This window comes from Blennius ocellaris (assembly GCF_963422515.1).
Source record: "Blennius ocellaris genome assembly, chromosome: 16".
Taxonomy (NCBI): domain Eukaryota; kingdom Metazoa; phylum Chordata; class Actinopteri; order Blenniiformes; family Blenniidae; genus Blennius; species Blennius ocellaris.
In genome coordinates, this window is record NC_137665.1 from 14,779,815 (window position 1) to 14,841,675 (window position 61,861).

At 41.9% G+C, this 61,861-nt stretch overlaps 1 protein-coding gene across 3 annotated transcripts; it reads left to right on the forward strand.

Annotated features, from left to right (window-relative positions):
* Window positions 1–2,475: 2,475 nt before the first annotated feature.
* Window positions 2,476–58,960, forward strand: stat5a (signal transducer and activator of transcription 5a). 3 transcript variants are annotated; one of them, XM_080511129.1, is made up of 20 exons: window positions 2,609–2,617; window positions 2,719–2,803; window positions 43,953–44,090; window positions 44,208–44,364; window positions 45,691–45,780; window positions 46,614–46,788; window positions 47,638–47,768; window positions 47,870–48,021; window positions 48,617–48,772; window positions 51,485–51,664; window positions 52,379–52,466; window positions 52,797–52,919; window positions 53,273–53,365; window positions 53,609–53,815; window positions 54,381–54,475; window positions 54,790–54,932; window positions 55,476–55,631; window positions 55,764–55,815; window positions 56,614–56,724; window positions 56,896–58,960. In XM_080511129.1, the coding sequence occupies exons 3-20, from the start codon at window positions 43,963–43,965 to the stop codon at window positions 57,017–57,019; spliced, it is 2,361 nt and encodes a 786-aa protein (XP_080367255.1). In that variant the 5' UTR covers window positions 2,609–2,617; window positions 2,719–2,803; window positions 43,953–43,962; the 3' UTR covers window positions 57,020–58,960. The 3 variants fall into 3 exon arrangements, with proteins under 3 accessions (XP_080367254.1, XP_080367256.1, XP_080367255.1); XM_080511128.1 differs by lacking the exon at window positions 2,719–2,803 and having other exon boundaries at window positions 2,476–2,617; XM_080511130.1 differs by lacking the exon at window positions 2,719–2,803 and having other exon boundaries at window positions 2,476–2,617; window positions 52,385–52,466.
* The last annotated feature ends 2,901 nt before the right edge of the window (window positions 58,961–61,861 follow it).

The window sequence follows — 61,861 nt, forward strand, 5'->3', positions numbered from 1 at the left end:
TACGGACCTTGACAATAAAGACAACAAAACACCACCACCGTATCAAGTGACAGAAATTGACCCACTAATCCACATCCCAGATGAAGAAGCTGACCCAGAAGAAGAAGACGTGGACCCACCCGGACTCCCACATGACCCAGATGAGCCATGAGACGACGATCACTCCCCAACCTTCCCCTAATTTGATGAAGACAACTTGTGCTTGCTGATGCTAACACATAACCTTATATACAACACATAGATACTGGAGTGATAGGCAGGATAACAGAAAGCGATAGAATAATTTTTGCTTTATATTGAGTATAAGGAGGTCGTCACTAACTTTGTGGACTGGCATGGTCAGAACCATCTCCTGATCATCGCCAGTAAGACAAAGGAAACAGTGATAGACTTCCTCAGGAAAGTGTACACGTACACACAGGGTTTGGACTTAGACACAGCGAATTCCTACAAATACCTGGGTGTTCACCTCAACAATAAACTCCCTGGACCACCGACATAGTCGCCCGGTACAAAAAAGACCAACGCTGACTCTACCTGCTGGGGAGGCTGGGGTCCTTCGGAGTCTCCAGGACTCTCTTCAAGACATCTCATGACACTTTTGTAGCATCAGCTATCGTCTATGCAGTGGTCTGCTGGCGCTTCTCTGCCACGGTCAAGGACAGGATCAGACTGAACAAGCTGGTTAGGAGGGCTGGTTTTGTCTGAGAGAACCCACTGCCGACCGTCGAGGAGATGGGTGAGAGGAGGATCCTGGACAAGCTGGAATCCATGACGAACAAGGCCTGAATTGTAGTATTTATGCTCTTTTGTTATCCTTCAATGCACTTGCATTGCTTCTGGAGATGATGAAATTAATGCAGTTGACCATAGAAGCAGGTGGAGTTACTCTGTTGAAAAGCCAAGCGTTCTCAGGTGGCTCCTGCCCTTTTCTGTGTCTTTTGCCTGGTCTTGGCAACATTGTGCAGCTCTCTTTAAATCTAGATGTGCCCCGGGCACACACTGTGCCTTAATTCATTTTGGCAGGTTTATCTTTGGTCTCTGTCGCCTCGTGTCAGCCTCTGTCTCTCATCTCTCAGTCTGATAATGACAACAAAAAAGGGAGAAAAGGAATAGGTTTAACATTAATAAAACACATTTTACAAATCGGTTGTGTTCAGGAATGGATATAACAACATTAATGATGGATCAAACCACTCCTGGAGAAAGGATTAGTAATAGAAAATGATTTTTTAATGGCTGTAAATTCTGGCGAGAACTATTTTTAAGGGGATTAAAAGCGTTTATGCAGGATGTGACCAGTAGGTGTCGTTGCTCTCCAGCCTGAGGGCAGCAGATTAATGGAGACGTATTAAGATGAATTACTTTACAGTAGATTACACCACATCTAACAGGTCGGTCTGCACCTGGAGGGAATTCACTCTGACCACCTTTATATCGCTGCTGCTTTATTTGGTGATCTGTAGATCACAGTACAGGGGGATATTTATTTCTGTACTTGTGTAAAACTAGATTTTTGATACAAAAGTACATGAGAGATCTCCAACTCGTAGATCTTGTAAATCAATGGGCGGTTTTCTCTTTCTCAGCTGTCAAATAACATCTGTTTCAAAGCGGGATTCTTATCATTTGCTTACTTTAAAAACAAACAAACAATAAAACAAAAGTTAGTATTTTTGGTTGAATTTTAGTCCCTCGTATTTTTCAAGTTATAACATATACATTTTTTCCAATTTAAATAAATTTGGAGTCTTTACATATTATCTGCAGGTCTGCTCCAGTTAACTCAGTTCTAAAAATATCTGTTTTAATAATGATTACCCTCTCCACTTATCAATGCTCCGTTTGAAACATAAACGGAAAAAATAACGTAGAGAAAAGACCACAACAACAACAACAACAACAACAACAACAACAACAACAACAACAACGACAACGACAACAACAATATACTTTACTTGTTGCTACTACTACTACTACTACTACTACACACTACAATACTACACACGAACTTGGAGAACTAAGCAAGAAAAAAAAAAAAAACGCACCTGCACAAAATAATATAGAGTAGAAATACTTTATGATTCCCATATTTCTCACAGAATATAATATAACAAATAAAATACAAACTTAAAAAAAATCAAATAAGTGACGTAGTAAATTATTTGAATATGTATAAGGCTTAGTAAACGTGACTGATATAAATAAACATGAGGGAATGAAACCGACACAACTGGCACAACTGATACTGTTTATAAAGACATGTTGACTGAATTAAAAGTGTAATAATAAGAAGAGGGGTCAAACGGACACAGACATTGAGGTTAATTTGCAGAATAAAGAGGAAATGTTTATAATGTGTAGTGGGTTGAAATGAACCGGAAGTGGGCGGGGCTAGGAGAGAGAGAGAGAGAGCAAGAGAGAGAGAGAGAGAGAGAGAGAGAGAGAGAGAGAGCGAGAGAGAGAGAGAGAGGAGGTGAACTGAAGCGAACTGTTAGGAACTGTCTGTCTGACTGTTGTTGAGGTCCCTGCTGGAGGTTTGCTGCTCGCTGCGCTGCGGACTGTTTCTCTCTCGCTGTGTTTTATGAGAAAAGGGACGTCGCGCGGCTCCACGGAGGTGAGTGTCTCTGCGCGCGACGTGCGTAATTCGTGTCCGGAGCGGTGAACGTCCTCTGACAGCGCTTTGTAAACAAACTGCGCTCCTCTCTCCCACCCCAGCGTGGACTCTGCAGCTCGGACTTTGTTTTCCCACCCCTCTCTGCTCGGTGAACGCTGGAGCAACAGGCGGGTCGACGGACATTGGGTGACATATTATTTCTGTCTCCAGCCTGCGCTCCGGCTCCACTTGTTGGCCACCACTTGTTGTGTTTGCGTGATCGCCCTCACTCGCGTCCTCGTTTACGCACGGGTTTGTCGCTGCTCTCCGGGAGTCCCTCTGCCTTCCTCTCCAAGCCGCTCAGAACTCCAGCCTCCACCCCCAGTATGCCTCCACCAGAGCCGTAAAGTGTCAGCCGGGGTGGAATAGGGCCATAAAGATAACCTGGGCGGCAACACGCACAGGCAGTTTTTACAACCAGTAAAGCCTGTAAAAGTCTCCACAGCTCCCCGGGAGTCTCTGCCCTGATGGGCATCCGTCACAAGTTTGACACATGAAAGCCAGATCTCTGTCCTGTTTTCTTTATCTCCCTCAACCAGGACCCTTTAAAGCTCTTATTTGGTTGAAAAATGCGCCTTTTATTCCTCAATGCAGCAAGCAATGTGTGTACTTTGGCCTTGTGCTGCAGATACTCTGAAGATAAAGACACGAGTTCGTAAAACCACAATTTACAAGGTGCTGTCAGCCACATCAGCATAAATAATTAGATATTTATCATTTTTATAGGTTAGAAATCTTTAGCCTTATTAAAGCGACTTCAATATTTAAATCATTGGTTGCATTCCAAAGCATTTCTATATCTAATAGGTTTATTGGTTTTGTCGCACATTTGTGTAACTTTAAAGTACTTTACTGTTTGTCTGAGAAATGTGCTCTGACCATAAATAGTCCATACATATAATTGCAATAAAACAAGTGCTGTTACATACTGTGAGTATACTGCAAGTATTTTCAAGAGCATAATTTAGTCTATTTAACAGGAGATTTTCTTGTGTACACATTTATATAAAAAATTTGCCTATTTTATTTTCATTTGTTTCTTCTAATACATTTCACAGTTCAAGGTGACAGATTGGCTCAATAGTTTGTCAACTAAAATATGTGCCTTTCATTTCAGACTCAGAAACTAACAAAAAAAAATACAAATAAAATAAAAGATAAAATGGGTGAAATTGCTTTATAAAGAACTTAAAAAGTGACACATATAAGATTTGTGAAGCTTAAATAGCTAAGATAACTGCAATTGCTAAAATGTAATGTAAGAAATTGTCCACTACTTTAAATAGAAATATACAACTTTGTAAGTGAAACTTAGGGTACAGTTTTTGAATAGGCTACAAGTCTGTATATACAACTATAAGCTGCTGTTCGATTTTTGGAAAAAATGGTTATGTTTCGCAAACTTTCTCCAAAATAAAGCTTTAATTTTTAAACGAGGCCTAGCCTGCCTATTAAGAAAAAAATCAGCATGTAGTCTGTCCTCAGTCTTTTAAGAAAAATGGTATATTGAATACTAAATTAAACCTACATTAGAGCTCTTGGTAGCTTTTAACTGCGAGCCTGTTTCCATGACAATGTTTTGAGTGAAAATGAATCATCTTTGCGTATTCGTTTCAGAAAAGTCTTGCATTTATACTGCAATGGCAGCGACACTGAAAACAACGCGGTCACCATGCCAGGCAACAAGCTGGCTTTTTTTTTTTTTTGTATTGAAACAACACGCACATGCCCACAGAGAACAATTAGCTATAAACATTAACATTACACGTACATAAGTTGAATTGAGATTTTGGTGATTCTCATCTATAAAACTACCAAGTCCCAGGGTTATATAGACTGGGAGTCATGTTACTCTGGAGGCCGCCATTGTTGTTATTGTCCATACACTCACACATGTGCAGGAGAACATGCGCAGTAGCAGTGTTTCCAAAAAGTAGCCTTTTCAGTGGCTTCGAGCATCATTGCCGTTAAAACTGACTCCAAAATGCAACAGTTTTCCGTTTTCTCTTACAAAAAAAATATTGTCGTGTAAACAGCGCATTGAAACTAAGTGCAGTTCAAAGTGGACAATACTGCGACTCACTACCGCCACCTAATGCCCAAAATGCCATTACATATATTTTACATTCTGCATCTTCAAAAGCTTTAAAAACTGTCAGGCTGAATTTGAGTTTGTTCCCGCAAAACAGCAATTCTTGTCTTTGTGGATTTTCCTGTTCATATAAGTTGTAAAAAAAACAAAACAAACAAAAAGACTATAAAGGTCAAAATAGACATGACTGTCAAAACCATGTGAGACACCTGAATCAAGGCCGTGTTGTGTGCTCGCTTGCTTTCAAACAGAAATTAAATGTCAAAAATGCTTTGATGCCCCTTTCAATCCCAGAAATATGTCCGTCTGCATTTGTGTGTTTGTGTTTTTTTGTGTGTGTGTGTGGGTGTGTGTGTGTGTGTACAGCATGTACACATTTCCCTGTGTGTGTATGAGGATGCCGATGACCCGTCCTGATATCGTTTCTTGTTCGTTTAAAGCCAAATTGCTGCTGCTGCTGCTGCAGCAAAAAAAACCCCCAAAAAAACAGGTTTCATTTGGATAAACCTGTGGAAGTCCTTCTTGTCTGGATCTTTGCCCGCCGTGGCTCCGAGTAAACCACTAATAAACATCAAAGACCTGCTGCAAACATGCACGTGCATGCAAATAAATTGTGCTTTCGGATTGGAGTTGATGGACTGACAATAATACCGTGAGTGACATCGCTCGGCATCAGCAGTATTCAAATGAGGATTTTTGCGTGCATTATGTTGTGTATACATGAGACCAGTGGGCTGGAAACTCTCCCGTCTCTGTGTTCATTTGCTTGAGTTCCCCGTAATGTGACTGAATGGAGCTGAAGATGAAATGTGACACTGTTGATGAGTTGCCCGAGGCAGTTTTGATCGGTTACAAAGTCAAAGCTGTTGTGGAGGGGGGGGGGGACTCGTTTACACGAACCGTTAAAAAAAAAAGAAAAAATAAATAAATTTCAGTGGCTCCAAGCACGGTTGTCATGTCAATGAGCACCCAAAACACAACGTTGTTGTGTAAACAGGGCGTCAGAAAGCTGCAAACAGAAATGACTCTACATCAACACTCCGCTAAAATCTGAGGCAATTTGCACCTTTCTTTTTTTTTTTCTAAACAAAGACAATCATAAACAACACAAACGTATCCGTAGGTGCCCGTACGTACAGCGTGTGTGTAGTTTACCAACTTTTCGCAAAAACTACTGACCTGAGTTGGATGAAGTTTTCAGGGATGACTTGCCTTCATCCAAGAAACACTCCGTTAGACTTTGGGATTGAACAGCTCCTGGAGAGGTGAGACATTTACTCGGTTGTGGACACGCTGGAGCTCCACGCTGGAGCTCCACGCTGAGTCATCAGTCAGGGCTGATGCTGATGGTTGAGCTTCTCTAGCAAATTGCTGATGACTTGTGAGTTGTTTTTTTTAATTATTTTTTATTGTTGGTCACAATTACATGTCTGTTTCACTCAACCCTTCATCACTTAACAGACCATGTTTCTTAAATTATTCATCTCATTATGTCTTCCTCTAAACCAACGATGGTAAATTAATTCGTAGTTGAGCTTATTAATGAGATCTATTTTTGTGATACTTATTATTATAACATAAATACCAATGTTTTCTTGCTTTGGGTGTTTGTTTATACGACAACGGTGCTGGGAACCACGGCTGTAGTAAATAGAGTGTGCGTTTATGAAAACTTAGAAATGGTCAAATTTGCGTCACTTTTATATTCATTTGTAAACCATCTGCTTTAAGTGGCGAAATATCATTTAACAATAGTTTACGGTAGTATTTCTCCATTGAAACCTATTGTCATGGGGGTCTCTTGAAAGGTTGAATCAGTAATTGAATTGGTCACACTGCTTTAAGTGGCGGTCAGTAGTTTTTTTTTGCTATTTGTCCCTGTTGGCATGTGCCATGTTATGATTCATGCTGGGCAGAGTGTGCGAGAACTGGAGGGTTTTCCCAGCTTGGGGTTAGGGTTAGTTGGGGGGGGGGGGGGGGGGGGGGGGAGTGTATTTTGGGTTGGTATGGGACACGGCATGCTGGCCAGCCGTGGTTTGGCCGGCACACCGTGTCCCTGACAGGACAAGACCCACGTACAGGCAAAGAAAAGGGGGGAACCTCATGTTTTATTCCCAAAGGCCACTGTGCCTGAGCGTGGCACGCCCCGAGGCTCCTTCTCACCTCTCGTTGCCAGGCCCGTGTGGGGTCGAGCATGTGGACAGTGGGGTGGCGGATGAGAAATCCAGAGTACTGTAAGCACAGAAAGAAGAGACTTGTTCTCAGCATCGAGTCCGTGGGTGACTGGAAGTGCGCAGGTTCAGATCCGAGAGTGAAATGAGTCAAAGGTGAGGAGTCACTGGTGCTCTAATGACTGTGCTTCACGTCATCGTGTGCTCCAGGATCTAAGTCTCCCGCGTGCTTCCTGCTTAGTTTTTGTTTGTGTGCATATGATTAAAGGCATGTAAGCAGTGTGACATGGGTGCAGGAGATTCACAAAGAAAGAGAGAGGGAAAGACAATGAGAGGGAAATGATCAGGAAGCATGTGGTGACAGCCTCCTCCCCCTTTCAGTTGGGCCAACGCTAATCCACAGGTCACGTGACGCTGAGCTTTTAGCCCGGTCTGGGCCAGGAGTGCTCTGATCCATCTGTCGAATAGCGTTGCTGATTGTTGGCATCCATAGCGTGTACTTCTGTCCCATGATCACAGCCTGCCCGACGCGAGACTCACATTTGTTTTCCACCGGGCCGACTGCGTCTTCTGGATTCTCGTTCACTGTGTCGGCGTCCTCCCCATTGACTCTCCCTCTTCGCCTAACTTTCAATGATTCTGTATTCAGTGGGTAAGTGGGAGAAGGATGACTGTCAGCTCTCCCAGACTCTGAAAAGCATGATAAGGCCTTGGGGTTATTATCTCAGTGACACAACAATAATAGCATCCAGCGCCGTGAGGCATGTTTGAGCTGAGCCACATGAAGGCACCAACAAATCAGAAAAAAACAACATGTGTTTTAATTTATTGCAATGTCACTGAGAGTGCTGCTGCCCTTTTTTTTTTCCCTGTGATTTTTTTTTTTTTACATTGTTAAAGGATTAAAGGAGATCGTGGAAAGAGGTCAGCCCAAAGTAGACTTAAAAAAAATAGACATATGTGGTCTGGTTTAATGACTTTCAAGTGTTTTTTTTTTTTTTGTTTGTTTAGTTTTTTTTCTGCAAACCTAAACAACCGGAGCCAAATTCAGGAGCCTGACCTGTAAGTGCTGCAGGTGTTACACTACTTATGTGTAGATTAAAGTATCAAGGCAGCCAACTTTCTTTTGACTTCAGACTTCTGTGAGTAAGATTTACACACACACACACACACACGCACGCACGCACGCACTGAGAAAGAAAGAAGAAATTAACTGGAGAAACAGAACTGTTTCCCAGCGTTCCTTTTTCCTTTTAATTTCTAAGCACAAATCGATTTTATTTGCATTTATTTTTAATACATGTTGTGGAACTCAATGTTTTAATGAAAGTAAAATAGTGTTGATTGTACCAGTATCTGCAAAATAAATAGTGCCAAAATGTACATAGCTTTCAATGAGGTGGGAAAAAAGGCATAAGAGGCCACGAAAAATGCATGTCCATCATGTAAATCTGTGTAATGGTGGAACATTTTAAGGTTTCAAAATAAGCCATGATGTAAAATGTGTGATGATTTGACTTATTTTTGGAATAGTCACTTTTCAACTGTTTGTCTTTGAGAATGACTGTAATTGTTGACTAGATTAAAAAAAAAAAAAAAAAAATGTTTAATGCGGAAGACGTGTCATTGAGCTAATAAATGCAGCTCGGTGTGAGAAAAGCTGTGTGGGAGCTGAAGTTTAGAGTTGTGAGAATTTGCATGATTACTGACTCTGACACGGGTTTGATGATATAAGTCGTATAAGCCCATCAAAAAAGCTACTGTAAATAAGATTTAAGCGTTTTGTGTTGTAAATCTTTAACAATGTCATGTTGACCCAAGTTGTTCAGTGTTGGCGAAGTGTTAACTAACACCAGTTTATGAGTGACTGGCAAGTTGCCCTCTTTAAAGTTCCTTGCAGCGTTTGGTGATCATTAATAAGAAGAGTTGTAGTTTTACTTCTTGTTTCTTGTTGCTTCGGTACTTCACAGCAGTGATACGTAAATAAGTCTTATCGTGAAACTATTGCACAGTGAGTTCAAACCTATTAAATCAGAGTTGTTTATTCATCAGCACGTTATTTTGTGCAAACCTTTCTACGCCAATCGTCACAGAATTATTTTTTTTAGTTCATTTGAACGTGACAGACTTTTTAAAATTTACCAAATGTCCCGTTCTGGCTCCAGCTCTACTGGATCCCAGTCCTGGTGTAGAAAACTGATGCAGATGTGTCCAGATAGAAAAGATGCTTCCAGTTTTTTTTTTCTTCTCATCAGTGGGTCATAACCTCATATACCCGACCAGCTGGCCTACTTCTGAAGGCAGTTTATCCCGTATAGAGGGATCAGAGGGGAAGGGAGAGGACACACACAAATTGGAAATACAGTATATATACTGTTAAAAAAAAACAACCAAAAAAGTAAAACTGAAATCAATTCATTGCAGAACATTCCAATGTTTAGTGACAGAAAACCACATGGTTATTTCCTTAAATGCCCTCCTTGAACTAGAATGACCCCTTGAAAGGGAATAGACCTTGATGCTGTTTACTTGGCATTATGTTACTGTCAACAGTCTTATTGGGAATGTTTACAAAGCTTCTTGTGTCTGAATAATCATGCGTGTCTGTGGGTTCACATTCAAAAACCACCGCGTTGTCATTGCGGTTGTTTTTCACAACTGTCTATTTATACGAATATCCATTTACTCGCCATTGTTCATGCTTACAGCGTAATGTTGTTCACACACGTGTGTGTGTGTGTGTGTGTGTGTGGTTTCATAAACAAAACCCAACCAACAGCACCCACTAGTGGCCCATCATGAGTACTACATCATTTTCACCACTTCTGCTGTTGACATTGTATTCTCATTGTCTCTGATATGTTGTTTATGTTTTGTTGGGAATAGAATATGTTGTGGTTTTTTTTTTTAAAGCTGTAAATCATTCTGTTCTCTGTCTATTTTCATTTAACAGAAAGCCGGAACTTGTTTTTGAATTTGGGGTTGTATATACAAATGACGTCACTTGGGTCATCAGTGGTTTCATCCATCACACGTTAACCAGACAAAGCATGTCCGTCACAGAGAGTATAGATAGATAGAATAATCCTAACCACAGGCCAGCATTGCTTTAATCCCAGCTGTAAAAGATGCAGACGTCCCACTGCTCTCAGGTTATATATATATATATATATATATATACACACATATATACATACACACACACATATATATATATATATCGCTCAGATTAGCCACATGTGCAGAAATGTACTGGAAAGTTCACGTTTTGTCAATCTTCAACGTTCAGTTTCGCCCGAGGCCAAATGAGGAGCCTCATCCTGCCTCCACCACTCCTCATCTTCAGTCAGTTACTTCACATGCAAACATTCAGAGGTCTGTCCTGATATGCAGCCCGAGGCCAGGTAACGGCTTTCGTCACTGGAGGAATGAGACTCAACATGCAGGCGGGGTTAAACGTGTCTCCAGGTTAGTGCCGGGACCCCGAGGTGAATAGAGACAGGCTGGACAGATCAGGTGAAACCAACCTATATCAGACCAGAAAAACAGGTAACGTGCACCAGTCTGGGTCGGCTTGAAAAATGTATAGCATTTGGGGAGGTAATATCATCACGGTTGAAGATTGAAGAAACCAATTGAATGATATCGTGATTTAGATTTAGGGGTGTTTTATTTATTTATTTATTATTATACACTGAGGGATGCGTGTCAGTTCCTCCCTTCTGCTTGATCATATTCACCACAGTCAGGATATATTGTATCCTCCCTGCATAGTGATTAAAGCCATTTCACTGTTTGGATGTTTGTTCTTTAAAAAAAAAAAAAAAAGGTTATTGCAGTAGAATGCATGTCAAAAATAAACACTCTACATTAGTCTGTTTGACAATGTTGGTGCACAAACAGCCTTTTAAAACACCTCACAGATGAGCTGCATTATTCAGAACTCATACATAGGCCCTATCTATTGTTTTGGAATAAAAAGGACCCTTCAGCTGGCAACGGGCTCACAGTCCAGCCTGCGTGGAGACACTTGAGCTTAAATTGAGCGGAAGGGAAGGTGACGGCTGCTGGTGCCACTGGTACGTTCAAGCCTATTACAGGCTTACAGCAAATGAGGCAGACTGGAAAACCAATGGATCGCTCTCTGACAACGGAAGTGGGATCCTGTATGTGCAGGGAAATAGTGCTGTAGAAACAGTGACGTTGAGATGTTTGAAACTGCAAAATGGATCTAGGAATGTTATAGAGGCGGGACGTTGGAACGACTTGGAGCTCAGTGTGACTGTGCTGCTGTCTTTTATGACCAGGGTGTGATTTGTGGTGAAAGCAGAAGTGGAGAGGATGTTTTGTTGCTGTTTCCACCCCCCCCCCCCCCCCCCCCCCCCACTGGGTGGTTACGTGTGTGTTTGTGGGGAAGAGTTATAAAAATGAATGTAATATAAGAGCCATGCAAACAGATTAATAACAAGTCATTATTGTTTATTTACTTGTTGGTTGCATTCTTTGCTTTGTGGTTAGATATGCACACGCACACACAAGGAAAGGGGCTCAGATTTAGCAAGCTTATGTTTCTTCCTACTCTTTTTCGAGCATGTTACATTTTCATTTTCATTGGATTCATTGTTTTGTTTTTATTTATCATGTTCGAAATGAAAACAAAACTCACGAACATATTCTAACCACATGTTTCCATTTTCAAAGAAATACTTCAGTAATGTAAAACTATGATACTGTACATATTTAGGTGTGTCAAATGCAGAAACTTGCGGCAGTATTACACTTTCAAAGAGTCCGAACACAGACTGCGCCGTCTTTTTGAAAGAGCTATTTCATTCGAAAAGAACAAAATGTAGGGTGGGTTCAGAGTGTGAGTATCTCGTGCGATGGGTGTTTATTTGCTTGGAGCCACTGAAAACACAACTTTTTGAAAATGCCCAGGCTCCGTCTCTGGCTAGACGGCAGAACCTCTGCTGCTGCATAAGCATAGCATGGCTTTAACCAGTAGTTCTTCTGCGCATGCTGGAATAGATGGACAATCACAACAATGACGGCCTCCAGAGTGTCCTGACTCCCAGTCCATACTCTCTCCATTGTTAATGTTTATAGAGTATTGTTGTCTGCGCACGTGTGGTGGTTTCATGACAATAACAGCACCCACTCGTGGTCCAACTTACAAACTATATCGTTTTCAAAGCATTGTCGTGTAAATGTACAACAAAAATGGTGCAATTTCACTCAAAACGTTGTGTAAATGGACCCTTAATCTCCTGAGTTTCACATCTTACGATAAAACCTGGCAACCTTTCTTTACTGTTTTACTCTTTTATTTATTTCATTCTTTGTCCACTTGGCTGGTGAAGTAGATTTAATCACTATATAGTTGATATAAATATTAATAGTTCAGATGGAGGTGGGAAACCTGGGTCTATAGTTTTCGGACTGATATTTAAATGAGTTTTAGTAATAGTAAATCCCAAATGCACTATATCAGTGGTTGGACCTCATAAAGGCATCACACTCCGATGTGTGTCTGATTGTGCATGCATGTGACATTTCTGTTTTGTTCCAGTAGATTGAGGTCATGAATGCTCCCTTGTGTCGGGGAACATCTGTGCAAGATTACAGCAAGGGGCATTTGATTAAAAAGTGATTAGGATGACAAAAGACAAACAAAACAAAAAAAAGAGGAAGATTTCTCAATTACTGATGCTTATGTGTCATTTATGTTCAGTTGTATGTTGGATTCATGTTTGTTGAAGTCAAGAGAAAGAAACACAACTCACGGACACAAATACCTGATTTAATTCACCGAACAAGCACGTGGAACGAGGCGCTCCCTGCTTGAGAGTCACGGGAACAATACAAAGCGGACAAAGCTTGGATACGTGGAGCTGTTGTCTTCTATTGATCTTCTGCCAACCTACCTCTGCCACAGCAAAACAATTAATTTACTATCAGGAGATATATAGTTTAAAATAACCTCAGTTTTATTGAAATAACATTGTCACTGTATCTCACGCAGTATGCTGGGGCTCACAAAAAACAACATTCACTTCCCCTTTTCTTTTCTTTATACTTATTCATTTATATTTTAGGCGTTCCACAGAGCACGAGCACAGATAATGTTGCAACAGTCATGAGATCCGCCTTGCGAAACGCTTTATAGATTTAATCTTCGACTACAACTATAAGGTGCAATCTGTTGCCGTCTACACATGTCTCCTGCAACGTCTTTAAAGCATTTGGCCGTGTGAGTCGGTCACATGCACAGCTAAATAAACTGTGGCGTGAAGCTGCTACAGGAGTATATTGTACACGGTACAGAGTGGAGCATCGTCGTGGCTCAAATGTGTGACTTTGCGGTCAAACCCTCCATCCATCTCCTCCCATACTGCTTCATCCCGTTCAGGGTCGCACGGCACCGGAGCCAATCCCAGCCGCCAACTGCGACAGGTCACGTCCATCACAGGAAAAAAAAAAAACCACAGCGACATGTCGCTTACATTCACACCTACTGGCAGTGGGGGGTGGGGGTGGGGGGGGGAGACTCGTGCACAGGGAGAACATGCAAAATCCACACAGAAAACTCACTTCATTGGTGTGTTTGTGTCTTCCATGTAGAATGTTTGTTAGAATGTCCGTGAGGAATCCTCTTACAAATGCAGATAGGAAATAACACCCAACCTATCCCTGGATTAAAGAACCCCACAAATTGCCTGTTAATATGTAATCATGTAAAATTTGGCTTAATCTCTCTTCCTCCTGAGTGAGCCTGCATAAAAATCATGCACAATGCTAATATGGGACTGACATTGTTGAGAAGCCTTTTCCTCATTAGCTAACCTCCAGCCACAATGAAAGGTGGGGGTGGCCATGACACTGTTACCTCAGTGTCCATGCTCTGCTTATCCAGATTATCCCTGTGCCACTACCATAATCACTCAGGGCCACCGTGCAGACGTCACAGAAAGGTGGATGCTTTTGATTTCCTTGGTAAATGCAGAGAAGGTGGGAACAATTTCCTGTTCTGCTTTGTAGAAAAATGGCGCCTGTATCATCAGCAGATCTACCTTAACTCCAAACATGCAAAAGGAGGCACATTGCAACAGATATAGATGGGATTTTGCGCCATTTTGTGTTCGGATTTGTAAAAATATAGACATTTACAACAGAGATACTCTGCACTCACAACAATGAGATACTTGAGCCTTAACATTTGAGGTAAAAAATGCATTAAAGTAACAGCTTTGTTGTGTTGGGAGATTACAGTAAATCGTTTAAATTTTCTCCTCTTCTTTTATTTTTAACATTCTCTTGTTGATGTCGCATCTTTTACTGACAAAAATCTGCTTATCTCGGCATGACTTTCTATGACAGTCCAATGCAGTGCTGTTATTATTGTTGATTAATGGTTGCAGGTGGTGAATATAATGAAGAATGTGAAGCCCTGTTTTATTTATTTATTTATTTTTACCAAAAGTGACCTCACAGCTCATAAGTCAGACTTTAATTGCTACCTGATTTGAGCAAATAAAGAGTTGCGATGTTGTAAATTGATCTTCTGTTTGACTGATACTTCACCCACAGCAAGCAGATGTTTATAGACCTTATATTTGTATTATAGTGTCATATAATTGCTAATAACCGCACGCACGCTTTACGCTCGATTCTCATTTAGCTTTTATCAAATCACACCTTCCCCTGTCACTCTGTACAAACTTTGATATGATAAGGCTAATTATTATTTGTAGGCTGTTTTATGACACGTTATGAATGCACTCATAATGCATTATCCAAGTGTTAACACTTTTTCTAATCAGTCATTCGTAATAATGTAATAATTGGCACAAGATGAAAACGGTAGTCTTCATGTTTTTATGCGTTGCCATCAACCAAAGGACGGATGACTTCGGCCCCATTTACACAAGTTTTCAATTGAAAACGCAAAACTTTCAATGTGTTTTGGGCATCTGTTCACACGACAGCGGTGCACGGAGCCACTGAACCTGCACGTTTTTGAAAATGCTCCGGCTCCGTTGTCGAGTAAACTGGGCCTCAATGTAATATTAAGTTCAAGTCTGACGCCATGCTGCGAAAATGCACCGAAATGATTTGATTCATGGCAGCAGCTGTGAGGTTTGTGCAACTATTCCTTTTATCAACAGTTGACTGTTGTCCAGAAGTTGGCACCTTTTGTCTCGATTTTGACGCTTATTATTTGAAATCCTAAAAATGGCACTGCGTCTCTTTGTAGTCCTGGACTCCTGCATGCCTGTTGACTGGGCAAGTGCACTAAAATTGACCTCTGCATGTCAATGCCATTCAGTAATCCAGCATGCATTTCCAGAATGCTAATGTAACGTGGCCACCCCCTTCCCCCCGGAGTCCATGTTGCATTGCCTTTGCTATTCTTATTGAGCTGTGTCAGCTTTAAGTCCAATCCTCATACATAGCCATGTTAAACTGCAGGCTGTGTCTGTGTGGGCTTGCAAATGTTATTGTATATATATTGTGCTTGTGTACAGCCAATTTCTAACTCAGTAAAGCTTCTGGCTCAACTGAAATCCTGGTGTTAGTGAAGTTAAAGAGAAATACATGCTTCATTAAGTTTTCTACAATAATGTTTATATGGGTCTCTATCACCTTAGCATTAAATACAAGTACGTGAAAATTCAATAACTTCACGGTAGCTGCTTTCTCTGTGTGTGGTTGGGTCAGAGTTCAACAGGCTAAATTAGAAAAGGAACTGAGAAATAAAGTGTCGGCATTGTCTTATCCTAAAATAATATATTAGTCTATTTAGTTATGATAGCACATAGAACAAACGGGCTTGTCTGTTTCAAAACTGACATACACGCGGGGATTTCTGAGATACCCGTAAAGGAAATGAAAGAGAAACTGACCTCTGAGGCACCAGCTACACGGTCTCGATTCGGCTTGGTTAAAAAAAAAACAAAAAAAACAACCCAGTTTCATAAAATGTAGCTTTAAAACCTATTAACTTTGGGACTTCTTCAAGTTTAATGCCATAATTTCTCCGCTGTTTTCTAAATGAGTTCAGATCAGCGGTAATACTCTAAATGTGCTTTGGAATATTGCGTACACCCGGGATCATGAGTCCAGAAGTCTGGGTTCTGTTAACCCTGTCTGTCATGAGACTGCGCCGGTACTGTTGTTGCTGTGGGGCAAAAGCCCTCTGTGGGGTAAAGGTGGAGTTGACCTTTACTGACAGCGCTGAGCCGTGGTAAGGGGAGCGACGGTGCAGGGGGGGATGGGTCCTGCAGCTCTGGTGACTGGGTTGGATACTGTGTGTGAGAAACTGCAGCTATCTGACCTCTGGCACATGACAAGCTGGGAAGATCAAAGGGCAGAGCTCTCAAAGCCTGCCTGGATCGGTGTTTACAGGAGCGCCGATGGCAGACGGGCTGGAGGGGAAAGAGGCGAGCGGGATCAGAAAAGTTGTGACAGTGGAAAAGAAAATGAAACCATATAATGGCTTCTGTCTGTGGAGCAAAGCGCCGTTTCACTCGGGCCTTGGCTGTCACTGTCGTCAGACGAGTTTGAAAATGTTGAAACAACACATAACCCATATTTGCCTTCCTGCTGCCCCCTCCCCCTCCCCTTTTCCCATACCACACACACACACACACACACACACACGTTTCTTGCAACATGATGTGCTTCAGAGTAAGCACAGTGATTTCAAAGATGGGAAGGCTGACAGTCGGAGGACCTGGACAAAAACACACAGACACACACACAAAAAGGCTGATTGAGTTAGGATGTTTTTAAATGCAAATGAATTGAGCATAACTTTAAAAAGAATTTCTCAGGTTAATTCTGTTAGTTAGGCTAACTAATGCAATCACTTAGAAATGCCAAGCGATTGGTGCCGAGTAACCCGATTTCGCTGCACGTTCTCCTTTTAAATTTTTTTTTCCCAGCTGATGCAAAGCATTGATCCGACTGCCTGAATTCAATCATTCTCCTCATGAATGCTGTGCTCATGCAGTGCGTGGCCGTCTCCTCCCGGCTCCCCGTGCAGCAGCAAGGCAAAGTCCACACCAGACAGGCGTGTGCAGCACGATCCCCTTACCGTGCATCTGCAGGGCAATCACTGTCCGCCGTTCACATTCAGTCAGATTAGATGCTCTGATCCCGAAGTGTTGTTAAACAAAGCAGGGACATTAAAAAAAAAAAAAACCTGCAAAGAGTGTAAATGGAATTAGACTGGATTGGCTTTGTCAGCGTTTGAGAAAATGGACAGGCAGACAGCTGACCCGTGTCTGTTTAAATGCTCTGATATTGTTTTGTTTTTTTGTCAGCTGCACGATCAATAAGGGGCTTGTCTCCCATCCTCGCTGACTGAACTGGCAGTACACATCGCATGTTTACTGTTGCGTGTTTGAGCAGTGCAACAGCCTTTTATTAGCTCCACCACAGGGCAGGGAAGTCTTGCCTTCAGCTCCACCGACTCGCTCCTTTGAAGCCTGGTGAACTAAGGTTAAAGGAAGTCTGTAGCCCTGTTGTTTTTTATTTTCCTTGCTCAAATAACAATAGAACCACTTGAGGAAGTTCATTACTTTTTCAACAAACAAATATTTGGTATTCAGAAAGAACAAATACACGTCAATCATTTTAAGTTAATAAAAAAACAAACAACCAAAACAACTCCATGTAGGAGGAAATATATTCAAACAAAAATTCAGAGTATGGAAAACTAACTCAACTTAACCGTTGTATATTACATAGCTATTGTGTATGTGTGTGCAATATTTTCTAGTTTGATCTAGCAATGTGTTTTGTCCAGGAGGCAATTCTCTAGGATGGATATAACCCGTCACTGGTCTATTTATCTCCCCTGCTGCTTAATTATTTTACCATGAGGGTGGTGAAATCAATCTCCCCTGCTTAGTGAGGAAGTTTACTTCACCAGCAGACAAAAACAAATCCACGTCTTTCAAAATCTGAAGCTTCATTTATGCAACAACTTTTTTTTTTTTTTTTTATTGTGAAAGTGGCAAACTTTTGTATCGTTGCGGGTGTAGATGAACAGTAACAACCATGGCGGCCTCCAGAGTGCTCCCAGTCTATTTTCACCTGGGACGCCATTATTAATGCTTAGATTGTATTGTTCTCACGTGTGTGAGGTTTCATCACAAAAACAAACAACAGCACCCACTACTGGCCCTACATGAAAGCTACATCGTTGCTATATCATTGCAATTCTTATATAAATTCTACTAAAACAGGAAGTTGTGAAGCGTTTTGTTTTGTATTGCTGCACACAAGCCCTCCGCAATGTGTGTCAGGACCACGTAGACGCAAAACGTTGTGTCCTCGGTCAAAAAAAAAAAAAAAGAAAGGAGTAGCACTTCCCGACACAGCTGGATGACACAGTGAACATGTGTGTCATAGATGCTCTGCAACCACCGGTTAATCAGCTACTAACTAACTGACTCACTGCTGCAATCGTACACTTTTATTCTATCACCTAATGTAGGTGGCCCAAAATGAAGTCGTCAAATTAAAAGGGCAAATTCCCCCGAAGCAACATGTAGATTTCCTTCAAATACAAAGATCCCCTCACCTTCACCTGGCCTTCGCCAAAACGGAGTTAATGTTTAAACTTAATGAAATTGCCACCAGGGTTAGGGTTAAGTCAATTTGAGCTCATAAAACTGACGGTGTGTTGTAGAAAACATTCAGTGGGGAAGCAAGAGCTTTCTGTTTTCTGTCACATCATTGTAAGTATTGCTTAAATAGGCATCAAAATACACACAAGAGCGTATGTTCGAGGGTCTTTGGTGGTCCTCGGGGCCAAAGCTCCTCATTTGCACTTCTAGTAGAATATGTAAACAACACTCCGGTCCAGGGTCTCATTACAGCGCTGCAATACAAATCCTTCCCGGGTGCAGCCTTTGGTCCCGGTCACACACGGGGTGGGCCCAGAGGATGTTTGTCCACTTGTCAGTTGTGGTTTAACGTGCTGCTTGAGAAGACAATGAGGCCGGTGCTGGAGGAATGGGGTCAAACGACAGAGGTATGCAGGGCGGTCTGAAGGCGAGGGTCATGGTGTGGATGGTTTTTTTCAAAGTGCCATGAAACCCTGTGTCCTGTCATGCATTACTATACTTTGTTTAAGAGATTTAGCTGTCCTCTCTCACTTTGGCTGTTATAAGCGGTTTACATTCATTGTGGTATTTGGTCATTGTTGGCAAATGACTTGCTGCAAGAGAAGCCAGTTGCTCTTCATGTCTAATATATTTTACAATTAAATGATCTGTTTAATATAAAGTGATGTTAAAGCTTACATTAAAGTAGTTCTGCTCAGTTCTAAACTCCATGTTTTAGTGCATGTCACTATAGATCAGGGGTTTGTTTTAGTTCAGGGGTCCCATAGAGCCCAATGTCATCTTGAGTGGGTCAGACCTGTAAAATACTGCCTTACTTACTTTGAGATTTAAACTTTAAAGTTTCGACTTTGTTTCGTTGCAAAGTGTATGTAATGAAAATGTTGATGTCGATGTGTTTTCTTTGAAATGTTTACACTTTGCTTGGTAGTTTGGCGGGCTGGTTTGAAGTAATTTGGGGCCCAGGTTTGTTCCACAGGCCAAATGTTTGACCTGCATAGATTATTTTAGAAACATGTTTGGTAGAATCAAATCCTCCCTTCCAGCTTTGGGGCGTCTCCGCTTTAACTTGAATACAAGATGTTTAAAGACTTAAACTAAGAGCATCACTGGACATATTTTGCAACATTAAGTTGATATTTATGCTCTTGTGCTCCGTTTTGGGGAATTCTGGTCGTAAACAATGTCGACTACTGAAGTACTGACTTTTGTAGTAGTGGGGAAAAAAACAGAAGTTGACACAAGTTCAGTCTGAGTTGTCACTCTGTAGCAATTTGAGAACAAAACTTTCACAACAGATAAGCAAAAGTGATCTTTTTTTTTTTTTTTTTTTTTTTTTTGCATGTGGCATCTGTAATTAAGTGAACTCAAAGAGTTCCTCTGTGCCTTTGCCAGGTACTAATTAGGCATGGCATTCTCAGGGGCCCCGTCAGGCCTGGAAAATGACTGGTGTCAAGGGGCCCGCTGTGGCTGGTCCCCGCTCCCAACAATAGATTTGATCCTAATGCAACTCGGCAGGAATGAAAACAGGGAGGCTGCTGTTGTTCTGGGTGAGAGGCGATATCTTACCAATGTGTGTTATTAAAAAATATAGATTGGTCCCCTATCAAGCTTGGAGTGTGTTGAAATGACGCAGCGTTTGGGATTTCAAAGCATCGCGCTGCCAAAAGCTTAGCCGATTAAGCGTCGGCCCCGTTGGCTGCATGTGTTTGATTAAGAATCTGAGGAACGTTGTGACAATAATTCCAGATGCCCTCTGCTGGGACTTATTCTTCTGACTCTGTTGCATGTTCTTTGTTTCCATCTCATGGTGAATGTAGGTTAATCTTCTGCTTATTATTTGCTATCTTAACGATGAGCATAAACCCCTCTGCATGCTACATTCGTGCATATCTGACTTTTGAGTTGAACGCTTTGAATTTTTAATCTGGAAACTGGATGAGCTCAACAGCAGCAGGATACCAGATGAATCATTGATACACAAACACGCTTTGGACATGACTATTTGAATCGTCGACTCCTCATCCTTGTTTTGAAGAAGAAGCAAAACTTTATGGTGCTGTTTATGCTGTTTGGTCAAGCTTCAGAATGGAAACTCAATGACAGCTGAAGTCATCGACGCGTGTGTCACAACTTCTAAGAATAATGATTTTACGAAGAAGTATGACATGTATTGGACAGCACATGTTACCAAATACCTCGCAAACCTCTGCAGACCACAGAGAGGAGAGCAAAGTTTGTGGGTTGGCTCTGGTGCATCTGTGCTGATGGATATTGTTCTGCTCATAGGGATCCTCCCAGTTTATGAAAATGTGCCGCCAAGATGTGAGCATTTCTCGAGTAAGCATCTCTTATTTTTTTTCCCTCCCTTTGATCTTGTGATGGAAGTAAAACTACAAAAACAAAAAAAAAGCAAGAGACATCTGAATCCTCACATGAGTTGTCTAATTATTTACAAATTAATCTTTTGCCGTTTGGCTGTTCCTTCCCCTTCCTCTTTTCCCTCCTGCCACAAACTTTCTTCTTCACCTGAGGTAGTCCTACGCCTTCTCCACATTGTGGCCGTGTATATACGACAATGTTTTGAAGTGGAAACGTTTTTTTTGGGGGGGTGTCCGTTTACATGATGCTCAGAGTCACTGAAAGCGAAACTTTTTGGAAATGACTTCCAAAGTGGAACTTTTCAAAAAATGCTCCAACTCGTATAGGGAATTGTTCTGTGCACGTATGTGTGTATGTGGTTTCATTTCAGAGACAAACAAACGGCTCCAACTAATGGCCCAACCTGAAAATGAAACGGTTTACAGCGTTTCTGCCATTTCCATAGGTTGAACAGTAAGAAATAATAACGATTATGGTTATCGGTGTCAGTTGAAATGATACATGATGACCTTTCACCTATAAATAGTGCTTTAGATGATATGACCCCATCAAGTGTTTTGTAATCAATCCTTCTATAAATATGTCTGATGTTGGCAAGCACTACTTTGCACTTATGTCTCCCTGTAGCCGGACGGTGAATAATGACTTGCTGGTTCGCTGTCTGTTTCGGCTCAGTGGTTTGGTGGGTTTTGCTCCGTCCCGCTATTCCTGGGGCCCACCTACGTGAGCTCCAGCCTCTGTCTCAAATCCTAAGATCACATCAGGCCATTTTACTGGTTCTAGTTGAAATCGATGCATATCTATACAAACGAATACAGATTTTGCGTTGAGCAAATGCAGAAATTGCCAATGTCTGAATCTCGGTGTGTATTGTCACTGCTGTGAACCAGGCAGAGATTACATAAATAAATAAAAGACCATGTTAAACCACTTTACCCTTTAGTAGCTTTTTTTATCGTTGTTTTTCCTTCTGAAATATCTGACAACAGGGCACAAACATTTGATGATTTTTTTTTTTTAGTTTATTAAAATGCATGAGCCTAAGTTTTGGTTCAAACTCTTTAGATTTTTTTGCATTTTTGTTTCACAAAAAACTGCAAAACACACATTTTTGAAAATTGACTAGATTTGATAAATACAAATGTGTCATTACAATATCAAGAGCGCTAACATCAATAATGTTTAATTAACGTAACATTTCTTGCATCAAATCACAATGAGAACAACAGAAACGTGTCAGAGTCTCTTAACAGAATACATACATTTGTTTATCTATTATATTTAAATATGAGGAAAACTGATTAAAAAGGCAACATTGGCAATAGAAAACAACCATAACCATTTCAGTAGTGACAGGCCTTTATTTATGGACCTCCATGTACTCAGTTCCACTTTTGGGCCCCGTTTCCACAACATTTCATGTGAAAACTTGTCGTTTTTGCAATTTTCATTTCAAAAAAGTTTAAGGATTAAATGTCAACATTATGAAAACGATGCTTGTTTACACGGAAATAGCAGAAATGCTGAAATTGGTGTACTTTTCATGTTGGGCCACTAGTGGCTGCTATTGTTTGTTTTTGTAATAAAACCACATTCACAGGCACAGAAAACAATATGATGCATATCCAGGGGTCTCCAACCCGGGTCCTGGAGGCCGCCTATCCTGCATGTTTTAGTTCTCCCTGCGTCAGCATACCTGAATCTAATGATGATGTCATCACCAAAGTTTTGAAAAAGCCCAATGACGAGCCCGTCATTGCAATCAGGTGTGTTGCAACTGGGAGGAGCTAAAACATGGAGGACAGGCGCCCTGGAGGGCCGAGGTTGGAGACCCCTGACACATACATTACCAATGGCAAGTATGTGGACATTTGTATGGACAGACAACCATGTTGGATTGTTATTACGGTGACTGTCAACTATAAAACTACCAAGTCCCAGGAGACTATGGACTGGGAAACATTGCTATTATTGTCCATCTACTTGCGTGTGTGCATAAAAGAACTATTTACTACTGCCGTGGTGTGCATGCGCAGAAGCAGCTTCTACCAAAGACGTTATTTTCAATAATGTGTCTTTTCAATGGCCGTTGTCTACGAATTCCAAAATGTAAGATTTCTTAGGGTGTTTGACATCAACTGATATTTGCACTATGGAGCTTGGAGTTCAAAACCGCTACAACCCTGGTAGAATCAAAGATGATTTGGACTAGATTATTGCATTGATGCTGTTTTCGCTTAGCATTGTTTATGCGGGGAGTGTGTGCTCTGATATGATCTGCAGTCTGTATGGAGGCTTGTGGTGGAGCTCAGATTATTTACATGCAGTCCGGAGTAGCGGAGGCAGAAAGCGGCGACCTAACTTTCAGGTGAGAGATGTTGGCAGGCACTTGTCAAGATTGTGCAGATTACTGCGTCCTTAAATGAACTGCCACAAGTAAGAGGGTGTGTAGTATCAGATTATGAAAAATCATGAAAGAAATGATTAAAGTTTAAACAAGAAGCAGCTTGGAAGGAAGTGATCTGCTGAAAACAAAGTAAAAAAAAAACCCAAACCAAACAAAAATAAACCTCAAAACATCCTTTTTATTGTTTCCTGACACAAAATACTACCGTCTGTTTCCTTGACAGTTTTTCTTGCTAATTGTCGCGTGACTGCGGTGGGAAAGAGGTGACAACATAACGGAGCCCAGCTGCTATCTCCTGTCATCTGTTTCATGGTTTCTGCGTCTGTTACGTTACGGTAAACAAATGCACGTAAACAAAAAGTTGTGATTGGCTGCAGTTTCACGCGCGATCGCCGAGTGTTTACGTGGCTACCTTTGCAGCTCGGTGTCGGCTGTGTACGCAATGAGCAAAACCATGTGTTCAAAGTTATACACAGAGATTTACTGCACACGATGATATAACAACATGAAGAGCCCCGCTGCTCTTGAAGGAATAACAGCCTCTTAGTGAACGGCAGTAAAATCTGCAGTTTCCTTTTCACACGTGTGCAGGTTGCGGCCCTTCTCACCTTAAATACCCCGACTTGCTCGCAGGCGTCCGTCCAGATGGTTAGAGAGTGTGAGCCGGGGGAACAAAGCAGAACATTGGCTGGTCAAGCTGATGGTTGGAGGGGATTTAGGGCGGGGGGGGGGTTCTGGGGCGGGCAGGCCAGCTGAGCACAATGAGGTCAGCCTGCCAGGGCGCTGTCTCTATTTATTTAGACACTATTCTATCTGCCTACCGGTTGTTAAGAGAAAGAACCAAAACTCGGCTTTACAGACTAATTTACTTTTCCCAAATAACTGCAATTTAAAGCTTGCCTTTTTTTTTTCTTTTCTCTAATTCTCTACTTAATTAAGGTTGAGTGCTTTCGGTTTGAAGTTGACAAAGACATTATGCAAGCTTAGGTTAATGATCACAATTAGACCAAGAAGATATTGCAGCTTTCCTGCGCCAGGCCGTCTTCTTTAAATAGGATGTCACTCTCACAAGGTTACACAAGGCCACCGTTGCCACATGTCATCGCTGGTAAAGTAAGCCCTCTTTGTTACAAAAACAAGGCCCAGCAAATGTGAAGTAGTGAAGTAAGCCTCCCTCGTTAAAAAGAACAAAGCTCAGCGAATGTGCTTTTGCAAAATAGGACAAGGGCATGCTCAAAATGATTCCACCACATGCAGTGCAGTCATTTACCAGGCAGTGGTGGATCATTTTACTTGTTAGTGCAAGGCAAAGCGATGAAACACAGCCATCGTTCTTTTTTTTCTTTTTTTTTTCTTCCCCCCCAGGCTGGGTGCTGTCACCTGCAGTATATTATGACTACATGATTGATTTCACTTCACACTGACTAGTGCTTCATCGGTCAACCTGCAGCCCGCTCTGCTGAGTCACAGCTCCAGCCAGTAACACTGCAATAACAGATTGCTAAGATCTGTTGTGTGTCATCAGAGGAGCAGATGAGTTACAACAAAGCACACATATACTGCTGTGAGTGCGACCGCAGCCTTTTCTGATCCCTTCCACTCCGTAACCTTTAGTCGTTATCCTCATGCTTGACTGGGGCTGGACACACACACACACACGCGCGCGCGCACACACACGCCTTTCAGATAAAGAATTAAAACATGGCAGAAATAATCAGCATCATGGTATTTATATGAAGCTCTTTGGCGATGGCTCATTTCAACCTTCAGCACAAGCCAAATAAAACATTAACACAAACATTTGATGAATATAAAGATGAACAATCATTTTCAGTTTTACTATACCCTAACTCATGGTTCTCTTGCTTTTGTAAGTTTATTTGTGCTGCAGACTATAAATGATTTTTTTTGGTTTTATATTTCCCCATTTAAATTCCCTCTTAACGTACTTTCATTACTCGAGTTTCACTAGACAAGGAGTCTGCAACCTGTCTGTGCAGAACATAGCCGACCTTCTAAATATAGATAACAAAACTTTGAAACACTGACATACAGTATGCATGTAGTTAGCTCTATATACTCAAACCACAGCTGCATTCAGGGAATGTAAAAGCCTCAATTGTGAACTGCTTACATTGATTGCTGTTATGAGCAGTTTAGCTCTTTCGACACAGCTTTTTTATGTTGTTTTTTTCCCTCTACATATCAAACATTCAGATAAGCAAGCAATGAAACCTGATAAGTCTGTCCACCTTCAATTCAACTTTTCTTTCCGTCCAATTCCTCTTCTAAAATAAAGAGAAGTGCTGATTTATTCGCTATTGTGTCAAAGCTGCAGTGAGACCCTCAGAGTTGCTGGCGAGCAGCTTCAGCGCTGCAGGTTGCTGATCCCTGCCTTGATTCTTTATACACACACATCTTGGTTGTTTGTCTTCTGGTTTGCTAATAAGGACATCAACATGCAATGTTGCATGAACCAACTGATTCTCGATAGAACAAACTGATGGAGCGTCTCATCACAATGTGAGATGAACAAAGCTGTGGACTTTGTGGTGGACTGTCCACTCTGTACAATCCCTTTCACCCGTTGTAAGCTGGGATCGGCTCTTGCCTCCCTCAAATGGACAATTGTATTGGTATTGGTCATGTATAGATGGATAATTGCAAAAAGGCAGATCAGAGAAGTACAACATCCTTGGATATTGAAACAAAACTCTCATGCCTGTGAGGGAAGGAGACGCAAGCTCAGAAGGCTGTCGTCGCTATACCACATAAATACCTTTATTTCTTCCTGGAAATGAAAGGAAAGGACATTTCAGGTCAGATGAGCCCGTCAATGTAGACAAAGCGTGAAAACACTCTCTTTTTGGGCACACCTCGCTCCGCTGAGCAGGAGAACAGAGATCTATAAGTGCAAAGTGATCAAATCTACCAGCAGACAAAATGTCTTTAAAATCAAAGTAAAGCAGAGCCGAGCATTAAGAGTGAAATTCACATGATTATTCACACTCATTTGGGTAGAATGTTCTGGTTATTACATTTATTGCATACTTTTGTAAAGTTTTAAGAGGCTCTGGAGCTGACCCCAGCCAACTATTACTGCTCTTCTATCTGGTTTCCTTCCTTTTTAAAACAAGCCGTCTTGCAAACCCCCCCCCATCCCGAACCCCACCGTGCATATGAGGAAGCTGCTATTCATTAGACGGCTATTAATTTTACTGATGTGGCTTTTACAGAGCAGCAGTGAAAATCTGCTCATGTGTAGAAATGTGTGTATGGTGAAGTGTCAATTTTATCACCGTGGCTATAATGCTGTCTTTGGTTTCTCATCTCCCTGACCTCATTAGTTTTCCCCTCTTTCCAGGCTGTTGGTTATAATATTGCCACTTAAGCACTTTAGGGCGTCTTTCTTCATGCTAATCTGAATGCAAAGGTATGATATCATTCACACACCTGTCTCGTAACCATGTTTTGGAATACAATCTCCGCTAAGCAATAGTTGTTGATATTTATATTTCTATTTGCCTTGAGTGCTTCTTATTTACATCCAAACCGGATGGCAAATGGAAAGCAGCTTTAATTTAGACTGTAACTTCTGTCAGTCAGCTCACACATCAACAACTGGATCCCTGGAAGCAGCTGAAGTCACACCCACAGCCCTCTTATTCACGAAAAAAAATAAGGCACTTCCTGTTTACGTCCTTTTCAAGAGGGCGGGGAGGCAGCATCTGTAAGGGGCCCACAGTGTCAAACCACAGTTTGCACAGCGTTGACAATGAAGCAGTCAATGTCCCCCACAGGGCACTGCTCACCTGTTTGAAAGCGGCTGGCCGAGGCGATCTTCTCCTTTATTTGTGGCGGATCGTCATGGCAGCCTGCGAAGAGCGCTTCCCTCGGGCCTGAACTGCAGCTCTGTGGGTAACTGGCTACCTGAGGGCATGTGCTGGCGACTCTTTTCTCTTCACACAATTACATTTGGTCTGACAGTCTAAAGTGGCGACATTTCAGCTCAATAAAGAGGTGTGTGCGTGTGTGTGTGTGTGTGTGTGTGTGTGTGTGTGTGTGTGTGTGTGCCTGCATGTGCAGTTCCATTTGTTTTCAGACTGGCGGGTTGACGGTGATTTAAGAAGAAAAAAAGATTGATTGTTCTTTAAAAGAAAAATAGGATATATGAACTGGATTTCGACACTGGGCTCTGATGGGTTTTTGTTTTGTTTTGGGGTTTTTTCCATTTCATTGTTGCCACTTTAATATCCACTGTACCATAACTCTTTCATACAGATGCGTTGGTTTGCTGTCCCGATGTCATTAACAAGATAATTTAGTCCAACGAATCACGCTGGAGCTCCAGGCAGCAGCTCTCTGGTTCAGAACGGGTTCATTTTTATTCATCCGCACAATGTGCAATGTCTTATTTTGCACATTGGTTGTTTATCAATTGATCTTGTGGGAACGTGCATGTGCTCGCCTCAAGCTTTTCATGGCATTCTTAAACATGTTTTTAAAAAAAAGTGCTAATAGAGGGGCTAATCGAACCCGCATGGTGCAGCTGTGCACTACTCGTGGATTTAATATAAAGAGGTGTTCCAACAAATTAAACAGGAGAAACTCAGCAACAGCATATACATGCTCAAAACAAAAAAAAAAATGGTTTCACAGGGCAAAATTTAAGTACATCTGTCTATCCTTCCATCCATCCATCCATCTAACAAAAAGTATGATTCAGGATATCTTTAAGACATAGGAACACAATAGCTAATACAGCGGAAATTGAAAAACTTTAGAAAAATTTTGATTTTGAGATTTGGCTTTATTAAAGTTATAGTTGTGGGAGTTGGAGCTGGTCACCACTGAATATGGGTGAAAGCAGGGTACAGAGAGACCGAATTACTCATTTTCACATGTGGAGTCAATAAATAAACTCAAATTCATGTTTCTATCCATGGATGGATGGATGGATGGTTTTCCTCAGTGAGTGCTAACTAGACCTGCTTTCTCCCATTTACCCCATTTGTTCTGTAATTTCTTTCATACATGAAGACCAAGCAGAGTAGCTCTGAACAATTTCTGCCTGGAGTACATTTTGTCTGATTTTTAAAGAAAAAAGTTACTTCATTTTTTTTTTTCCTTCAGTAACCGCATAATAATGAGCTGATGTGACTTTCTTCAGCCGATGTGACATTCATCAGCTGCAGTTGTCGTTATGTCTGTTCCGTTCAGAAATGACAAAAAAGAAAAAGCTGTTCGGAAAGGCCTGCGGGACGGAGATGTCCACCTCATAATGTGATTTATCCGTCAGAACTCTTCCACAGTTTGATGATAATTCAGTCTTATGAGCTCCGTTCAATGAACATTTCTTCCAGATTGAAGTGTGAGACGATTGATGAGTCTCGTGTCATCACTTGGCAAAGAGGTATATGCGCGCACGGACGCAAGCAGATTATCGAGCTAATGAGTGATCTTCCACATGTTGACAGCGTGATGGGATGTGGGCTAGAGCATAGCAACAGGACCTCCGGGCAGGTTAGACAACACAAAGACACTGTTGTAGTCATCTGTCCCTGCCTCTGAGCTGCGTGTGTCATGCGCTCCTCCGCGACAACAGAGTTTCCCATTCCTCCTCTGCAATCTGACTCGGTGTACTAAACATGACATAAAGTCATGTTTATTTAGTTTTATATGTGTTGAACATATTTTCTTTTCTTCCCAGCATTTGCTTTAACTATCAACAGATCAATGCGTAAATGAATCATTTGATCTTCACTTGTGGTCCAACAGGCATCAGACTGAAGTGTCCAATTTTATATGAAAGAAGAAATGTTTAAGTGTGCAGCATTAAATGACTTCCCCCTTGGGGACAATGGAAAGATTTGTAGGAGGCACAGCAGATGGAAATATTCAGGGGTCAAGGCCTTCTCCCTGGTTGAACCTTTCCTTTTCATATTTTCATTTGTCAAACTTCTCACCAAAATCATTCACCTGAGCCCGTAGTTGCAGAGAAGAAGGCCTTGTGTCCATGACAACAGTTCTTGGAGCCACTGAAAACGGTACAGGGCAGGTTTTCATGTGTGTCCATTGACAACAGTTGTGGATGGTGCTAAATGTACCGTACCCTCTGTTGGTGTACCTAGCACATCGGTACGGGTTCCATAAGGAACAGCTACAATGCTGCCGTCTGCTGACTGGTGTTGACGATGGTCACTCTGGACAAGCCCGCAATATTTCATGGGCTCACCGCCATATAAACCCTCCTATTGTTGTTTTGTTAACTCGTTTTTTTTAAATGTCGCCACACTATACAGCACCCAGATCTTCCCACAAGACGCTCCTCTCTATACCCGCGATGTTATGTGGCCGTTCACAGCCCCGCCTACATTTTAACTGTACTCTCGGCGGTGGAACCGCACAACAGATTTGGGTGTGGGTATGCTTTGCCTTACTGTGTCGCACTTTGCAGTGTGAACAAGCATTTTGTTTTTTTTCTGCACGTATGTGTGGTGTCATTATAAAAACATACAGCAGCACCCACGAGTGGCCTAACATGAAAATGACATAGTTTTCATTGCTTCTTTTGTTGCCGCATAAAAGCAAAACGTTGTCACTTGAAACTTTGTTTTGTAAACGTGGCACATTGAGACACCATTACAAAGATATATTAGTCCTGAGCTTGATGTCAAAAGTTCTCCATTTGTAATCCACCAGTTTTTTTTTTTTAAAACCAATGTTTAAAGTCGGTACTATTTTTACTAGCATAATGATATTGTTGTTTTGCACGCTGTGTTTGAGTCACATATAAGCTGCTGGTCCAATAGTACAGCGCAAAACATCCAAGATGGCGGCGCCCAAAATAGAGCTTACGGCAGTTCAGAGGAGGAAAACGTGAATAAAACCTTTAATAAGCCATCAAAAATATGCAATAATGCTGAAAAAGCATGTAACATCGCCAACTGTACGAGCCCCGCAGCTCGTTAACGTGTCAGAAAGCAGCTTCCGAAACGTTAAGGAGCACCTGGACGCATCACTCAAAGCCGCCGTCGATGTAGTGGCGTTTTAACTATTATTGTGTCAAATATATTGATATATCTTGTGTTTTTGTGTCAGATACAGTTAATAATCCTTCAAAATGTAGTAAATATACTTTGAAATCCAATCCTCCACATCAATAATGCTGAAAAATATTGTCGTAGACGAGTTGTCCCGGAATCCCGTGGAGGTTTGCGGTTTTGTGGACGAGATGTCCGCCGTTTCAGAACGGATGCATAGTTGAACTTGGAAATAATTCACTTGAGTTTGTGTTTCTGAGTTGGAAGTTGATGAGTTGACAGGACGTACTTTGGCCGGCCTATAGTGTTTGCAGAGAGAAGAGCAGCTGGCCGTCTCAGTGTTGGTGATGTAATGGCCATGTTTTGCCAGACTGAGAAGAAAAAAGAAAAAAGAAAAAAGAAAAATGTGCTTCATCCTCACTGTTGCTCTGAACTGCTTTGAATTTCAGGGTTTGGCTATTTTTAAAGACCCCTGCTCCTGCCCTGTTCCTCTGCCCCTTGACCCCATCACCCTCCCCCTACATTGGATAAAGACTCCCACTGTTTACACATTTCACAAACAAAACATTGTTCTTTTCACCCTCTTCCTACTTTGAAACACTAAGGAGAAACGTTGTGCCTGTAAATAACTAGTTAGACCAGCCTTGTAAGGCACTTTGTTTCTCTTTTTTCAAAAATATCTCTGAATGAGCCACCATTACTCTGGAAATAGATGCGACCATGTGTGCTTTACAAACCACCGCCACTAAGTTATGGACTTAAATTTACCCTGCGCAGCTTTACTGTGAGCTGTTATTTATAAGGGTGGGTGTGATAATGCATAGCTTCTGTCATAGAGCAGCTGGACTGTTGGAGAGGCGAGGTATGCAAGTATAGTTGAGAGGAAAGAAGAGTGAATATATATATATATATATATATATATATATATACACACACGCACAAAAGAATAAACAATCCGACACAGCAACTTACAAATCTCATCTATATTAGCTTTTTTCAACTGTTTTGCTCAAATTTAAAACGAGATAATATCGTCTACAAAGCAGGGAATTTACCATGTTAATTTGTCAATAATTACAGAAGAAAATAACCAATTTCAAGTTTTCTGAATACCGATTGAATCATAGCGACCGCGTAATGTTCGCTCAGTCTTCTAATTTGCTTTTAATGAAATGAATGCTGAATATTGTTTGCGTCATCTCTGCTAAGTTTGTACAATGATTCCTCGACAAGGTGCTTCACTCAACCGGGGGAAACGTAAAGTTTCAGTTTAAATACTGTGAGATGGAAGTGTGAATGATATTGTGGGAAATATGCAAAAAAAAAAAAAAAAGGACTTGCAAATCAACCCAAGCAATTCAGACTAACCTGTGAGCATGTCCATGATAAATCAGTATCGACATCTGAAGTTTAAAATAAACCCCAGATAAATGTAGATGATTTTGTTGTACGTGTATGCAATTCTATTTTATTATTGATTTGGTGTGCTTAAAGTCCTGTTTTAATTTACAAATGATGCAGCGTGACCACTTTTTGTGGGATTTGTGATTGTGTTTTTATCAAGGATGTCCTCAAATATACTTTTTTCCTGTGCGATTGCATAATGTGGAAGCGATGCCTGGAGCCTTCTGCAATGTGTCAGCGCTTTCTGTCAAAATGTGGCCAGCGTCATAAATCATTTAAAACACCAGTGTGGTGCCGTGAAAACACACTGAATCTGCATTTACATCATCTGACTGTGTGTGTGTGTGTGTGTGTGTGTGTGTGTGTGTGTGTGTGTGTGTGTGTGTGTGTGTGTGTGTGTGTGTGTGTGTGTGTGTGTGTGTGTGTGTGTGTGTGTGTGTGTGTGTGTGTGTGTGTGTGTGTGTGTGTGTGTGTGTGTGTGTGTGTGTGTGTGTGTGTGTGTGTGTGTGTGTGTGTGTGTGTGTTCACAGGGTGAGATTGCCTTGAATGGTGGGTGGCACTTCAGTTTCCTAACAGGAAGTGCTTACATTGATGAATGGCAGTTTCTCCTCAGAGGAAAGAGTGGGTGACACATGGCTGAGTTTAATTTAGATATCGGACTAAAAGAACATGTCGGCAATCTCTGAGACCCCCACAAAAACAAAACAAACAAAAACTACCCCCCCCCAATCTTTCAAGCAAGCCTTTAACAGATTTGTCACGGACTAGGAATGCCCTCGTCGAGATAGAAAAAGACAGCGATTGACAGTGCAGGGCCGGGACAAGAAAGACCATGTTATTTTTATATGAATGGAGGAGGTTATAATGTGATGCACGCTGGCTCACAGATGAGATTCATGGGAAGATGTCAGTCAGTTCAGTGCTCGTCTGATATGAGCTCTCATGCACACCCCAAACATTTCTTTGTTCAGATGCTCACGGCTCACACTGGCTGCTGCTTTTCTTCCCACAGTAGCAAAAAAAAAAAAAAAAAACTTTATTTCTATTGTTGACTTTTATTGTAAGGACTTGTTAAAGCTCTTTAAATGACTATTTAAAGCACCCGGTAATTATAAGAGCGGGGAAAGGAGCACTCCTCAGCTGTTTTTCCCCTCTGTGGGTCAGCGAGAAACGAAATGTAAAGCTTGAAGGGTTTAGAAATGTGTGTTTATGCAGTTGTGAAATACTCGCCGGAGCCCATTTTCCTGTGTTTTTTTTTTTTTTTTTCTTCTCATAAATATAGCGTACGCCATGGTTCTGCACAGCGGGTGGCAGAAACACCAGCGTGGTTGTTCCTTTTCTTTTTTCTTCTTCTTTTTTTTCTCCCTGTTTTCCACATTATGCTCACGGACCGAGCAGAGCAGAGCCAAACACTGGAAGCCTAAATGGATTAATTAATTACCAGGCAATTCATCAGTTGAGCGAAATGAGTGTCCGGTGTTACCAGGGTGTTGAACTGTTTGTGTGTCTCGGAAAAAAAGCCGAGATACAAAGAAATCTACAGGCGGTGCGCTTTCAATGACAAAAATATGTGTTCGCGCAACAAGAGCTTTCGACGTGGAGCCAAGGTTGTTCTCATTCTTTTGGAAAAAAAAAAGATTGACCGTTAAAATAAAGGCGAATTATCTTTAAAGGATGTGCCAAAGTAAAAGGATTTTTTTAATGTTGCATATGTGTTTTAGGACGAGTGGATAAGAAAAGCCAAAACACCTTGGATCTAATTCTCCAAACTAACGTCTTGAGTGCCTCTCTCAGACACTTAAATCATCCAAATACGTATTTTATTGCAGGCCCTTTTCTATTTATTCCTGCTGTATTCATTTGTCCATCCTGGTTTTCTTTGACGACGTGAAGACGCGTGAGCCATCCAGCTGAGATAATAACCTCGTGTGCCAGTCTAAAGGCTTTTTCTTTCCATTAATACCACTGGGTTTCCAGAAAAATGAGCCTACGGTTCCTTAAAACTCATGTTATTGAAACTAGTGCATTAAAAATTAGTGCAGTTGCGATAAACGTGTGTAGTCACTGCTTGATTAAACCTGTTCACTTAGGATCAGTGTGTCCTCTTGGATGTTGTTTACAGTCACTGCTCTGAACGCACATGAATCATCTATCAGCCATTACAATGAATGTATTAAAACGGGAGCGAGACCGTCTCTGTGCTTAATAAATATTTCAGATTCCTCCATCCATTTGTTTTGTTAAACTAAAGCAAGAGCACCATTAGACGTGACAAAGTTCTCGTTTCATAAAAGTTTCACGTTTGCAAAGCAAAAAACCAGCCACTTTACCTCTGCCAGACTCTGCTAAGTGAGCCCTTTACCTAAATAATAGCACCTTTTTAGAAGTATTATATTATCATCATTATCTTTGTTTTAATTATTGGTGAATTATATGGTTTATTATGTGGGACAATGGATGGAAATTAGCCTTGTGCTAAATCCAGATTATTTACAGTAACCTGATGAAACCTCATGAGATTTTTTTAACATGAATATGCACTGTCCCGTCCAAATAAATGAATAGATAAATATATAAGTGAACATCTTGAAAACCGAGTATTGAGTGTGCCGGGCCACAAGTTTGCGCTGAAGCAATATTAACACATGGCGTGTTTGGCTTGCGCTTTCCTTTCTCCAAGTGTAAATTAAAACCCGGACAACCGTGTAATTTTATGTGCACAAGCTACGATGAAGAAGAGTCATAGTTAACGGTCATTAGCGGAGTCAAGAAACTTTGGAGAGCAGTAAAAATCCAACGCTGACATGTCACACTGCTGCAGCCATCTTGAAAATGAAAGTTTTGGTGTCCTTGAAGCCAGTTTCCTGCCACAATACTGACCTAAAGGGGGCGTGGCTACTTATATCTGCTGCTCTGCAGCATAGAAAAGATTCCAAAAGTTAACAGATCCAAGATGTAAGCAGATGATTGGTCAAGTCATATGACGTTTTCATAACGGTACTCAACTCTTCAATTAATCTGATTTTGGCAGATAAAGACAATAATTCACTCTGCCTGAATTGGAAGGGACATTTGAGGACAAAGGTTGCGGCCAGGCAGGAGCAGACAGACAGACAGCGTAAATAAAGACGTTCACATATTTGTCTGGGGATTGTTGAGACCATATGGTCTCCTGATGTGCCTCTAAAGGCTTCAGCCAGGAATGAGCGCGGCCTCAGTCACGATAAGCTGTCTGCCTCTGCGTCTTTCAGCACGATGGGCACGGCCTTGTGTAAAGCCGTCGTTCAGTTTAACGCAGCCGCCGTGGCGACTGGACCCGATGCCGTTTGTGAAACCACAAACATTTAGGCTCGTGGATCTTATTTGTGTGGGACATTTGTTTTTTGTTTTTTTTATTCCATTTGTTTATCCTGTTTCCAAGATGAATTTGAAGAGGGACAGACAACAAGGAGGACTTTTTGCGTCGTGTTTGGTCAGCTGACATGATGTATTTTCATGAAGCTAAATCTCTGACTTGTGACGGCAGCTCCGGTGCAGAGACTTGCACTTAAGAGGATGAACACAAAATCAATGCGTTTTCTCCTGAAACACTGTCATGTAAACGGTAAACTTGCTGGCATGCTGTGTATTGCCTCGACGGAACAGCTGTTGCCAAAAATATGTGTAATGTGGGAGTCTCCAAAAAGGCCGGCTTCAATCAAAATGTACTTAACTGTGAGAATGATTGTGCTGCATGTGACCCTCATGAGACTCATGAGCTCACACAATTACGTTTGACTGGAAATGGTTTTGTTTTTGTTTCAGTTTCAGAAACGGTGAGACTGCAACATTTCCATAAGTCGGAAAACGCCATGTATACTGAATATGCTGTGGTTTGGATGTCAGGTCACTGATGGTTTTGCCCTGCTTTTGGAATACAATCATTCATTCAGGCATGCTGAGAATGATATTTTACCAACGGTTAGGAAAATCAAAACAGCAACTGAAGTGTATGTTACATGTAAAGGAAGCGTATCTGGATACATGCTTTTTAAACGTGCGTTCCTTACGTTGACACGATTGTCGATCATTACATCTTGTCGAGGCAGCGTATGTTGTTGGTTTCATATCGGACAACATTTCTCATCCAAACATTGATGATGAACAGGTGGACATTTTTACTTCAGTTTATATTTAGTATATTGTCCTCTTTGTTCCTTTCACTGGGCGCACATGAGCTGTACAGGACAACACTGCCACCACAGGTCATCAGTGGTATTACTCCTAATGCTACACGTCTGTCATTTTAATGGAATGGACCAAATGATAGAAGATAAGCAGAATTCTTCATCTGTGTTCATCTGTGCATTCAGCGTAGAGCATATTTAGACTTCCCACACCTTCAACACCACTAACCAGACTTCTGTTTGTGAAATTGTTTGTCACAGAGATAAACAATAACAAAAATAAAATGCCTGTGGCTTCCTTATCATCATACTGTTACTTTTCTTTTACTTCTTTTTATAAAGACTGAAATGAACTAGTGTTTATAATACGTCTTTGGTGGTGTTTTGGATGAAGGAAATTTCTGCGGATGAAAAACGGTCGGCCACACAGAGGCAGAGGAAGAAAACTATCAAATGTTTTTTTCATTTCGGTGGAAGAACTATTTTTCCCCAAACTGAAAATGCAATAGCAGCAAATGTTGCCCTCTAACTTGCAACGGCGTTTTTTTTAGTACCTTTTGTGTATATATATATATATATATATATATATATATTCACAATGAAATGTCGGGTACACATTTGTCACACGTCTGTTCTGATGGGTTTTTTTCCGCAAATGTGTTTTTGATTTTCAGCATCCTCAGAATACCTACATGCTATCAGCATGAAAGCTTTGCTTGTTTACCGTCAAGCCTCAGGAAGAGTTTCTCCCTTTTCATGAATTATGTCATTATGTTGACACTTCCAATACAGTCGGAACAGAGAGAAATCTGTTCATTGGACTTTCCCTTTTCACCCTTTTCTCAAACCTCGATGCTTTTTGTCAGTGCTTGAGTTCCTATGAAAATGGATTCAAGACGAACGTGGTGAGTCTCTCTCTCTCTCTCTCTCTCTCTCTCTCTCTCTCTCTCTCTCTCTCTCTCTCTCTCTCTCTCTCTCTCTCTCTCTCTCTCTCTCTCTCTCTCTCTCTCTCTCTCTCTCTCTCTCTCTCTCTCTCTCTCTCTCTCCTCTCTCTCTCTCTCTCTCTCTCTCTCTCTCTCTCTCTCTCTCTCTCTCTCTCTCTCTCGTGTTTGCGGTGCTCCTTTTGCAAGTTTCCTGCTGTTACATGGTGACACAGAGCTGAAGGTAAGCTGCTATTTGTTTTATTTCTGGAGTGAGTTGAGCGCTGAATCGTCTGCCTCTACTAGTCTGTTGACCGTTCATTGTACATATTTAAAAAAACAAACAAATGACTCAAGAGTGGTTGGTTTTCTCAGTGTACGTCGGTTTTGTGTGACGAAACAACTGCTGGGAAGCCTCTCATTCTTGGAGGGGGCAAAGGAGGGGAAACAACACCTGGAGTGTCCACGTTAAACGGCGGGTTTTCACGGTGTCTTTCGGAAGCCTGGCAGCTGTTTCAGCCTTCAGTTCCCAGCATGTTTGACGAAGCTCTGTTTGTACGCATGTGTCTCACGACATGGCAAAGAGAAACAAAAGTCTTGCACCCGCAGAGAGTGTCACTGAGCGGTGGCTGAGATGTTTGGTGCTCTTCCTGTTTGGTTCCTCCTCCAATCAGCTGTTAGTGCGAGCGCCCATGCTCGCTGCCAATTTCCTCACAGATAAACTGTGTAGGTAACTCATGTCAAGAGGAGCTGGTGAAGCAATACGCCGCTGGCTGTGATTCACTTGCAGGGAAGAGGCTGTGGGCTGTGTGCCAAAGATCATTACAGCCATGCTGGGTTTCACTACAACATAACAAGTGTGATGTTTCTCTCACACAACAGTAACACAGACACGATTTAACAGTTGACAGTGATACAAAATGAAAACTATGATTTATTGTCTCTGACAACACAAACACTAGCCACAAAAACCACAAAGTGATTGTTGCTAAGCACTAAGGTGTCCACACCACACAGTGTGACGTGGTTTGAATTCCCCCCCTCACATTGGGAAAATACCCAGTTTGATTCCAGGCTTGATGATTGGATGAATTGATCTTTAAAGAAATGTAAAATTTAGGTGTCGTAAAAATACCTGCTTTGATACTGTGCATTAACAACAGAACACTTTCATCCCTTTCTTGGCAGATGAGCTTGTTAAATGCCTGGAAAGTTTCGACTTATTGTTTCTTTCTTTATTTTAATTTATAGGTCATGTTTGTTTAATCGGTCAGGGATACGGCATGTAGTTAACATACTTTTTGTCTGCAGTCGCTCCGTAGCTACTTGTGGCTCAATGTTTAACCCCTTTTTAGTGGTTTTCAGAAAGTTGTTTCTCTTAATAAACATCCCCAAAAATTCAGTATGCTCCAGTAAGAACTGACGGAGTTAAGCACGGGGAAGGAGCGCTGATGGAAGAGAAGCATTACTAAATTAATACCAAATGATCCACTGACTGGTACCGTGGGTGACGACCCCTGCTGTATTATACTAGAGCCTTCAAGGCTGTTTGGAGGTTGTTTACGGCGACACATTGCCTGTGCATGTGGTTTGCATATAAAGTATAAATTAGGATTCGCTCCTCAAAAAAGTGATAAAGGCGCATCCCTACTAAAAAAATTGTTATAATTATTTAATAAAAGAAAAACCTTACAAGATCTTTCCATGCATTTTCAATATTACTTTGTCCTGATCAGGGCTTCAAAAGTTAAAAGAGCTAAAATAACTGCAGCCACATAAAAAAGTCAAGAGAAAAGATGGTCAAGGTGGCAAAAAATTACTAGAAACTGCACACAAGAAAAGGAAGAGTGAAAATGTCCAGATATCTAAGATAGCGCCAATAAAAGGGAGTTGTCTCATTGCAGAATGGCTAAAAGAGTCTGTAGGATCAAAACATCTGAAAATGTGTAAAACTGCAACAAGAACAGCTAAAACATATTTAGTCGTCTGCAGTAGTCACAAAGCATCACGAACGTGACTGTAGACACAGACAGAGGTTTGGTTTTGTACCGCAAAAGTTTATGAGCTATGTTATCCTCATTTTAAAGGTTGAACTGGTCTTTGCAGCTCCAGACAATTTTTATTTAATGGAAAATGATGAAAACTGCTCTCACACAGGTTATAGACATCTGCGCTCAAAATAATGGCTTTTATATACGGGACTAACAATTCTCCAAAATCTATTAAATGAGGTTTGTTTTTGCTCCGAGATGAATCGAGTGCGTTCTGCTTTCAATTTCTTCACCAGAAACAGCCTCTTGTGTTGTTTCCCTTACAAATCCTTTAAAATGAAATCAAGGGCCGAATACAGCTGGTTTGATTTCAGCTCATACTTTTACTGAAACCGCAGATCAAAGTTTTTGGCTCCTCAAGCGAGGTGAGCTGCTCATCGGGCTGCTTGCTGCTCCGGCAGCACAAATGTTTTGGGAAAGCGGTGCTGTAGTCTGAAGTGTTGGGGTGAAACGGTAAGTTGCTGGGAGGTCAGGAGTTGAAGTTCAGGACACATTCAGAGCGATATGCACTCGAGGGCATTAGCACCGGCTGACGGGATTAGTGTCTACAGATGCAAATACCATAAGACGTGGAATTATCTTTCTAAACTCAGTTCACCTTGCTCCTTGAAGTGAATGTTCAAGCATATGGGCTTATGGGTCCGCGTTTTCAGGGGCGATGACATGCACACATGCTCTCAGAATTCCTGCGATCACATGAGATAAAAAAAAAAAAAAAAGATTTTTGAGTTTCACTTCAAATTGATTTATATAGCGCAGCCTCATGGCTCATTAGACGGATGACTGGAGGTCACTTGTGTTTGTCATGGGATCCTCCGCAAAATGAAAGTTTTTCATTTTGTACAAGGAAATGGCTTTCTTGTTTGTTTGGCAGTGCCAATATGCACAGTTTTCATGCTTCTGTTTTCAAACGAAATGAAAAGAAACAAGCTGTGCTAAAAAGTGAGGATACCTCCTCCCACAGAGGGTTTCTTGCCGACAGGGCGGATGATTGAAACTGGAGGCATTTAAAAGGAAATGCACTGCACTGACAGGAAGAGTCAGGCTGAGGACACGGAGAGTGAGCTTCTCGTTTCTGCAGTTGATGTGAAGATGCTGGAGCCGCTTGTTTCATTCACACAAACACAAACTACACACGCTGTCGAGCGGAACCGCCGAGACCGCGAAAGCACCAAACGAGTGCACAAAGTCGAACGTCACAAACTTCCCACATACTCATCTCGCTCTACCTTTTACTGACAGTGACTGTGCCACTTTTGAGAAGGGCGAGTGGGCGTGTTGACTGGAAACCAGCAGCATTGACCCAACAGAGTGTCGCTGAGAAGAGGAGCTGCTTAAGCCTGAAACATGTTCAGAGTCGAGGGGCAGAAGAAGTCAGACTTTTGACAGAAACATCTGTACACTGCACGGCTGGATAATCTGACTCTGTAGTGCAAAAGTTGTCTGAGTTGGTTTAGTTCAAGCAATTCACAATGTGTATTTAGTCCGGATATATTAATCTCTAATCCTATGTTGACTTTCTGACTGAATTGTTTTCATTCAGTCAGTGTAATGCTGACTTCCAGCTTAGAAAGACAAACCCACCTATGCACACGCCACTGTTGGAAATCTTTCTAAATCTCAGCCTTGGTTTGACACTTTTCTTGCACCTCGATCAGCAAACATCTGAAAAACATTTTCAACCACTGTGTGACTGCTCATGAATCCAAAGTGCTTGTGGTTAATGTGAGTAACCGAATCGGCACCTTCCCTTTCTACCAGCATTTGAGTTTCTATCAATTTTGAAATGTCCTGAATTGAACTTGTGTTGTTCTTGTTTTTGCCACCGAGTGAAAACAGATTTCTTTGTACTTGAGGAGTTTCTAAGTTTACGGAGAAGGGGATCAAGGCAAAGGAGGGCGGTCACAGCTTCATATTCTTGTCGGGCAGCACGGACACAAGAAACATGGCCCTGTATACACAACAGTGTTTCAAATAAAAATGCATCATTTTTGCATTTTTCTTTCAGAACCTTTCGTGTTTACGGGGATACGCTTTGAAAACCATATAGTGGCGGTCTCGTTTGTTTTTGTGATGACATCACACGCACATGCGTGCAGAGAACAATGCGAGTACATGGGCATTTATTTGTATGGTGAACATGGGCTGAGGGGGGTCATGACACTCTGGAGGCCGCCATTGCTGTTAGTGCGTTTCCAAAAAGTTTTCCTTTCAGAGCACCGCTGACACCCGTAAAACGCAACGAAGGCTTTCCACTTTCACATGAAAACATTGTCGTGCAAAATGTTTATTCAAATTCAAAGCCTTGTAGAGTTCAGTAGATGGGTCAAGTCCCGCAGGCAGAAGTCAAAGAAGTAGAAAAAAAACTACGAGATAAACCAGACCAGACAAACTATATCGAACCTGGTGAGGCAATGGCTGGACCGACACTTGAGGAGAAGAGGAACGAGTCTTTACTCTGAGTCGATGGCTCAGGGCAGAGATCCTCATCATCAAGGTTAAAACAACTAGTTTTATTGATGCTCTAAACTGTTATGCAGCCTTTGCCAATAGTTGAGACTCCAAAGCCACACTTGGGTCAATTTGACACCGGTTACCTGGAGACAGTGTGATTCCACTCAGTACTACCACCCCACAAGATATGCTTCCGCTTAACTTTACAAGGTTAAAGATGATGTTGAGTGTGAAGACACTGACTTTTGACTGTATTTCTAGTGTTTTCCTGAAATATTGACAGAAGGAGCATCACAACAGCTGTAAGCAATGGTGTTTTGGTCCCTGGAGAAGTGGGCGTACTTCAAATTTGTTTCCTCTTTAAAAGCAGCCCAGAAACACGATTTCTAAGAAAGAGTGGCCTGTAAGACGACTTTAGTAAGAATCCATCCATAGTATTTGGTCATTGTCATATAATTTTGGCATAATCATCTGAGGAAAAGGAATTCAGTAAGCCTCATAGATATTCCTGAGTGGTGCATCGTGGGGGATTGGAAGTGGCTGTACACAATGCTCACTGAAAAATAAGTGCGTAAATGCGATATACCGACGTAGAACCTGGACTACGTTCCTGGCTATACATAAACATGAGCTTGGGTTAAAACCCTCAAATCATGATATCGCTACACACCAATGTGTAATTATTCACATTTCACACTGGTTTCCACAATTTTCGCACCGATTCTACAGCAAGTCACCAACATAATAAGCATAAAATGTGTGCATGGTCGAACAATCTATTTATTTTCACCGAAACAAAACTAAGCGTGTGCAACATAACGTCACATCGAAGAGCAGAAGTCCAACTGTGATTGCATGTTATTGAAAGGGCGAGAAATAAACTGTGACTCCTGCAAATATCTGACTGTTTCCTTTAAAATCTTTTCTGTCTTACCTACATGTAACAAGGACCCTGATGAACTGTCATACTTCTACAATTGAACCTTTTTTGTTCTTTTCTATTTTTGTTTTTGTTGTTGTTGTTTTTTTACCTTTTTCTAAGTTTCACTTCATTATTCTTTTTGCAAGTATGAATTCAGTTCAGTTTTTCTCTGAAACTGCACTTTTCTACTCAAATTTGTAAAAAACAAAAAAAACTAAAAGAAAATAAAATCAACACAACTCTAATGAGTCCAGGATCTCATGAAATGTTGTCGTGAGGATTGTAGCACAAATCAAATCTTGATTAATTTTGATTAAGTCGTTTTCAGTGTTTTTGCAATTTCATGAAAAAAAAAAAGCCTGCGATGTGGAGAGGAGAATTTGTGGAAACTATGATGGATTCATCATGTTGGTATGATGTTGCATGTTGTTAGCAGGTGAGGGCGGTGCTTATGGCCCATCATCCTTTGCAAATGACTTTGAGCTGCTGTGATTAGGAGTCACATGGTGGACTCCAGCGGTGCCTCAAATTCTTGAAGTAAACGTGTCACATGGATCCATGGGAGGCTTTTCTCTTATCTGACTGTGTTGAAAAAGATCTTGGTTCAACACCAGTGCTCTGGGATGAGCCAGAGGGAGGCGGTCACAAAAGAATCCAGTCACTATCTAAACCCCCATAAGCCGAGGTTCATGTTTCACATGAGTAAAGTAAACTAATAAGCGGAAATATGGACTTCCTTGGACTTCCATAGTACAAGCCCCACACAGTCTTGTTTAGTGAATTCATTGCTTTGTTGCCCAAGAAAAGTTGTTGTTTGACCTCTCCTTCACGCTGTAAAACTTATCTGAAAATCTGATTTTCTCGCATACAACAGGGACGGAATTAAAATTACCATCCAGTGGATCATTGATATCCCGGGTTATTTTCATCCAGTTTAAGTGCAATGCCACGCGCTCTGCCCACTACTGCGCTGTCCAATTGTCCAGATCCATGATCAGTTTTTTCCCAAAACGACATGCACAGTGATGGAGCCTGCACTGGCTCATCAGACTGCAGTTTTCTTTCAGGAAAGCTCTGGTTTTTATGAGCAGATGTCTTAAAATTGTTGAAAGAAATTAGATAATATCAAAACAAATCTCAGAATTTTACCTTCATACATTGTATTATTACCATTTTGACCGTTTAGAAAACCATGTATCGGTTAAATTCCCATACACCTGCGTATCTTTACATCTTCTACACAGATGTAACCATGTTGGGTGAGTTAGCCTGTCCTTAACGGAGAAAACTCAGACCAACATACAGTCACATACAATTTATAGCACTTTTATTTTTTAATTTTTTTCACAAGGTAGAGAACTTGGAGAAAACTTTGTTACTTTGTACTGTGAGAGTATTTACTGCGAGTTCAACTCCTTTGGATCATTGCACATAGCTGTTATTGCTTCTCTTAGTGACATTTGAAACAGCTGTGAGCCAGCGTGACACAGCTGTGAATTGTGTCGGAGAAATATTGTAACCAACTGTTGAGTCATGCCATTGCGCTCCTGTTGCATAACCAGTAACATATAGAACAAGCAGAACAACATGAAACATGTCCACCTTTATATCATATTATGTACTCTCATAACCAACCCCTCTCTTAATCCAGGCTGTTAAAGATGGCGGTGTGGATCCAGGCCCAGCAGCTTCAGGGAGATGCTCTGCACCAGATGCAGTCTCTGTATGGTCAACACTTCCCAATCGAGGTGCGACATTATTTGTCCCAGTGGATAGAAGGCCAGCTTTGGTGAGTAAACCTTATTGACTTTGAAAATTTTTTTTTAACATTGCTTCAAAGTGTATTGAAGTTGATAGATGTCTCTTCTCTTGTTATAATAAGTGTGCATTCTGTATGTGTCATTAGGGATGCCATTGATCTGGAGAACCCACAAGAGGAGTTCAAGGCCAAACGCCTGCTGGACAGTCTGATACAGGAGTTGCAGAACAAGGCCGAGCACCAGGTCGGAGAGGATGGGTTTTTACTTAAAATAAAACTGGGACACTACGCCAGCCAGCTCAAGGTGAGACGACAAAAATGAGCCAGGGTCTTTATTCATGTGCTAAATCCATTAAAAAAACAGAAAGAAAGAAAAACAGTATTTGTTATGCATGCATCTGTATCAGCTTTGATTTTCACATATTTTTGAAAAGAAATATATTAAGAACAGGAACACGTACATTTCAAACATTATTTTTTTAAATCACGAATGCACAGAGAAATCTTTAATAAGGACTGAGATGGAAGGAAGCAGAGTGATTAGCATTCACAATGCTGAAGTATCACTTATGCTGCTTAGGAATCAAGCAGATGCAGCCAGAATAGCCAATGTAATATTAATGTTGAACAATCCTATACGTCATCTTTACTAAGAGAGAATCAACCAAAATTAAGATATAAATACTTTACCTGAACAATTTAAAAACGCTTTAAACAATTTATTTGAATACAATGCTGAGATCAAAGACGTTTCACACAAACCACAATGATTTGCTGTACTGTAGTTGCCCAGCAGAGCTCACGGAGCTCAAAATATTGCGAGAAGTTGAATTCACGATGAGGATAAACAAGCGAGAGCCTTGGTCGCCAGCCAGCACCGCTATTTACGATCAAACTCTGCTCCCAGATCTGTCCGTCTATTTGTCTTCTCCCCTGAAACCAGGCCGAGGAACAGGGGAAACGGAGCTCGCCAGGCAAAGTCACGCTGCAATCCTGAATCCTTACCTCACCGTTTTGCTGTTTAGCGCTTGAGCACAGAAGTCGGGGTGTGATTTGTGACGAGGCCGGGGAGGAATGGAAATGAGAGGAGACGCAAAGATTTACAACTTATTCTTCTGGTATTTTCATGGGAAATGAGTGTTGTGAACTTTATGCAGACAAAATGCATCAAATAGGTAAACCTTGCTACTTTTCACATTCAGAGTCGACGTGGAACCAGCAACCCTTTAATAAATGACATTTATTGCCTATGATGGCAACATCTTTGATTGGGGAAATCCAGAAAGTCTTGTATTCCAGCAGCAGAAACAGAGTTGATCGTCTGAGTTCCTCTCTCGGTGTCTTAGAAGGGGAAACATCTCACATGCAAAATATCCATGTGAGGAAATATCAAAACTCAGAAGTTGAAAGTGGAGAGCCGATGGCTGTGAGACGCGAGCCGCACCGTGCTAACAAGCCGTGTCTCTATATGAACCGTGACGCGCTCGGTTTCACTGTGTCTCGGCATCGGCGTCAGGACTTAGCGAGCCGCTTTGATGCAGCTAAATTGGTGAGCCCTGTGTGCGGCGGCCGCTCCGCTCGTCAGGGGCTAACAGGCCTTAACGCGGTTCATGTGCTCCTTGTCTTTCAGAGCACGTATGATCGCTGTCCTCTGGAGCTGGTCCGATGTATCAAACACATCCTCTACACGGAGCAGCGGCTCGTCAGAGAGGCCACGAATGTGAGTCGGGCCGCGAGATGCAGATTACACATTGCAAGCTGTCACCTGTGCACACACCTGTGGCTCTTCCATTCATTATTCACTTGATGGCCCCGCAAAAACAGAAACGGAAGCCCGAACGACATAATGGTGGCTGATACAGAGATCTTGTAATTGGATAACAACTCTCATTTTCCTTTATTTATTCATTTCACAAAAAGGTTTCCAGATTTGCTTGCGTCGCTGCAGATGCGGCACCGTTCAGGCGCTTGCAATCGACTCGATCGTGCTCTGAAATGGTCTAAAAGCAAACCTTTTGTATCTGTGCGACTTCACAATGAGGAGCAAAGACATTTGTAACATCCACCGAGTTATAAAACCAGCAGTGCGTGAAACATCTGACTCTCAGTAACTCCTGTGGTGAATTGATTTTCAGTCACAACATGCCTTTTCTGTTAGCGGAATGCGCATTTGGACTGATTGAATTTCACCCTGTTTAGTCTGAACCTTTAGGCACCATAGTGCACCTATTCAGGCCTTCAAGTGACTGAGCCGTCTGTCTCGCTGCAGCGTTTCTCCTTCCTTCACCAGTTCGCTTTTCTCGCTTGTGGCCAGTAAAGATTTTAGAGTCCAAAAGGCCCACATGCACGAGTCAAAACCACCCCCGGAGGATATCTCCTGTATGTCGGCTTGTAACTCACCAGCCATTTCCCTTAACAACCACCATAAACAATCCAATGACAGGCGATATACATTCCATTCTCCATCGCAATCTCTCGTCCTCAAAGCCACCATTCCCTCCGTTTCTCTCTGTGCTCGTCTCACAAAACCTCATCTCTCCCTGCGATCGACAGTCGAGCTCCCCGGTGGGCGGGATGATGGACAGCATGTCTCAGAAATACCAGCAGATCAACCAAGCTTTTGAGGAGCTTCGCCTGCTGACCCAGGACACCGAGAACGACCTGCGCAAGCTCCAGCACAACCAGGAATACTTCATCATTCAGTACCAGGAGAGCCTTCGCATCCAGGGTGAGACTCAGCGCCTCGCGTCAGTTGATACTTTGATCGTTAACAAGTGAGCAGTGTGGACGAGTGGGATCTGAAACTGAGTAGATTTCTATTTTTTTTCGAGAATAGATCATACGTCTAAGACTGTTTGTCAGACATTTCACAAACTCAAACCTTTGTTATTGTGACAATAACAAAGGATCCCCTCATGATAATCTCGTTTCATGGATCCTATTTCAGGATCAGTCAAAAATATTATCAACCCCTTATTGGGCGTGCTCATATTTGGTTACTTGAACATTCGATTTATTCGAGGATATGAAAAGATCAATACATAGGATTTGTGTATATTTGAATAGGATTCCTATAAATGTTGAAAATTCTGACACACCTAATCAATGTTTTCAACTGGGAAAATCTATGAAAAAAAATAGAATGATTTGATTTAACACACAGCACATACAAAAAAAAAAGTAACATGATGTTTTAAACAAAAGCCTGATGTGTCTTTTCTGCCACTTTTCTTGCAAACAACATATTGTGATGTAGGACAGTGATTAAGATGTGGCAACAGAATCTTATGCAGACTTAAAGCGAGGCATTTATTTTAATGAGTGGTCCGAAAAGAGATTAAACGGTTTGATGTGATATAAAACCCCCTCTACAACCTTTTGACAGCTGTATGAAATAGTCCTGTGATCGAGCAATGGAAATATCAACCCAGACGTTTTCTTTACATGCTACATGTTGCAGGTTGAGCGAAAGGTTTTAAATTCTCAGATGGGTATAAGTCACACGCGCCGGTCTGTTACTTTAGCATCCTCTCTCTTCCTGGACCGGTGTGTGACTCTTATCTCCACCCCTGTCCAGCTCAGCTCACCAGCCTGGCCACGCTGCCCCCTGCTGACCGGCAGCTCCGGGAGCCCACCCTGCTCAACAAGAGAGCCACTGTGGAGGCATGGCTGACCAGAGAGGCCAACACACTACAGAAATACAGACTGGTGGGACACTCCGGGAAAACAACATGACATTTGTCTTAAAAAGCAAGTCAAGAGAAAATGCACGTCTTAAGGCTACGGATGTGTGCGTGTGTTGTATGCAGGACCTGGCAGAGAAGCATCAGAAAACATTGCAGCTGTTGAGGAAGCAGCAGACCATCATTCTCGATGACGAACTAATCCAGTGGAAGAGACGGCAACAGCTGGCGGGCAACGGGGGTCCGCCAGAGGGAGGCCTGGACATCCTTCAGTCCTGGTGAGTTCTTTCCCACCTCCCACTGAGATCACAGCTTCTCGACTCCTGCACGGGGCAAAGGGTCACAGGTTTACAAGCTCCCAGCGGCCGACCACTGGGTTCATTTCCAATTTTTTTTGGCTCCGAATAAGAAAGACAAAGACGGAGACGAGCTGACCTCTTCACGGCCTGTGTTTCCAAAAAATGACCATCTATCGATTTAGAAGTTATATTGCTACTTTTAATCTTTTATTTCAGGAGGGTCAAACGTATGGCTCATGTGTTAAAACTCCGGCCAATGGGATGGCCTCATGAAGTGTAAAGATGACAAATAGCTTAGAAGCGTCAAAGTGGAGAAACTGTTTTTTTTTTTTTAAATGTATTATTCTACTTATTTTATTGGTTCGACCTCCTCGAGATACAGCTTTATTTCACATTGAAATAACACCTCTGACTGGTACCTTATCTTGCCTGTGTGTGTGTGTGTGTGTGTGTGTGTGTGTGTGTGTGTGTGTGTGTGTGTGTGTGTGTGTGTGTGTGTGTGTGTGTGTGTGTGTGTGTGTGTGTGTGTGTGTGTGTGTGTGTGCGTGTGCGTGTGGGTTTTGTTCAATGTCAGGTGTGAGAAGCTGGCAGAAACTATTTGGCAGAACAGGCAGCAGATTCGAAGAGCGGAGCACCTCAGACAGCAGCTGCCCATCCCCGGACCCATTGAAGAGCTCCTTAATGAACTCAACAGCACTATCACAGATATCATCTCAGCACTGGTCACCAGGTGCGTGTGTGACGTTTTTTTTTTTTTTTCTTTCTTTCTTTCTCTCCACAACTCGATGCAAGCTCTTTCGCACGCGTGTAAAATGTGGTGGTGGATTGACACCTTGATTACAGTTGCTGGTTACTACTCCAGCAGGGAACCTAAACACATAACACACAGACAGACTTGTTCTTGGTAGTTTATTCTTGGTCAAGGAAGGCACAGTGTTCGTTACACGGGGGGGGGGGGGGGGGGGGGGGGGTGATCGGTCCAGCAGGCAGAGGTACGAGGATAATCTCAGACGTGCAGCCAAAGGTCAGGACTGGATCAAGACGGACCAAGGTAACAACCCGTCTCAGCGGCTGAAGCAGACGAGCTGACAACTGACAAGGCTGAGGACGGCACGTATAAACACACTGCGCCTGAGGAGTGAGGAGCTGCAGCTGGTAGCATTTAGGCAGTAATCAGGGAGAGGGCGCAGAGACACCTGAACCAGAGGACAGGGGAGCTCAGTCTGCTGCAACTTAAACCTGACAGGGAACGGATCAGAAAGAACCATGAGGGGATAAGAAAACCAGAAAAACTAATCATAATAACATTATAACATGTTGTTATAGTGGAGTTCCTTAATAGTTGCTGATAAAAAGAAGAAAATACTGCATTAGTTCGAATTTTTGGTCTGAATTACAGTCTAATAATGTGCATTTTTGTCAATTATAGGTGGGGGGGGGGGCTGTCACGATGATAATGATTGTTAATAACAATATGTTTTACTTGGATAAAATATTGAATATCTGGGAACCAACCAAAATTGCAGGATTGCCAGAAAACCAAACATTTTTTACTTTGTTACTGCATTTAAGTACATGTATTTTTCAGGTGTTTGTATCTCATTTTGAATTCCTTTCATGTGATCTGCAAGGAGTACTTTAGCTAAATATTTATTTTTATGATGGCTTTGTAGTACAGCTTCCTGCATTTGAACACAAATATCTGTTTTTATATTTAGGTCCTTCAAAGTGTCGGGTTTCTCCTTTAAACCTCTTTCAACTTCACAATTCAGAGTTGCAGCGAAATGATCGAAGCAGCTTGACGGTTCCAATCCAATTCATTGGGATTTATATAGCACCAAATACAACACAGTCATTTCTAGGTGCAGTGATTAGTACAGAAGCAGTAAAAGACGACAAATTAATGAAGGGTTTACATTATTCATTTTACACAGGCTGAACAATGTAGCATAATGACAGTGTGTGTGCATTTCCACTCTAAATGAATTGTCAGTTCTGTTTTCTAAAAACACATTTATTTGATCTGTTTTATGAAAAACGCTTTGATCACCATCTAAGAGAGATAAAAGCCCCCCCCTGCCCACCCTGCAGAAACCCGTCTATCCCTCCCAGCATTAAAATAGTTTGTGGAAGTTTGAATAAAACTGAAGAAGCCCCACTGTTGGAGTGGGTAGTTTGAAGACACCTATAAAGATCTGCAGAGGCAAAGAGCTCGCAGTGAGCTCGTGCTTCAAGTGAGAGGGGGGTAAAAAAAAAAAGGGAAATGTAACTTGTTTCACTCCATTATTTTGGGTCCCAAAGGCGCATCTGCCAGGGTCTCTTAGCCTTCCAGCATCTCTGAACAAGAAGGAAGCTTAAGTTTCTGACAGCGTCGCCACCCACGTTCCGAGAAGATTGTCCCTGCAGGCACCCATAACACACTGAGAAGTCATGTCATTGTCACAGCAATTTCTGATTGGCCGCGGACGGGCCTGTGACCGAGCCAGTAATGCACTTCCATCACGCTCGGCACAGACGAAGGTTATGTTTCCTCAACAACGTCCTCTCTATATTCCTCTGACGCCTCCGGAGACTTCACACTGGAAATGGGAGAGTGTTGTCTTCTCATCACCACTTGATTCTGCTGCAGACCAGAGGGCTCCGAGCCTCATCAAAGTGTGTGCTTGCTTCTGAGGTCTCTCGGCCCCGGCGGGACTGTCTGCTGTTCTCTCTCTTAAAATTAAAGAAAAGAGGCAGAAAATGGCTGGGATGTGAAAGCAAACGTACAATTTCAGAGGAGAGTAATTGTTAACCTTGTTGGTTTCCTGTATTAGTGTGTGTGGTTTAATAAGGATCCGTTTTAAAGGTTAATGTTCTAAAAGCAGCAGGTCAGAAGAGTTGAGGGGAATCCTGCTGGATTTTTAATATTACAACACTGAAACGGTGCCATTTCAGTTTAGCACAGGAGTGTCAAACTGTGCCATAATAACCTTTATATTTAAACTTTAAAGTTTTGATTTTGTTGTGGCGCAACATATACGCGATGAAATCGTTTATATTTTCAGAAAATCAGTAGAGAAAATGACTACAATCTCAATATAAAGCCAATTTTAATGATCACAAGTCGAAGTATTCCTGCATATCAGCACTAAATACCAATAAAATAGTGTGATAACTTTTTAACTTCAAACTCTACAATGTAAATTTTGATGTGTCAACATGAGAATTCATGCAAAAACAGTATTCAAAAAGTATTGATATTTGTCATTTTAGTATAAAAAAGTTTGAAAAGAAAAGTTCTCCCATCTGTTTTATAGCAAAATCTCTCCTTTTTGTCCATACGTGTATTCATAGATTGTTTTGTAATCCAGCACTGTTACATACAGGAGTGTGTGCATTTAGATGACAAAAGCGATGGTTGGTTGTGTTTGGACCCTCTAACGATATTCTTTTGTCCCCGCAGCACCTTCATCATCGAGAAACAGCCTCCACAAGTGCTCAAAACTCAAACCAAGTTTGCCGCCACGGTGCGCCTTCTGGTGGGTGGGAAGCTAAACGTGCACATGAACCCCCCGCAGGTGAAGGCCACCATCATTAGTGAACAGCAGGCCAAGGCCCTGCTGAAGAACGAAAACACCCGAAAGTGAGTGAAATTATTATTATTTTCTTAACATCTGCATTTATCAACTCACACATTTTATCGAGGACACTGCAGTCTTCTCCTCTGTGTCAATTACATGCATAAAAAAAAAAATCTATTTTCATATTCGGTTTTCAGGATGCACAGATCTCCTGTTGTCAGAGATCTCTGCATCCCAGCATGACCCCTGGCCTAGTGCCTTGTCCAGACCTCACCACAGAGACACGGGTGGAACTTGAACAATGCCCGCAGAGGAATCTATAGTGTGGATACAAAATCCACATTTAGCCTGTTCCACAGGCTCGTTCCACATTCCTCCCGACTAATAGAAACCTTCCGAGACCTCAGGGCAGCCAGGCGGCTCGGGGAACACGGGGCCGAGCAATTCAGCGGCTCCGTCGTCACCTGCCGCCTCGCCCCTCAACGGCGTGCGTCGGCTTAGTACGGAGGGTGGTGGTTAAATCTCCCCAATTAGACCCAGAAAAACGAGCGTGACGATCATCCCTCTGCTCTGCGTGGCTTTCAGATGTCTCCATCTGTCTGAACTTATTTGGGGAGAAAAGTGACGCCTATTTAGAGGACAATGTGCAGCACTCAAGTGCGTCACAGATACAGAGCGTGGAGCTAATTTACTCAGTCCTTGATTCTCTCTCCCTCTGTCTCGCTCCCCCTCTCTCTCTCTGTCTCTCTCCCTCTGTCTCTGTCTCTCCCCCCAAGTGACAGCAGTGGGGAGATTCTGAACAATAACTGTGTGATGGAGTACCACCAGACTACAGGCACACTCAGCGCCCACTTCAGGAACATGGTTAGTGGAGCCTGATGGTCTAAGTGAGCTGATTATTCCACAATTATGGAATCAACAGAAAGTGGAACTGTTCTTGACAGCGACAGAAAAATGAGTCATTTCAAGTTCCAGCGAAGCATTAAGCTGAATTGATTTTTAACCTGCTTTTAACTGCGCATGCAAAGTGATTATGTCTTTGCCGTGCACTGCAAACGTTGCAGTACATGGATTATTCAGGCCCAGCCTTGCAGTCTGACTCATTATTTACAATGCTGCATTATGCAAACATGCCCTGTACGTTTAGCTGCACATTTGTTTGACATCGTCTCACGCACACGGCCTCTCCTGTAGTCTCTAAAGGGGATCAAGCGGTCGGACAGACGAGGGGCAGAATCTGTTACGGAGGAGAAGTTCACCATTCTGTTCGAGTCACAGTTCAGCGTGGGAAGCAATGAGCTCGTCTTTCAAGTGAAGGTAAGAGGGCGAGGAGGCGACGCGTACGACGCCACAGCCTTGATGCATTCGCTTCATTTCTGTCAACGACCTGAGCGTGTGTTGCTGCACATACAGTGACACGTGCACAACATCGATCCGTCTAATCATTTTGTGCTCGTCATCTATTGATCGTCGGTCCCCACAGCCATATCATTTCCCATATCGTCACTTCTGCATCCCTCCCAGTGGTTTAAAAACACGTGGGTTTTTTTCTTTCACAATTCAATCCATAGAAATACAATGAATGCATTGTTTTTTTTTCATATATTTTGTGCATCATTCATATTTTCAGTGTTTCTATGCTGATGCCCTTCTGTCCTTTCTCTATACAGACTCTGTCACTTCCTGTTGTGGTGATAGTACATGGTAGCCAAGACAATAATGCCACAGCAACTGTTTTGTGGGACAATGCTTTTGCAGAGCCGGTGAGTCACTCCGTGTCAGTTTGTGTCATTACAGGTACAACTGTCATAAGTGTATAAATGCCATCTTTATGTTGGATGGTGTCCATGCAGTGACGCTGCATCCAATGTGAAAACTACACACGTCTATGTTTCTGTGGTGATCCCTGTAAAAAAAAAAATAGTAGAAGCTTGTGCACAAACTACATTATGTGGAAAGGGCTTCAAGTGTTCATGGTCCCATCTTTCTTGACCGCTTGTCTGCAGGGACGGGTGCCTTTCCTCGTGCCTGACAAGGTGCTTTGGCCTCAGCTGTGCGACGCCATCAACATGAAGTACAAGGCAGAGGTGCAGAGTAATCGCGGCCTTTCGGAGGAGAACCTGGTCTTTCTGGCTCAGAAGGCCTTCAGCAGCTCCAGCAACAACCCCGACGACTACCGGAGCATGACCATGACTTGGTCACAGTTTAACAGGGTGAGCGTCGGTCTCACTCCCCCACCCCAATCATCCAAGAGCACTCTATAAACCGTTATCTTCATCTCTAATGTATGGATTCGTACTGCAGCGCACTCAATGCTGGTTTTCTTCGCCGTGCATTCTTAAAAAGCCCACAGGGCCAACTTTAATAAAACATGTCGACCACATATTTACTCTTCATGGTGAGGTTTCCTATCACTGTGTTATTCATACATACAAATATTTCTTGCTCCATTTGCTCCGCGGCCTGACTGTGATCGACTCCCAGTCAGAATTGCTCATTGGGAGCCGGGCCCTCGTCTTAATGGCCCTATTCGTCCACGCACACACAAAAGAAACACCTCTTTCTGGCTGGTGACGGTGTCGTTAAATCACTCGCATCCGTAACGATCTCACATCAGTCTCAGTAGAGAAACGGGAACATTAAGTTTCTTGCACACGAACTTTGTTAATCATGAATCCAGCTGGACTGTATTTATGGACAAGAGGAAATCTATAAACCCTTAAAAATAATAATAATGCTTTTTTTCTCCCCATCCACACTGTGTTTCTTGTTGTACAGGAGAGCTTGCCAGGGAGGAATTTCACATTCTGGCAGTGGTTTGATGGTGTTATGGAGCTCACAAAGAAGCATCTGAAACCACACTGGAACGACGGGTGAGAAAACTGCTGAGTGTTTCTGTCAGCTTCAGTCCTTTGGCCTGAAAAACATCTCAGAACAAAAATAATATAAAATCACCGGCGCTCTTTTGTCAGTTTGACAGCTGGACCGTGTATATATCTGTGAAAGGAAATGTTTTCCTGTCCCCATTTTTTTTCAATTTCCAAAACTGAAGCAAAAGGGGGTTCACTTTTCTGATTTTCCATGGCAACCGGCTCTCTGCAGTAAACAAGGATTGAAATGAGAAGCAGCAGCAGCCGTGATGAAGAGGGAGACTCTGGGTCTTGATTTGCTCTTCTCTGTTGTGTAGAGCCATCCTGGGCTTTGTCAACAAGCAGCAGGCTCAAGATATGCTGATGTCCAAACCCAACGGTACCTTCCTGCTGCGCTTCAGCGACTCTGAGATTGGAGGAATTACAATCGCCTGGGTGGCGGAAAACCCCAACAAAGCAGGTAGAACGAGCACAACGCCACGGTTCAGGTCGTTTTTTGAATTTTAATAAACTTTAATAAATTGTTCATTTTGATGCCAGTGCGGAATATAAATGTCCCATCCATGCTTGTCTATGTGTCCGAGTGCTACTTTTGATACCATGTCTGTGGGAGTTTATGCTTTAAAAAAAAAAAAATCTGAGTCTTTCCTCCATCAAAACTAATGGAGGGGGCTCTAGTGTGTCTATTCAAGTGTTTACTTTCAGGTTGGTGTTGGTCTAGTATTGTTTGAGCATGTTATGCTGCCTGAGTTTATCTTTATCACTGCACGATTTCAGCATTTCATCCTACTTAAAAGTTTGGTTCAAATAGACTGTTATTTGAATGTACACAGTAAAGTCACAGTAAAAAGACAGATTGAAGCACGAGTTTACTGTATTTTATGTATATACATTGTACGTACTGTAAATCAGTATGTTTCTTGCTGCATGTCTCAATGGGACCTAAAAAAACATATTTGTGCTATTGATATTGACGATAACGTGATGTTGTGTGTTGGTCTAGGCGAGAGGATGGTTTGGAATCTGATGCCCTACACAACCAAAGACTTCTCCATCCGCTCGCTGGCCGACCGCATCAGTGACCTCAACCACCTCCTGTTCCTCTACCCCGACAGGCCCAAGGACGAGGTCTTCTCCAAGTATTACACCCCGCCACTCTGTAAGCACCCTTCTGTTTTCAGGATTTACCGTCACACCTGCAAAGCCTTTGTAGTGAGCAGATGTGCGGAAAGCGCTGGAAGCTCACTTTGGTCTTTTCTTTTCTTTCTTTTTCTGCTTGTTTGTCTTAAAGCGAAAGCGGTGGACGGATACGTGAAGCCACAGATCAAACAAGTTGTACCCGAGTAAGTAGTTCCTGTTCTTTCATTTTATATTTTATTTTCATTTATTTTTCTTGCTTGAAGCAACATTTTGAGCTAATGGCTCATCACTGGGCCTTGAATCCAGATGAGCTATTAGTTAGCTCTTACAGTTGGAGGAGGCCAATTAGAGTCGGCCCGAGTTCCTGCGCCAGCTCGTCCTCCATTCATCATTAGAGTTAGGCTTGTTAGTTAGCAAAACATCCTTCCTGCTATCTCCACGGCGGGTTCGCCCGCAATATAGCGAATGACCATAATGATGCAGCGAGGCCTGGAAAACACGCGGCGTGTAGTTGCTTAGGCAACTGCTGAACATGGTCTCATAGGCAATTGTCTTTGATTCATGTGTGTCCGTGTGTGTATAATGAGCAGAGGTGCCTTGTTTTGCTCTCCTCTGTTGGGAGTGCACTGTATGCTTGTGGACTCTATTGGTTTTTTTTTTCATGTCTCTGAGAGGCAACATGATTTTAGTGCAAAACAAGGACACAAATAAATGTTTGGGTCTGCAGCGTCTACAGTTGCTCCCTTTCGGCTTCATTAATTTGGAGTTTTCTTGAATGCAGTTGAATACAAAGAATGTTTGAGTTTCATCAACTCAAATGGGCGTCACATTTTAGTGCAAATGATTTCATGTTTCCAAGCAGAGAACAAAAAGTCACCTTTACTCGTTTATGTTTTAAGATACAAGGCACGAACATGATTATTGTTCATTCATAAGGTGGTTGTCTTTTATTTGTTTTTCCATATCTAAGGTTCCATTAACGTGTGTTTGTGCACGTGCAGGTTTACTACAGCCAATCCAGACCCAACAAGTGGAAATCCGACCTACATGGATCAAGGTGCCTCCCCAGCACCTGTAAATCACCCCCACACCTATCAGATATACCCAACCATGTAAGTCCTTCACACACGTGTGTGTGTGTGCTCCGTGCCAGCGTCCATGTGTGTGTGTATGCGTGCGTGTGCATATTTTGTGAATGCTGTCTGGCTGCTCTGGCTGTTTTGAGAGGTTTGGGCTGCCGGTTTGTCTGACTGTGGTCGGCTCCTCTGTGTTTTCTGTGGCAGGAGCGACTCCATGCTGGATACGGATGGAGACTTTGACTTAGACGACACCATGGACGTGGCGAGGCACGTAGAGGAGCTTCTCCGGCGGCCCGTGGAGAGCCAGTGGGGCGGCCAGCAGTCCTGACCCTTGACCTTTTCCAACCCGTAAACAAAAACCAAATGGACCCTGCCTCCCAATTTACCCCGCTCGTATCAACATGTTTTATTTCCAATCATTTCTCTCTCTCTATATATTTTTTTTTTCATGATGCGATAATGTGAAACGTTAAAAATGGTTGTGATTTGTTTTGGTTTTGTTTGTTTTTTTTTTATTTTCAGCACGAGCGCATGCACATCAGTGACTTCTTTCAGTTTCATTTGTGTTCATAAGTGTTTGTAAAGCAGACTAGGTATAATGCAACGCCTACAATGTTACAGTATTGTGAAAAAGAAAAGAAGTAATGTCCATTCATATTGTGCATGTATTTCCAATTGATTTAAACTGATTTCTAAGAAGATATGCTACTGTAGGAAGTCATTTAAGGAAGGTGAATGTTTTTATTTTGTATTTTTCTTCTTTGTAAATGGGTTTTCAGTATTTCGATTGTGACATTGGTATTTTCTTTTTGACAAAAAAGAAGCTTGAAGACCCGCGCTTTTGTTCTCAAAAATGTAATTTGAGTCATTGCTCTGGAGAGTTGCAGTCAGTTTCTAGAATCCACACACACACTAACCTAAAGGCGGAGTGACTCTTTGCTCTCGGCACACACACACGCACACACAAACACACACGCACACACAAACACACACACACATGCGCAACGTGTATTTCTGATTTGTTCACCAGCTGAAACCAAGGAGGGCGGAGTTTATGCACCTCTCTCTCTCTCTCTCTCTCTCTCTCTCTCTGTCTCTCTCTCCTCTCTGTCTCTCTCTCCTCTCTGTCTCTCTCCCTCTCTCCTCTCTGTCTGTCTCTCTCTCTCTCTCTCTCCTCTCTGTCTCTCTCTCTCTCTCTCCCTCTCTCTCTCTCTCTCACAGGGCTATCCGTCTTGTTTGTACACAGGAATGCAAATGCAAGCATTTTATTTACCCGGCGCTGCCTGCTCGTCCTCTCAGGTCCCTCCTGTCCCCCTCATCAATGCTACCTCGCTTGCATCGTTCTACGGTCTGTGTCTCCGTTCTGCGCCACACTCGCACCAGAAGGTACGCTCATCCCCGTCGCGTTCTTGTGACTCTGCGTCGATATGCACCAAGAAGATCCCTCGCCGCCCAAAACGCTCACTCTTTGTTTTCCATTTTATGATTGAAAACCGCTCATCTGGAGACGTCCGGAGTCACGAGAGCTCATTTACGCGTAATTGGCTATTCAGAGTTCTCCTTTGACTTTCTCGCGTTCTCAAAGCCCGTCCCGTCCGTCCATTCAACACGACTGTGCCGGCAGAGATAGATGGGGAGAGATTTAGAGGTCAATCACATTTGAGTGTCACATTGTTAGTTCGTGCATCCCCGACAGTGGAAGATCAGTGTTCAAAGCCGCCTCGCAGCACCTCAGGAACAAATCTGCTCGGCCGACGTGTTAGCCAAATAGACGATGACCTATGTATGCTGAATATATACATTTATTTTCTCTATTATAATTCTATTTTTTATTATTGTTTCTCTGGTATCCCCCCCCCAAACTGAATGTAACTTTTGTGTGACCTGGAGGTTTCAACATCTACAATCCCTCCTCAGTGTGAGCGGCCGTCCCATGTGACCAGAACAACCAGTGGATATCAGATAAGAAATGATCATGTATTTGTGTGTTTCTTCTTCTTTTTTTTTTTTTTTACCCCCCTCTGTTTTGCATCTCTCCAGCAATCTGAAGCTACATGGGCAGGCTTGTGATATATCTCTCATTACCATCACTCTCATGGTTGCTGAACTTCGTTCCACTGTAGACTGTGTATTTTTCCAACAACGTAGATGGCGCTGTGTGCTGTTTGATGTATGTACCATGTTTGTGGTTTAGATTTAACACTTGGACGTTTTCCAAGAGGAACAGCAGATGAGTTGGAAAAAGAAGAAAATAAAGTTTTATAAATAAGTTAAACTTGATCTCGTAGACGTTCAGTAGATTTTTAGTTCTCTGTTCTTCAATGCAAGTCAATGCCACCTTATTTAGTTTGGACTTTACAGAGCAGAAGAGGATTTCATCATGTTGATTACACACTATATAAAAAAAAAAAAAGTAAAGTAAAAGTATTTGCTCAGCTATCTAATCTATTGAATCCACGTCCTCCAATGACTTCCATGGCCAGAAGTGTATAAAATCAATCACCTATAGACGTATACCAAGTTCAACGGTTTCGGTAGGTGCGGGGTTATGGTGTGGAACTCGGAAAGCTTCAGCATCCCGAGACATTTTGGACAATTTCATGGTCCCAACTTTGTGGAAACCATTTGGAGATGGACCCTTCCTAATCCACAAAGCAGAGTGCATAAAGACATGGATGATCCAGTTTGGCCTCAACTGCACAGAGTCCTGACCTCAACCCGACAGAACGCCTTTGGCATGAATTAGATCAGAGACCTGAGCCAGGCCTTCTTTTCCCACATCAGTGTCTGACCTAACTAATGTTTCAAAAGTCCCATAAACCCACCGAAACCTTCTGGAAAGCCTTCTGAGAAGAGCTAAAGCAATTATGGGTGCAAAGGCTGGACAGACATCTTATTAAATCATATGATCTAAGAATGAGATGGCGCTCAAGTTCATATGTATTATCCAAAGTCAAATACGATTTACAGGTGTTTCACGTAAGGAATTTAAAAGTGGACTGAAGAGAGTAACTCGTGTCATTTCCCAGAAAGAATTAATATAATAAGATATGACTTTTGTCATAAAGCAGCATACCAAGTATATCACTTTTTTATGAGGAACTTTGCATTTCTTTTTAACAGCATTCCTCCATCCGAAATTTCTGCCAGTGGACCAATACCGTTTTCCATGATGTTCCCCTCAAATTGTATGTAGAAGGATTGTGAACCTCGGATGTTTCCAAAAATTACCATGAAGCCACACTGGTGGCTACAGCCACGCTCTCTAACGTACAGAAACAAGAACTTTTATAACCAGAAGCATGTTGCACTTTCACAAATTGATATTTTAAATGCAAATCAAATGTGAAAGTTGAGTTGGGATGTTGCTGAAATGTTTTCAACTCTTTAATTGGTTTGGGCAAATTATTAATTTAATGTGTGCCAGCATAGAAAACTTTTTTTTAAAATCCAACCTGACAACACTAAACAATAATAATAAAGTAGAGTAGATACAGGAGTCTTAATGGTGAAGCTCCTTTCTGCCATCTGGTGGAGAAGAGAAATGGCTTTTTTTTGTAAACCTCCATTTAATCGATTTCAGGAGTCTGAAACCTGCAGCTCTGGAGGCACAAGCGGCTGTTTGGTCCTTTTTGTAGCGGCTCCCTGAACCTGCCACTGAATAATACCAAAACAAACATTTTGTCTTGTTTACAGTTTTGTTTTATTTACAAATAAACAGGGTCATTTTCAAATTGACTAATCTCTCAAATGAGGGCAAATGCTAAAAGGACTTTATATAAATGGGGGGAGGGGACTTAAAATAATGAAAGAAAAACAGAAGAAACTGCTCAAAAAGAGATCAAATGGTTTAAATGTCCTTCCTGTGGCTATAAGCCTATATAAGTCATCCCTGTGAATAGTGTTCACTGTATTTTGGACATAGTTCTGTTTGAAACTATTTATTTAATTGTTATTCTGTCTTATTTGTTTTTCAACTTTCTTTCTATTTATTCTGCGTAGAGCAAAGCTGAAATGAATTTCCCTGCTATAATTAATACAGTATGTTTATTCTATTGGTAAATGTCAATATTGTATGAAAGAGAAAGATGAAACGGCTAAAAACAGGTACAAAAACAGCTGAAAATGTAATGAAATGTTTCCCATCGTAAATTGTAATTGAAATTTAATTTTCACTTCATTTTTGCACTTGTTTCAAAACGACAGTATATCTGAACCTTCAGCAGCTGTTAAGCCTCGTTTTCACGGTTGCATGTGTTTTGCAGCTCCAGGTAAATTTACTGTGGTGGAAAATCACACACACACAAAAAACAACAACAAAAAAAACCCGGCTGATTTGCTCATCAAGGTTTGAGACTCCTGGTTTAGTTGAAATGTTAGTTACCTGTTGTCACACTGGGGGGAGATAACAGAATCCAATTTGAACCCAATTCACTGAACAATTACATCCTTTCATTTAATTTGTTTGAATTGCCAGTTTTGGCATTTAGAAATCCTCAGGCTGTTTTCAATGGGAGAATCTAATTAAATAAGTTGATGAAATGTGGCTGTCCAGTTGTGCTTAACTTATTTATACTTCGTGAACTCCCGTGCAGGATTCAGGTGAGTGTCTGTAAAGCGATGGGAGGGAGAGAAACTGCTCACTTCCTCACCTGCGTTATACAGGAATAAGCAGAGTTGTAGCATGAGAGCTTCAATTAGAATCTGCAGGAACAACAGAGGCGGTGAAGGGTTTTCCTGCAGCCTCTCATCCCAAATAATGAATTGCACCGGTTCAACCTACAGCGATGAAACTTTTCACCATGCACGTACAGTAATAAACATTACAAAGCAATACTGGAGGTGCTTTCACAGCCAAAATGGATACAGTTGTTTGCTAAAGGAGAAATCTAGATATGTTGTGGTTGATTTTCAACTTTATAATTGAATTATAAAGGAAAATGTAGCGCAAAGCTTTAACGGTTCACCTTGACAGATGCACGCTAATATGTAACTAATCGATTTGAAACAAAATGCAGCAGGAGAAGAGTTGCACTTTATATCAACTTCTGATCCCAACGACGGTGGAAGTAAACATTGAAAAGTCCAACATTCAACCGACAACCAGTATAAGGTTTGTGGGGCTGGATTGTGGGTTGTTCTTCAAACCTTGAGGAGGCTCATCCCACCA

Bases quoted from the DNA above. Each gene is read 5' to 3' on its own strand.
- stat5a (XM_080511128.1), top strand. From the start codon at position 43,963: ATGGCGGTGTGGATCCAGGCCCAGCAGCTTCAGGGAGATGCTCTGCAC. The intron at 51,665-52,378 runs GTGAGTGAAATT...TCTCCCCCCAAG, and splicing joins AAGAACGAAAACACCCGAAA to TGACAGCAGTGGGGAGATTC. The intron at 53,366-53,608 runs GTGAGTCACTCC...GCTTGTCTGCAG, and splicing joins ACAATGCTTTTGCAGAGCCG to GGACGGGTGCCTTTCCTCGT.